The sequence below is a fragment of the Balaenoptera acutorostrata genome, chromosome 17 (genome assembly GCF_949987535.1).
Source record: "Balaenoptera acutorostrata chromosome 17, mBalAcu1.1, whole genome shotgun sequence".
Lineage (NCBI taxonomy): Eukaryota > Metazoa > Chordata > Mammalia > Artiodactyla > Balaenopteridae > Balaenoptera > Balaenoptera acutorostrata.
The window spans coordinates 41,116,675-41,188,763 of NC_080080.1; the positions used below are offsets into that span (position 1 = coordinate 41,116,675).

The following is a 72,089-nucleotide window of genomic DNA, read 5'->3' on the forward strand; positions in this document are numbered from 1 at the left end:
GGTGTTTTACATAGTGTGTGTTGTTCTTCCATAAACTTTGGCTTCTTAGATCATGTCTACGTTCACAAGTCCTTCTGTAAACCGTGTCACTATCAACTGAGACAAACACTTAAGTTTTCTATTTCTGTGTCACCTGGAACTCCTTTAATCCCACTGGACAAAAATTGGGTAGAAGTAGTTTTAAAAATTGCTGCATATCAGTCTAGTTTACACAACAAATATTTCCATATGGGCAGGAGCCAGTTTTCTGGTATTTGGAGGACAGGCCAGATCTCAGAGTGGTCTTTTAACTCAAAAACCAAATGTGGGGTGAGCTCATTCACTGGAACTTTGTTAAGGAGAATTCATTTCATTTCCTTGGCATAAATTAAGCTGTAGTGAGCGAATGAAAGATTCCACCACCTTTCACTGAGATGGTAAATTGAGCTCTGCAGTGGAGGTCAGAAAGAGACCTGGGCCCTCTGGAGAATGTGGAGGAAGTGGGACCCGATGGCGTGTGTTGGTTTCCTGGCTGGAAGTCAGGGAGAATCAAACAAGTGGCCAGTGAAACTGCAGGCCTACATCCTTCAGTGGGAGAAGAGCTAGTGAGAATCTCTGGATCCTGCCCAGGCTGCAGTGGGGGAAAGAGGAGAAGGGAGAGACTTGTCTACAGGAGAAGGAGGTGTGCCTACATCACAGCCCTCTTCTCAGACTGGAGACACCCCTACCAAGGGCAAGGAGTAGTCCTGGGGGCCCCTCTGTCCCTGGTGAGTGCAGGCTGGCTTCTGGGGCCTCCAGGCAAGGAAGAGCCTCTATTGCCAGCTCCTCTGCTTGTTGAACCCTTTGAATGTGGATGTGCCACGGGCTTTCTCCTCAGATTTCTGGGCTCCTCAGAGCAGGTTCCAACTCCCACATCTGTAGTCAGTTGCCATCTGTGTATCGCCAAAACTCCTCGCCCGCTGCTCAGCCCAGACCATTCTCCTGTGGGCTATACTCCAAACCCCAGCAGCTTACTGTACCTCTCCACACCTTTAGGTACCCCCAAATCTTATCTGAATCCAAACTAGATATCTGCATGCTCACACAAGCCCTGTGTCCTCTCAGAATATGCCACCAACACCCTTTCACTCACCTGCCTCAGAAACCAGAAATTCAACCTCATCACAATCCCATCCAATGAGTCACATCATCATATAGACTTCATTTCCTTACAGTCGCAAATTTATTTTTCCCTCTCCGTTCCCACCACCACTGAATTAATTCAGTCCCTCACCATTCATTTCCTGGAGTAGTGCACCACCTCCAACGCCCAAGAGTTACCCTGCTGCCAATCTTGTTCCTTCCAATCAGTTCTCCATATGCTCGCAGAATGAGCTTTCAGAAATGCATATATAATCCCGTTACTCCCCTGCTTAAAACCCTTTGATGATGCCTAAAACAAAGTCAAAAGGCAAATGATAAAATGGGAGGAAATATATGCATCACATATGATAAAGAGTTAACATCCCTAATATATTCAGAGTACCCATATACTGGTGAGAAGACAAACAGAAAAATGGGCAAAGGCTATAAACAGGCCTTTCATCCACTAGGAATGAAATGATCAACAAACCTATGATAAGAACCTGCTGTATAGCATAGGGAACTCTACTCAATACTCTATAATGGCCTATATGGGAAAAGAATCTAAAAAAAAAAGAGTGGACATATGTATATGTATAACTGATTCACTTTGCTGTACACCTGAAACTAACACAATATTGTAAATCAACTATACTCCAATAAAAATAATAATAAAAATAAAAACCTGTGAAAATGTGTGAGCTCTCATTGTCAAGCAAACGCAAATCAAAAAAACAATGAGATTCTACTTTTTCACCTTATAAGATTGGCACAAATTAAGTTTGAGAACAACTAGGAAGATGTGAAGAGGGTGTGAGGACTTATGCATTCTCATATATTTCCACAACCTTTATGAAAAGTAGTTTGCCAGGATACGTTCAAATTTAAAAAGGAATGGAACATTCGGGGCAGCTATCACACCTAGAACTCTTTCCAACAAAAAGAAAAGTACCAATATGTAAGAATATTGGTATATGAATGTTTATTACAGCACTGTTTGTAACAGCAGAAAAACTAGAAACAATCTGAATGACCTTCAATAGAAAACAAAGTTAAATAAAATACATTCACATTATGGAACAATATTATGCAGCCATTTAAAAGAAATGAATGATCAAAATGTATTATCATGGAAGGGTACCCATAATGTATTATTAAGTTTCAAAAAGGCAGGTTACAAAGCAATGTGTATAGCCTTATCTTGTATTTGTAAAAATTAAGCAGTCATATATTTGCACATATTTATTTTATAATCAAGATGTGAAAGAATGTATACCACGGGGGAAATGGGGGTGGAGGCTAGAAGAGAGATTTTTTTAAATATAGCTCTGATTGTTTAACACTCATTTCTCCTCATCCCAGGACCCTGTGTATTCTCTTCACAGCATGCCTTCATCACAGTCCATAATGAATTTCTTATGTTTATTTCTAACATAGGCTTTGTCTATCTCTTTCCAATAGAATATAAATTTTGTGAGAACAGAGACCCATACCCATCTTGGTAACCACTAACTCCTCAGCATCTTACAGGGCCTGGCACTTAAAAATACTTACTGATTCCATATATATGTGTTAGCATACGGTATTTGTTTTTCTCTTTCTGATACTCCAATAAAGATTTTAAAAGTAAATAAAATAAAGTTAATAAGCTAAAAAAATACTTATTGAATTGGTTTATTAATTAATAATTAAATGGTTTCTGTAATTAAAAAAAGAAATTAAAAGGTCAAACTCTTATAATGGCTATTTACAGTTTCTGGAATAAAAGCTTGGAGCACATTCATTCATCATCAGCTTCCTGGCTTTCTCTGCAGCTTCGTCTCCCTGCTCCCCTCACCATGGCCCCCCGTTCTGCCCCAGGAGTTCTTCTCTTCAAGGCTAAGATTCCTTAAGGGCAGGGACCATGTCTTACTAGATTTTGGATCCCTGTGCCTTATACAGTGCCCAATATGTTATAGTTCCTCAGGGAATGTTTGTTAAATGATCACTTCAATTGCAGACATGGGAGGAGGGGAATGAATGAAATGGCTTAGACCTGAAGGAGGGGATCCCCTCTCAATGGGAGCTGCCTTGCCTTACAAGCTCTGGGACCTTGGGAAAATCACTTATAAAATAGATATAACTAAAACATTAACCCCTTTACAGGGTCATTAGTACCCAATGAGATAGCAGGCGTGAATGTATAGTGTAAACTTCAAAGAACTGTACACATATTGTTATTTTTATTAGATAGATAGATAGGCTTAATGTCACATTTATTTCTCGAAATCAAATTTAATCTGTACCAGCTGCCACTGAACAGCAAGAAATTCAATTTCATTATTGTTGGTGTTTCCTTCCACTGCCCCCAGCATCATTCAGAAGTGCCGAGTGCCTTTCCCTGGTCTTCATATTTAAAGAGGACCCTCTCGTCTTCAGCTCCTACCGCTCACTGTGAATATGCTTATGGTCCAAGCCCAGGAGGTCCCCATGTAGACAGGAGGCTCTGTGCTTCCATGCCAATCTGGGACATGCAGTTTTGCCCCGGCTGGGAGCTCTGGCATCTGGAGGCCAACCTGACCAGGTGGACCATGAAGCTTTCCCTTCTAGGGTCCTGGCAGCACTGTGAAGAGCCAGGATGCTGATCATAGCTCAAGAACCCATAGGCTTGCACCCATTGGCAGATTCGGAAATAGTTCTTCCTTTCCCAAGTTGACCACCATCTCCACCCTGCCAGCATGCTTCTCTCCCTCTCTGAACAAATGTAGCACAATCTTCTCACAGAGAAGTCTCCAAGCAACTTCTAAGATCCCTGAGACAAGGGAACGCAAAGATCTGGTTACCTTCCTAAAGCCAAAAGAAGGACAGAGTAAACATTAACAGCCCTTGAAATTAGTCTGACACCTTATCATTATTAAAACAATAATCAGGATAGAGGAATAATAGGAAACCTACTATAATGCAGTTGACTACAATTCCTGTGAAAGCTTTCTCTTAAATGACTCCCAAAACTATAGCTTAAGAATTTGAAAAGGACCCTTGAGAGGGCTCACCTAGTTCAAAACGTAAAGTAACTCTTTCCAACATTCTTGCTACAGTCATCATGGTAGAAAAAAACCCCTCATGCAATTCTGACTAGATGATTCTGTTCTTAAAATAAGATTTAAATTCACTGAAGAAATCTGTTGTCTTGGCTGCTCCCTGTTCAAAAGAAGGACTTTTGCTCCAAAAGAATGCACTTTTCTTTACCCCTCACTTATACTTAAGCTTGCTGTGCCAGCTTTTCTGTAGGCGATTCTGTGATACGTCTCTGCTCTCAGTGAATTGTGGTACCTTCATCAGCACCCCAAGAATTCTCAGTCAAGATGTGCTATCTTTGATAGTAGAGGCCCCTGCTTAATGAATGAGTTATCCAGTGGCTCCCCTGCCTTGGGATCTCATGCAAAGCTGAGTCACCTGCTTTAGTGCATAGAATTCCTTTCACGATGATGTATCACCATTTTTCTGATATCCAAGGTTATCGCTGTTTGCTATAGGTTCAAGGTGCTTTTTTCCATGTCACATTGTCCCATAGATAAAAATAAGAGGTTGTGATACACAATTGAATTTGGATGTCCTGTAACTGGACCTTAAATGATGCAGAGTAAAATCTGTGAACAGCTCCCTAGCCCATTGTCCAGTGTGTATACTGTTGCCACAATGTCTCAGCCATGTGATCTTGGCCAAAGACACAATCCGGTCATACTTCAGATGCCTTATCTACAAAACAGGAGAGTAACTCCACACAGCTTAAAGCTAAGTAGTTAGACCAAAAGCCTGCAGAATCAACTACATTATACTGTATACGATAATAATTTCACAGATGTAATTTCATAAGATGCCTTCCAGTTCTAAAACCTAATATATCATTTACTGGTGAGTTGTGTTTTGCTTTGTTTGAGTCTTAGTTTGCTCTTGCATAAAACAAAAATAATAATCCCTGCTTGAATCACAAGATTATTGTAAAGAGGATTATATAAAATAAACTATGCAAATATATTTTGAAAAGTACAAAGTGTTTTTTTTAATTGAAGTATAGTTGACTTACAATATTATATTAGTTTCAGGTGTGCAACATAGTGATTCAATATTTTTATAGATTATACTCGATATAAAATTATCATAAAATATTGACTGTATTCCCGATGCTATACATTACATCCTTGTAATTTATTTATTTTATACCTAGTTGTTTGTACTTCCTAATCCCTTTCACCTATTTTGCCCTTCCTCCCACCCCTCCACCCCCTGCTGGTAACCACTAGCTTGTTAACTGTATCTGTGAGTCTGTTTCTGTTTTGTTATAATTGTTCATTTATTTTATTTTTTTAAATTCCACAGAAAAGTGAAAAACTAGAGTATTTGTCTTTCTCTCTCTGACTTATTTCACTGAGCAGTTCCATCTATATTGTCACAAATGCCAAAATTTCATTATTTTTTATGGCTGAGGAATATTCCATTGTGTGTGCATTTGTATGTGTGTTTGTATATATATGTATATATACCATATCTTCTTTTTATTAATTTTTATTGGAGTATAGTTGATTTACAATGTCATGTTAGTTTCTGCTGTACAGCAAAGTGAATCTGTTATACATATACTTATATCCATTCTTTTTTAGATTCTTTTCCCATATAGGTCATTACAGAGTACTGAGTAAAGTTCCCTGTGATATACAGTAGGTTCTTTTTAGATATCTATTTTATATATAGAGGTGTGTATATATCTTCTTTATTCATTCACCTGTTGATGGACACTTAGGTTGCTTCTATATCCTGGCTATTGTACATAATGCTGCTATGAATATTAGAATGCATATATCTTTTCAAATTAGTGGGGGTTTTTTTTCTTCAGATAAATACCCAGGATAGGAATTGCTGAATCATCTGGTAGTTCTATAGTTCTATTTTTAATTTTTTTTTTTTTTTTTTTTTTTGGCCATGCCACGCAGCATGCGGGCTCTTAGTTCCCTGACCAGGGATTGAACCCGTGCCCCCTGAATTGGATGCACAGAGTCTTAACCACTGGACCACCAGGGAAGTACCCTCCATACAGTTTTCCATAGTGACTGTACCAATTTACATTTCCACCAACAGTGCATGAGGGGTCCTTTTTCTCCACATCCTTGCCAACACATTTTATTTCTTGTCTTTTTGATGATAGCCATTCTGACAGGTATGAGGTATGTCATTGTGGTTTTGATTTGCATTTCCCTGATGACTAGTGATGTTGAACATCTTTTCATGTGCCTGTCATCCATCTGTGTGTCTTCTTTGGAAAAATACCTATTCAGGTCCTCTGCTAGTTTTATAACCCGATCGATTGTTTTGAGGTTTTAAAATATTAAATTGTATGAGTTCTTTATATATTTTGGATGTTAACTCCTTATAAGACATATAGTTTGCAAATATCTTCTCCCATTCAGTATGTTGCCTTTTCAGTTTGTTGAAGGTTTCCTTCACTATGCAAAAGCTTTTATATTTGATTAGGTCCCATTTGTTTATTTTTGCTAGTTTCCCTTTCTTAAGGAGACAGATCCAAAAAACAATTATTGCTAAGACCAGTGTCAAAGAGTGTACTGCCTATGTTTTCTTCTAGGAGTTTTATGGTTTTGGGTCTTACATTTAGGTCTTTAATCCATTTTGAGTTTATTTTTGTATAATTACATACAGCTGTCCAATTTTCCCAGCACCACTTATTGAAGAAACTGTTTTTACCCCATTGTATATCCTTGCCTTTTTGTCATAGATTAATTTACCATATTAGTGTGGGTTCATTTCTGCAATCTCTCTTCTGTTCCATTATCTATGTGTCTGTTTTTGTACCAGTACCGTATCATTTTGATTACTGTAGCTTTGTATTGTAGCATAGTCTGAAGACAGCTTGATATCTCCAGCTTTGTTCATTTTTCTCAAGACTGATTTGGCTATTTAGAGTCTTTTGTGGTTTCATACAAATTTTAAGATTTTTTGCTCTAATTCTGTGAAAAATGTCATGGGATTACATTGACTCTGTAGATTTCCTTGGGTGATATGGACATTTTAACAATATTAATTCTTCCAGTTCTTGAGCATGGGATATCTTTCCATCAATTTGTATCATCTTCAATTTCCTTTTTTTTTCTTAACTTTTTACAATTTTTATTTTATATTAGACTATAGCTGATTTACAATGTTGTGTTAGTTTCAAGTGTACAGCAAACAATTCAGTTATACGTATACATATGTCTATTCTTCTTCAAATTCTTTTCCCATTTAGGTTATTACATAATATTGAGCAGATTTCCCTGTGCTATATAGTAGGTCCTTCTTGGTTATCTATACATCTTCACTTTCCTTCATCAGTGTTTTATAGTTTTCAAAGTACAGGTCTTTCACTTCCTTGGCTAATATTATTTCTAGGGATTTTAATTCTTTTTGATTCTATTGTAAATGGGATTGTTTTCTTGATTTCTCTTTCATCATTAGTGTATAGATATGCTACAGGTTTCTGTATATTAATCTTGTATCCTCCAAACTTACTGAATTCATTTATTAGCTCTAATAGTTTTTTGGTGGAGTCTTTAGGGTGTTCTATATATAGTATCATGTCATCTACAGATAGTGAGTTTTACTTCTTCCCTTCCAATTTAAATGCCTTTCATTTCTTTTTCCTGTCTGATTGCTGTGGTTAGGACTCCAAAACTATGTTAAATAGAAATGGTGAAAGTTGACATCCTTGTCTTGTTCTTGATCTTAGAGGAAAAGCTTTCAGCTTTTCACCATTGAGTATGATGTTAGCTGTGGATTTGTCATAAATGACCTTTTTAATGTTATGTTCCCTCTATACTCACTTTGTTGAGAGTTTTTATCATGAATGGATGTTGAATTTTGTCAAATGCTTTTCCTGCATTTATTGAGAGGATCATGTGATTTTTTAATTCTTTGTATTGTTAATGTGGTGTATCATGTTGACTGATTTGTGGATATTGAACCATCCTTTCAGCCCTAGAATAAATCCCACTTGAACATGATGTATGATCCTTTTTATGTATTGATGAATTCAGTTTGCTAATATTTTATTGAGGATTTTGTCAATTATGATCATCAGGAATATTGGCCTGTAATTTTCCTTTTTTGTAGTGTCTTTGTTTGGTTTGGGTATCAGGGTGATGCTGACCACATAGAATGAATTTGGAAGTGTTCGCTCCTCTTCAATTTTTTGGAATAGTTTGAGAAGGACAGGTATTAATTCTTTTTTAAATGTTTGGTAGAATTCCCCTGTGAAACTGTCTAGTCCAGAATTTCTTTGGGGGGATTTTTTTGTTTTTTGATTACTGATTCAATTTCATTACTAGTAATCAGTCTGTTCAGATTATCTATTTCTTCCTGATTTAGTTTTGGACAATTGTATGTTTCTACGAATTTATCCATTTTTTTCTAGGTTGTCCATGGCCATAATTATTTTCATATAACTGGACTTCAAACCACTTGTATTATTTACATAATTATTTCTTGGTCAAAAGACATGAACTATCAAACAAAGTAGTTAAGTAACTTTAGACATCTCCATTAACCCCATACAATTTTATTTAAAGCTAGAGAGGGAAGAAATTGTACTCAATTATTCCATTCTTTCCCTGGACTATAGGATGGTCTAACTCTAAGGTTTTCATCTATGGTAAGGAAATATTTATAATCTATATCTTCTTACATCAATGTATACGCTCTATCATAATTACTTCCTTCAGTCTGAAATTTGGGTGCAAAATTAGGTGACATTCAAATCTGGACTATATTAAATACTTTTCGGTTTGATTGAGTCGGATTTGTAAACAAATGACTTTCCTAAAAACATGAAGTCATATAAAATCTTTTACTGTTAATGCCTTGTTCTCTCCTGACACCATAAATAAACCTCATTTCCCCTCAAGGATTAGTGAGAAAAGCACATTTTGAAAAATCTCTCTTTCTGCAAAGATATTAGGTAATTGCTACCCACTGCCTTGTACTTTCTTCCCTTTAGTTCCTAATGAAGAAAGTAAACAACGTTTCAAGTCGAGCGTGTCTTGGAGCTCAGCATTTTAAGCGGACTTCTACTATCTTGGCATTTCTACAAGGTCTGTTACATGATTTACAGTGAAACTGGCTGTGGTGAGCAGCCTAATCTCTACCAATGCCATGTAAAATCAGTCTTGCAACATTTTAGCATTTTCTGCTATTGCTTCTGATGCACTCTCAAGTTTCCTTTCTAGTTTCCTATCATTTTTATTTGGCTACCCCAAGAGCCTCCTTACATTAGCCTGAGCATTCCAAATTCTTGCTTTTCTTTTATTTACTTTTCTTTTCTTTGCTCCTTTAATGCGCACCTATTGGGTCTGCTGTACGCAGTTCACTGAACCCATTTCTGTGGGAAGTTCTAGAAGGACCAGGACATACTGGGTCCCAAGTGTCTTGCAGTAGCATAGAGCAAGCCCAATACTCTTACAAGGTTGAAAGTGACAAGCGTTACAGACAAACTGTGAAATCATATTTGCAGCACAGAAGACTTTTTGGAATAGGCATCCTTCAGACTGAACAGTAAAAGATCAATATGATTTGGACCTGTGGGGATGGAAGAGGGAACACCAGACAAAAGAAGTGGTGTGGGCAAAGGCAGTTCAGGCTGGCTAAATCATTAGGCACCTGGAGGGAAGTAAATTAAGGTTAGAAAGGTAGTTACCAGATCATGGGTATATGTGGTTAGTATTGTGATCATTCTGTGTTACTAATCAACTTAGAAATCTATTCTCTCCCCTATTAAATTCTAGATTAAGTCTCTATGCTAGGTGGAGGGAAGAAAGGAGAGGGGAAGGGAGTAAAAAGAACAAGCAAGTCATGGTCCCTGCCTTCAAGGAATTTAATGGAGGAGAGAGACACGCAGAGATCCTTATAGCACAATGGGTCCTATTATCTACTGTGGGTCTTTGAACTAGTGTAAGAACACAATGTCTTCAAATGCTAAAACCCACCCAATTTTCACCTGTCCCCAATAGAGGAATACCACATGACACTTCTTCTGTGTATTTTGTTAGCAAGATCCTTTTCTCTTTTTCTTTCTCTCTCATGCCTATATGTGCCAGACAGAAAACAAAACTATGTAAAGCAAACTATTAGATTTGAAATTAAATTGAAAATAGTTGAAATTAAGTTGAAGTTAATGGGGGCTAATTTAATTTAATAGATTAAACTGAAAATAGTAGAGTCTCTGGTGAACTGAAGATCCTGTCTAAATGCTTTCTTTTTCTTTTGAGACAATTATATATTCATTTACAGTTGTAAGAAATGATACAAAGATCCCATGTACCCTTTACCTAGATTCCCACAAAGGTAACCTTGAAAAACAAGGTTTTTCACATCACAACCAGGATAGTTTCATTGATATAGTCAGAATACACTACATTTCCATCTCCACAAGGATCCCTCATGTTACCCTGTTATAGTCACACACACCTCCTGCTCCCACTCTCTCCTGAATGCCTGGCAATTCTTACTTTGTTCTCCATTTCTATAATGTTGTCATGTCACAAATGTTATAGAAATAGAATCAGAGCATATGAGCTTTTAGGATTGTTTTTTTTTAACCTCTGGATTATTCTCTGGAGATTTATCCAGGTTACTGCATTTATCAATATTTTTGTTTCTTTTTATTACTGAGTAGTATTCCATGATATGGATGTACCACAGTTTGCTTAACCATTCATCCATTTAAAGTTTGAATAAAGCTTATATAAACATTCATGTACAGGTTTTTGTATGATCAAAATTTTTTATTTCTCTGGAATAAATGCCCAGGAGTGCAATTGCCAGGTTATATGTTAGTTGTATGGTTATATTTTTAAGAAACTGCCAAACTATTTTTCAGAATTGCTGTACCATTTTACATTCCCACCATCAATGTATGAGTGATCCAGTTTCTCTGTAATCCTGTCAGCATTTGATGTCACTATTTTTTATTTTAGCCACTTTGACAAGTAGAGATATCTCATTGTAATTTTAATTTACATTTCCCTAATGGCTAATGATGTTGAACATCTTTCAATGTGCTTCTTTGATATCTGTATATCCTCTTTGGTAAATGTCTCTTTGTGTCTTTTGCTCATTTTCCAGCTGGATCTTTTGGTGTTTTGTTTTGTGACTGTTGAGTTTGGAGATTTTTTTTTTTTCAACTTTATTTTGTACTTTCTATTCGCCATGCTTTTTTTTTTTATAACATCTTTATTGGAGTATAATTGCTTTATGATGGTGTGTTAGTTTCTGCTCTATAACAAAGTGAATCAGCTATATGCATACATATATCTCCATATCCCCTCCCTCTTGGATCTCCCTCCCACCCTCCCTATCCCACCCCTCTAGGTGGTCACATAGCACCGAGCTGATCTCCCTGTGTGATGCAGCTGCTTCCCACTAGCTATCTATTTTACATTTGGTAGTGTATATATATCAATGCTACTCTCTCACTTTGTCCCAGCTTACCTTTCTCCCTCCCCGTGCCCTCAAGTTCATTCTCTACATCTGCGTCTGTATTCCTGTCCTGTCCCTAGGTTTGTTAGAACCTTTTTTTTTTTTTTTTAGATTCCATATATATGTGTTAGCACAGCGTATTTTGTTTTTCTCTTTCTGGCTTACTTCACTCTGTATGACAGACTCTAGGTCCATCCACCTCACTACAAATATTGAGTTTTGAGATTTTAAAAAATATATTCTAGATACAAGTTCTTTGTCAGAAATGTAGTTTGAAGATATTTTTCAGCCAATTTTTAGCTTATCTTTCATCCTCCTAACAGTCTTTCACAGAGCATAAGGTTTTAGTTTTGATGAAGTCCAATTTATCCAATTTGCCTTTTAAGGATCATGCTTTTGATGTCAAGTCTAAGAACTTTTTGCCTAGCTTTAGTCTCCAGAGATTTCTTCTATATTGTTTCTAAGCTTATTGGATGTTTATATGTTACAGTTAAGTCTTTTTGAGTTAATTCTTATATAAACTGTGAGTCTTAGGGTGAGGTTTATTTCTGTGTGTCTGGATATCTACTTGCTCTGGCACCATTTGTTTTTGCATCTTTGTCAAAAACTTACTGGGGAATATCTATGTGGGTCTATTTCCAGGTTCTATATTTTATTCCATTTATTGATGTGTCTATCCCACAACTAACAGCACACAGTCATGATTACTGTCACTATACAATAAGTCTTGAAATTGGGTAGACTGATTCCTCCTACTGTGGTGTTCTTTTCAAGGAATTTAAGCTATTCTAGTCAATTTGCCTTTCCATAAAATTTTAAAATAATGTTTTCTACATCTTCAAAAAATAATGCTGTCTTTGGTTAAGCTTATTCCTAAGTATTTTATTCTTTTTGATGCTATTGTAAATGGAATTGTTCTCCTAATTTCTTTTTTCAGATTGTTCATTGTTAATGTACAGAAATGCAAGTGATGTGTATATGTTGATTTTATATTCTGCAAACAAACTTTGCTAAGTTGGTTTATTAGTTCTAATAAATTTTTTGTGAAATATTAAAATAAAATAAAGCTGGCATTTTGAATTGCATTAAAACTGTATGTCAATTTGAGGAGAACTGGTATGGTTAGTATGTTAAGTCTTCCAATCCATGAACACACTATATCTCCATTTATTTAGGTCTTATTATATTTCTTTCATCAATGTTTTTTACTTTTCAACCTATAAGTCCTGTTTATGTTTTGTTGGATTTACACCTAAGTAGTTTTTAGCAATTGTAAAAGGTATTTTAATTTCAGTATCCACATGTCCACTGCTACTGTATGTTTATCCTGTATCCTATCACCTAAGTAAACTTAGTTCTTAGAGTTCTTTAGTAGATTTCTCTAGATTTTCTACATAGACAGTCACATCATCTGCAAATAGGGACAGTGTTACTTCTTCTTTCCAATCTGTATGTCTTTGATTTTCTTTTCTTGCCTTGTTCAACTAGCCAGAACTCCCAGTTCTCCCTTGAATAACAGTGGTAAGAATGGACATCCTTGCCTTTTTCCTGATCTGAAGAGCAAAGCATTCAGTCTTTCACCATTAAGTATAATGTTAGTTGTAGGTTTTTGTACATGTTCTTTATGTACAAAAACACTTTAGGAATGAGTGTATTTATTTATTTTTTTAACATTGCATATGACAAACAAAATCCATCTGTAGGATATTTTCAGCCTCCAGGTCAGCATCTTGCAACCCCTACAACGATCTTGTCCAAATCTTGATTTTTCCCAACCATTTCAAAGCAAGAGGGGAAGATGGAATGAAAGAAGCTAGTAACTGCAGAGGAAGCTAATAATATTCATTACCCTTCCTAAATTACCATATGGTTTTATCCTTCATGTTTATTGAAAGTGCCACTCAGTTGACTGTACCTTCTATGTTCAAATAGCAGTATCTCCCCTTCTAAGGTAGTCATCTCTTGCCATTCCCAGGAACACCATTCCCCTATGTTAAATAATATCAGGGAAAGAACATATATTTTGATTCTTTTCCCACTTAGTACCTTTCCCCCACTTCCTTGGCCTTCTGCTGTCAAAAGCCTTAGACCTTAGGCAAGACTTCAGCAAGGCTCTTGGTTGCCACTCTTCACAAGAGCTCCAAGTTGAAATGCCTAAATTCAAATTAATAAAGAAATTAAATATAGGAAATCTTAGCCAAGAATAGACTAAACTGAGAAAGACTAAAATATGATGCAAACTAGAAATGAGAAAGAGAAACAGAGAACTACTAAGAAAAGATTTTTCATGGGATGATTGCTCTTTCTCTCAGCATGTTTTCTGAATGAAACTAACTTAAAATAAAGCCATCTGAAAATACCAAAGAACTATCACAGAACTGAAATCTTATGAAAACAGAAAATATAGGCTAATTTTTAACTTAGGTCATCCTCATCAGTTTGTTTAAATATTTATGCTTTATTCTTGAGCTTTAGTTATGAAATCTAGCTAAACAATTGTACAGGACAACGATGTTCCTCTCAATATCAACATATTTTAAGGAATTTGCCATCAATTTAGGGAATCATTTACTCCAAGGCTTCCCTTCAAGGACACAGATTTGCTCTTTACTTTTGTACATAGGAATCAAGAACAAAGTGATTACCCTTGATCACCTCTCAACTGTGGATTTAGCCATCACTTAAGTGAGTACTATTATCCAGCCACACAACATTTTAATCTTTCCCATTACAGCATGTAATTATAATAAAGTCTTTCTGAATTGCATTTTGAACTCTGTATTCTGAGGTAAGTAATCTTTGTCAATTTATCCTAATGTCTTTCAAAAATTTCTACCCTAAGTGGTACAGATTGAGTAATTCTTCTGATCTCATAGGGCCATGGGCCTTGGTAATGCCATGTCCATTTCAGTTCGATTAACTTCGAATGAAAGAGAGAGTTCTGCTTTGGATACTTGGCAATGTAACCATAAGCAGAAGACTAATCATTCAATAATACAAGTTTAAGAAAACAAGAGGTGACTGGAACTCTGTTGTAATGAAATTGCCCGTGCATGGCAGTTTCAGAAGGTTTTTTTTTTCTTCTGGGGGAGTTGAGAGAGCCACACTGCCTCTATCCAATGAAGGTAATTGAGTGAATGATTTCACTTGTTTCTTCTTTGGACTGAATTAGCTCGTCGCCATCTGTGGAGTGTGCTAAATACCTTAGGGGAAGAAGGCTGTTTTCTCATGTCATTTATGTAATGGCTGTGTTGTCACTTGCCACCTTTGAGCAAAATCAATGTGCAGCAGAAGTTGGGCCAGGTTTTCCAAAGCTGAAGTAAAATAGGGAATTGGGGCAATTGTTCAGTTAAATTGAGAACATTTTTAAAAAGCAACACTTTCCTTCAAATTACTCAAACGCTTCAGGGAACATTTCTAATTGCCCTAGCCTAACACTTTTCTTCAGCTGTGGACATCTGGCCACCAAGCTTTTTGCAGGAGCCACAACCAAATATAAATGGGTAAGGAGTTTTCAGGGGGACATATTCTCTTCAACTATTGGAAAGGTGGTCAGGAATAAGAAGGATTGGACTATTCTTCATGAAACTGAAAAATAGAATTTGGAGGATACTGGCAAGATCTACCAACAAGTCAGGGTTAACCTCAGTTGAAGGAGGTTCTCCAAATTTTCCAATGATAAAATGGACTTCCTCGGGAAGCATTGTTTTCTGTAGCTGGAATTGTTCAAGGACCTTAAGGAATGAATCAGTCTTTCTTAAACTCTGGGTTACAACTCACTAAAGAGTTATGAAATCAATTTAGTGAGTTGTAACCACCATTTTTTAAAAAATTGGAATGGATTGGGATGGAATGGGATGGAATAGGATGGAACAGAAAAGAATAGAAATTAAAGATAGGGCATTGCAATAGAAATTAGTACTGTTTTGTGAAACTTTATTTTTAATTATGTATGTGCACTAGGTCACAACGCAAAACATGTTTTTAGCCTGGGCTACAGTCTAAACGGTTGAAAAACACTGCCTTAGACATCTAGCAGAGGGGATGTAATCAGATAGGAGTGATTGAACTATATGACTATTAAGACCTAGCCCAAAAAGGAAAACAGTCAGATAAAAGGGTCATAATCTCCATAAGCTAAAAAGAAATCAGTTCTCAAAAAATACGTAACTATTTCTAATCCTGAGCCTGGAAAAACATTCTCCCATGGGTTCTGATAGAAGAAACACTATATAAAGTATTTTTAAGACCTTATTACACTAAGCACACTGACAAGTTTCATGGGATTTTTAAAATGATGTCCCAAAATATGAGCTCATGGCATCACACCAAAGCAAAGGTCAGAAATCAGGTCTAAAGAAAGCCAATACTGGGTTTCCCTGGTGACGCAGTGGTTGAGAGTCTGCCTGCTAATGCAGGGGACACGGGTTCGAGACCTGGTCTGGGAGGATCCCACATGCCACGGAGCAGCTGGGCCCGTGAGCCACAACTGCTGAGCCTGCGCGTCTGGATCCTGTGCTCCGCAACAAGAGAGGCCGCGATAATGAGAGGCCCGCGCACCGCGATGAAGAGTGGCCCCCGCTTGCCGCAACTAGAGAAAGCCCTCGCACAGAAACGAAGACCCAACACAGCCATAAATAAATAAATAACAAAAGTGATTGTTTTAAAAAAAAAAAGAAAGCCAATACTGATACAGTCCAGTACAAGTGTTTCCGATGATCTGGTTTGTTGAAGGGCAGATATGAGCTTGAATGTGCTCATCTACTGCATAATTTAGTTTGTATCATAAAGGCAACATATTAAAAAACCAGTAGATCATGTTAATGGACAAACAACAGCTGCCTCTCCACCTGTTCTAGAAAAGTCTAAATGCCTTTCAGTTTAAAGCTTTGAATACTTATCTAATTATATTATTGTTAGTTGTTTGGAGAGGTTTTTCTATCTCTCACCATCATTATATACAAAGTGAGCTCTTCAAGGATAGAATAGGGACATGACTTATTTCACTCTCTCAAACCAGCATACTACACAGAATGTAGTAGGTGCTCAATAAATACTTAATGAATAAATGAAAGTGCTTACGCTAATATCAAAGAGAACCCATGATCTAGGGTGGGAAGACAAAGGGTGACAAAGAGAAAAAAGAGAAAGAATTGAGTTTAGGAAGTTTTAGGTTCAGTAAAGCAAGAGATTCCTCTGACAATTCAAGGAGGGCAAGCTCAAATTAAACATAGAAAGAATAAAAGTATTTTGTTTCCAGATCTTTTTCTCTGAGATCTCAATAGAGACATCAAGGCGATATGAACTCCTAAGAATCACCTCCTAATCTAGATTCTGTACCATTCTATGTACTTGTAAACATTTTTGTGTACTTTAGAATTTTCTGTTGCTCTTAAACAACTAGTATCAGAATAAGCTTCCATCTAGAGAATTCAGGAGGAATTTAGGGAGGAAGAGGTATGGGAAGAAAGGACAGGGGAGGATAGGGACTTTGTCTATTATGGAAGGTCAAAACTCCCTCAAGATGGTGGCAGGGAAAGCTGTGTTGCTTCAGCAAGAAGAATATTTCTCAGTTTTGTAAACCAGCCAGCTCTCTATGCCCCTTTAAAGCATTAAAATCAAATCTGTTCCAAAGAGGGAGTGGTGTCTAGTCATTAGAAAACAGCACTCAGAGCCAGACTTTTGACTTTTTCATTTTTGGCTGTGCCACACAATCTCACTATAGCCTTGGCAAACTTTTCCTCTCAACATCTTGAGACCTCTCTTGACACATCTGTGAAATGTATATGAGTGTCAGAGCGTGTGAAGGGTGGATGACATCAAACTGCAAGCAGGAACCATGTTTCCAGTGGAGAAATGCTCAAGGAATTAATGAACATTATATTCCAACGAAGAACTTAGGCTCCATCCCATCAAGGGGTGAGTGTTTGAAAATCACAGAAGAGACCATTAGAATCCAAGTGGTGCGTATGGTGTTACAAAATAGAATAGTACTATGCACACCCATACAGTAGAGTTTTGTATCAGGCAAGATACAAAACAGGTTAACATAAAAATGTAAAAGCTATACAGAGTACATAAAGACACCAGAATTCAAGATTCCTGATGTCTACCTGTAGCTGTCATGTTTCTGTCTTTTGGAGCCATCTAGAATTTTTAAAATTTAGAGTTGGAAACACGCTTAGAGATCATAAAGTCCAGTCTTCCTGCCAAAGTAGGAATCCTCCCCACAAACTCCTTGCAGGTAGCCATTCCACTTCTGCATGAACATTCTGAGTGACAGAGAGCTTACTATATTTCTAGGAAGCCCAATCATTTGTGAATACTGTAGCAATTAAAAAATAGTTCTTTATACTAAGTCTTACACAGTTCTAGCTTCTCTTCGTGCTATTACTATCTGGTAATAAAGGAAACTTTAAAAAATTGTTCAGTAAGAATAGGATGACCAACTGTCATAGTTTGCCTGGAACTGAGAGGTCTCCTGGGATGCAGGGCTTTTGGTGCTAAAACCAGGAGCATCACAGGAAAAACAGGATGATTGGTTGCCTTAATTAAGAACAAATAGAGATGAACTTACCAGAAAGTGCAAAAGGTTTTCATATATTTACTCTCCCATCAGACAACTAACTTCTTGGGCAGTATATCCTTTCGGTAAGCATTGTCTCTCAGATCAAAGGGTTGGAGGAAATTGTGGCTTAACATGATTGGCTCCTCCAGGATTACATTTCTTAGGATAATCATTTTTATTTGACTTACTTTGGGTACGACTGCTTTAGTGTTCTTCGGGAAATACAGAAAAGGATCTCCTGATTTAATCAATGAGAATCACATGGGAGTACAATGTGTTATAGACAACGATGTGTCCCTCATACAAAAGCACTTGTAGGGAATGTAAATTGATACAGCCACTATGGAGAACAGTATGGAGGTTCCTTAAAAAAACTACAAATAGAACTACCATACGACCCAGCAATCCCACTACTGGGCATATACCCTGAGAAAACCATAGGTCAAAAAGAGTCATGTACCAAAATGTTCATTGCAGCTCTATTTACAATAGCCAGGACATGGAAGCAACCTAAATGTCCATCGACAGATGAATGGATAAAGAAGATGTGGCACATATATACAATGGAATATTACTCAGCCATAAAAAGAAATGAAATTGAGGTATTTGTAATGAGGTGGATGGAGTTAGAGTCTGTCATACAGAGTGAAGTAAGTCAGAAAGAGAAAAACAAATACAGTATGCTAACACATATATACGGAATCTAAGGAAAAAAAAAAAAAAAAAGGCCATGAAGAACCTAGTGGCAAGATGGGAATAAAGACACAGACCTACTAGAGAATGGACTTGAGGATGTGGGGAGGGGGTGGGGTGAGATGTGACAGGGTAAGAAAGTGTCATGGACATATATACACTACCAAATGTAAAATAGATAACTAGTGGGAAGCAGCCGCATAGCACAGGGAGATCAGCTCGGTGGGTGCTTTGTGACCACCTAGAGGGGTGGGATGGGGAGGGTGGGAGGGAGGGAGATGCAAGAGGGAAGAGAAATGGGAACATATTGTATATGTATAACTGATTCACTTTGTTATAAAGCAGAAGCTAACACACCATTGTAAGGCAATTATACTTCAATAAAGATGTTTAAAAAAAAAAAAAAAAAAGCACTTGTAATCCAGGTTAACAGTAAAATAATCAGTCCAGAGAAATTAAACAGGAAAAACATGTATACAAGGGCCTTGGTCTATATTTAAAATGACATTCTCAAATCAGAGAATTCCAACTGAGCAATTTCATCTTCAGAAAGTACTGAATCTTCCTACAACAAAGACAGATCTAGCATTCATTAAAGTGTCCCATTGCTGTTTGAAGGAATTCTAACCCTATTAGATTTGTTCAATGAGATAGATTTGTTCCAAAAGGGTCAAAAGTGGATAGATCCCGAGAATAACAGAGGCAAGCTAGTAGAGCCCAACCTGGACGCTGGTCATTTGTGGAATGAATGTTGAGAACAGAGAGATTCCATAAGAATGTTTTGATAAGGAATAAGAGCAATACTAAAAGTGAAAGAAAATAGAAAAACAGGGGAGCTGATGTATGGGGATCTACAACTCTACAAATGTAGAAGACATAAAACCATATATACAATCCATTTAGCAACCATTTAAAGTTATAGAGTCAAGGTTCCCATAGTGAATAATATCTATTCTCCCCAAGGGCAGGAGAGATCTCAGTTCCTGGTTTCTTGCCTGAAAAACCAATGGGAGAGGAAGGTAAGGAGGGAAGATAAACGCATATATGGATTTAGGTACAAAGAGACCCAATGGTTGCTTTAACTTGGGGCAGGCTTTAGTTTGCAGAATCCAGTCCATCAAGCTGCAGCTTCTCTCTTAACAACTCATTTTCCTACAGGGTAAAAATAAGAAAGCCACTTGGTATGGATCTTTTTATCCCAAGTTTTATCTACAAATATAAATTTGATGGCTAGCAGCAATTGACTTGCATGGACTCCACTTGGAATAATGATGAAGTTCAAAAGGTTAATCAAGTTATTAACATTTTAAAAGAAGGGAAATTTTCTCTCCCAGATGGCTTAACAGGTGACTCCTATAAATTACACAGTACATTACAGTGGGCATCCGCTAGCCCAGTTATAGGAGAGAGTCTGTCATCATTTCCATTATAAAGCCCTATTTTCAGAGTTTATAACTCAGCCATAAAACTCTGCTCCAAGCTGGGCCTTGGCTTTGTAGTTGAATTCTCAGCTCAGCAGCAAACTCTTTTTTTTCTTCTTCTCCTTTTCCTTTTCCTTCTCCATCTTCTCCATCTCCATCCTCTCCTGTCTGCCGCCACCATCATCTCCTCCTCTTCCTCCTTCTCCTTCTTCTTCCCATGGTGAAAATGTTTTTTTAAAAAACATTGCTCTACATTAACTAAATTAAAGGAGGACTTGCACATAGGGAACCTTCCAGCCACTTCATATTGAAGCACATTTTTTAATGCTCAGATATTGAGAGGTTTTTTTTCAGAAGCTATTAGAAATCAAGATTTTTCTAATCAAGGCCTGTGTCATAGTCCTTGGAATCATAATAAAGATGTAGAAGCAGCCACTAGCATTTTTGAAGGGGTGAGTTTTCAGGAGAGGGGATTTTATCTTAGAAATGTTTCACCTGATTTCTTGAGTTCCAAATGTCCATATTAATCCCATATAAGTAACAGCATATATCCTGTAATTTCATCAACACATGCATGGGGTTTTGGAGAACACAACATCAGCACAGCAACTTCCAGATGGCGGGTATGTGTGTGTTTACAGGCCACCAGGGTGGAGAGAGAGACAACACACAAAATACAAAGTGACAAAGAAGGTGCGTAAGTGACGAGTGGAGGTCTGCGTTCCAAGTCTGGTCGGTCACAGCCTGGGGAGTTTTTATGGCCTATTCAAGGCTGTGGTGCAGACTAAACAAAGTTTCCTTTACTTTTACCATGACATCCTCAAAGACCAGGCCAGAGGGTGGGGAAGATGAAAGTGTACAGCCAACTCTGCTCAAAAGAGAGGCTGCTGCTTCACGGTGAAAGCTCTGCTGCTGACCTTAGAGCCTCATCCCCAGGCCACCTCCCAAAACCCATCTCAGACAGAAAGTCAAGTCACGTGGTAATTTCTCTGCACAGGCAGGGGTAGGGGGTGGTTCCAGAAATGGGGTTGAAACTCTCTCACAGGGGACAGGCAAAGATAGAGCAGGTCACAGTGGTACTTGGACGGTTTTCCCCCCAAACCTAGGCCAAGGAGGATGCATCTGAAAATGCTTAAGAGAGAGGGTGGTCTTTCTCATCACACCAGCATTTGTCTTGATGCCAACTCAGCCTCTCCTAAAGTTAGGCATCACCTTCCACCTGGAGGGAAGATGGCCCGGGGGCAAAGGGTAACTAATCTCCCTCTCTATCCAGGGAGAGATTTATCAGCCTCCTCCTACATCAGAACAGGAGACTGCAGCTGTTGGATTGTCCAGGGAGCAGCATTTTGGCTTGAGAAATGTTCCAGTGGAGGTGTTAAGATTTATCTACTGAGCTCACCCCAGGCACATCTGTTGAAGAACCTCACTCACATATCCTATTCTCCCAGCCAATGGCCTTCTCACATGTTTTTCAATTTTTTTTTCCTGTTAACATACTTGCTCATTAGCAAAGTTATTTGGCTTGGAGGAAAACTGTGCCCCTTAAAGCTCATCTTTTCCTCCTCTTGAGTCCTGTAGTCATGTCATATTTGAATTTGTGATATACATCACTGTCATTTCCATAGCAATAGAAACAGCAGCCATTGTGAAAACAGGATTCACGATTCACTGAAAGAAAAGAACTGAAAAGAACTTCAGGGAACTGCAGGTCCAGCCTCCTGTCATAGACAGGTATACAGCTAAGCAGACCAAGGACTGCTTTCAATCAGCATGCTCCACCCTTGCGAATAGCTCACCTTTCCTCGCTGTTCTGTAACTAGATGTCTGACCATGTCTCTCCTACACAAACTAGCCAAGAGCTTCAGATGGCAGGGACCACGTCTTGGCCATCATTTTCCCTCTAGCATTTTACCCAGTGTCTGAGAATCGTGGATATTTCAATGAGTTTGTTGAATAATGAATATACCGTACATTGAGCCTATAATCAGCTTTACAGCCAAGATTTGTTCCTGGTGTGTCTAAGTATTTTCTGCTATAGTTTACATCTATTGAAACTCTGGCTCTACATGAAAGAAGTAAATTGTTCAAAGATATCCATGAAATGGTTATTCATTCTAATGTCTAAGACAAGTTATTTATTCACCACCAGATTCTTTAATTGTCCTGCTTAAAAGTCAGCAAACTCTTTATCTTCATAACAATCCATTTTCTGCTAGAACAATGTACTCTATTTCTCTTTGAAGTTTTAAATTCTAACTGAATTCAGAGCACTGAGTGAGGATTCTGAAAGCTTCAGTTCTAGTTCTGCTTGTTGAGTGACCCCCCTGCCAGGTAAGCAACTGCTCTGAGCCTCAGTTTCCTCTTCCATAAGATCCCTGCCTATTTCACAAAGGCCGCTGTGAGGGAAAAACTAAAATAACATATGTGAAAGCCTTTGAAATTTTTAGTTGTATACAAGTGGCAATTATGAGTGTTACTAAAATTATTCAGGTAGGGTGTACTTACTGCCGAACACAGCGGATTGCTTGCCCACCCAGTGGTTACCAGCGCAGAATGATGGTTTCCAGTCACAATCTTATGTCTGTTAAAGAAAACCAGAACCAGACAGTAGTTAAAGCGGTAAAGACACATTTCATTCAGGAACTATTGCAATAGAGGAAAAGAGACCTCAATATAGAACTGGGCTCAATTCCCAAAACAAGAACAAGTGAGGATTTATAGCCAAGGAGAGGGTTGGGAGGGTTGATGGATGGAAAATTACTAAGGGAAGACATCAAGGATAGGGGGAATTCTTGCTTAACTGACCCAAGGGGATTCTTGCTGCAGGCAGGTCAGGGTGATAAGGTATCGAAGATGGGGGATTCTCTCTAAACTGACTTAACAGGATTCTTGCTAAAACTGGGCTATACAGGACCAGGAAGGACTGAGATAGGGATAGGGACAGGGCCCAAAGTTGAGGTCTAATGGAGAATAGGGTTCAGAGGCGTCAACTAAAATTTGGTCAAGGAGAGGGTCTTTGTCACATTACTAACTAACACTCAGCTTTAGCCTGTGGCTCTCCTCAGGTGTCTATTTTGGGCCATACTTGTGTCACTTCTCACCACCCCCCTTTAAAAATATATATATATATATGTTTCCTGGGCCCTAGTTTAGGCAACACATGTCACCCAGAGAGCCAACCATGAACTGAAATTTCAGAATTTGAATGACATTTTAAGCATTGTAAGCAAGATGGAATTCAGCCTTCCATGTCTTTGTAAATGGAACATGTAAATATGTAGGTTCTAATTTATAGACTGAGAAGTCGACATTTCAAACTTAATTTTCCTTAAAGTGGAAGCCACCTGGAGTACATTTTTTTAATTCCAAAGATCATGTGTTGTTTTTCTGTAATGAACTTCTTTTTCTTTTTCACTATTTTAAAGTCTAGTATTATTTCCCCTAACCCAGCAAAATGACAGTTGATCAGATACAAACTGAAATTTTTATTTGCCAACTCCATTATTTCATTGAAAATTCCATAGTAACCCAGAGTCTTCATCTTCTGAACGGAGTCTCTGGGTTTTCCTTTAGACCTGGTCCCATAGATATTCCCAGTAAGGGTCCAAGAGCCCTGGAGTTGACCATTCATCAGCCTAATAGACGCAGATACATTGACAACACAATTTTGGCCAAATGGTCACATACCTGTCAGTACCAATTTCAAACTTTTTAACCTAAGAGCCCTGTAAGATTTTGCCCATTTTCTTCCTGTGCCTCTTCTACCACTTCCATCAAGGAGCCATCTGTTTTTCTTTTCTTGCCATCAGGTAGGGATTAGATTATGAGGAATCTGTTTTCTCAGTCCCCCTCTTTCAACCTCATATATCCCAAATCATTCTTCTGCCTCCTTTAATCTGTGTCTCTTTTCATGCTTTAGCTTTCCTGATATTTCCCTTCATAAGCAGGCAATGCCTACACATTCATCCCTCAGGTTTTTCTTGAGATCTGGGATTTTGCTGAGCCTCCTTCACAACGTTTGATTGAATCAACAACAGTGATAATAGCTATGAGACCCTGCTGTGGGCTGGGGGTTTGATGTAGTTGTTTTTAATCCTGATAACCCGCAGGATATGTATTATTATCTCTGCTTTACAAAGAAGGAGCAGAAAGCCCAGAGGAAATAAGGGAATTGATCAAGGTCACACCTACAGCTGGACAGATTAAGGAAACTGTTTTTGATTCCAATTTCTGTGTTATTGCTATTAAACTAAAGAGACTTGCTATCCCATTTGTCTTCTCTTATGTCCCTGTTTCCATTCTTCTTCCCATGTTCCCCTTCTCTCAATTCACTACCAATCTTGTCAACCATATAAGTGTTCAGTACATTAATTTTCCTTTTTCTTCATTTTTATCCTACCTTCACCCTTCACTGAACCTCTCCCCAAATCCTTTCTTCATTTCCTCCCATAGAGATAATTCAGTTCCCCAAATTTACTCTTCCTTGAGGAATCACTGGACGAACAAAATGAAATCTGGAGCAGATAGAGAGCAGACCCAGGTTTGGGGAAGCCTGAAACATATATATTCTGAGAGATATCTTTAAAAGAAATAATGCAAAATTACTAATATAAAATTAGGCAGACATATAAGTATTTATTTAAAATGAGAAAAGAAATTACAACAAGCTACAAATTTACAAAGCTAGGAAAAATCACAAAATCCAGAAATTCAACATAATATTTTTATTAACTAAGAAATTGACCCTCCAGAAAGCAGGCATAGCGGGAACTTACCTCAACATAATAAAGGCCATATATGACAAACCTACAGCTAACATCGTTCTCAATGTGAAAAACTGAAACCATTTCCTCTAAGATCAGGAACAAGACAAGGTTGCCCACTCTCACCATTATTATTCAACATAGTTTTGGAAGTTTTAGCCACAGCAATCAGAGAAGAAAAAGAAGTAAAAGGAAGCCAAATCAGAAAAGAAGAAGCAAAGCTGTCACTGTTTGCAGATGACATGATACCATACATAGAGAATCCTAAAGATGCTACCAGAAAACTACTAGAGCTAATCAATGGATTTGGTAAAGTAGCAGGATACAAAATTAATGCACAGAAATCTCTTGCATTCCTATACACTAATGATGAAAAATCTGAAAGAGAAATTAAGGAAACACTTCCATGTACCATAGCAACAAAAAGAATAAAATACCTAGGAATAAACCTACCTAAGGAGACAAAAGACCTGTATGCAGAAAACTATAAGACACTGATGAAAGAAATTAAAGATGATACAAACAGATGGAGAGATATACCATGTTATTGGATTGGAAGAATCAACATTGTGAAAATGACTCTACCACCCAAAGCAATCTACAGATTCAACGCAATCTCTATCAAACTACCAATGGCATTTTTCACAGAACTAGAACAAAAAATTTCACAATTTGTATGGAAACACAGAAGACCCTGAATAGCCAAAGCAATCTTGAGAAAGAAAAATGGAGCTGGACACATCTGTACAATACTTTTTGTCCTACATCTTTTGGCTGTTAGTTTGATTGTCTCTTCATATGACAAAAATATTGTAATATTATTTTCTATATAAAACTTTTTTAATTCAGAAAAAATTTAAATTCCACTAGAATAATAGTTCAAAATTTATTTTTCATACTTGATAGCTTAATATAGTTTATTTGGGCTTAATAACTATTACTGGTAATGATATGCTAAGATGCTATTCAATATGCTAGAATGCATAGCACGTACAATGCTACATAAATGTTGTCTATAGTACAGCTTCAGCTTGTGCCCTACAAATATAGAAATTCTGATGAATTCTATTTCATGTAGTTCTCATTAATAAAAAGAAGAGGTTGTATGGTGCTTTTACAATTGCAGGTACTGCATTTAGGAATATAATTTCATCAAGAAAGAAAACTTCCATTTTGTTTAAGCATTGATGAGAATTAAATTTATGGTTTACGATTTTGCACATCTACAGTGTGAAAGAATTTTCCACCCTAGCTTCTAGCTGTTCACATTTTAAACTGCTCCTCCTCCGCCTAACATGTTAGGCAGTGCTGGGCACTATGACTTTCTTCTTGCAGGTTCAAGTTAAAACACTGGGGGAATCATTTCAGTGAGCAGTATTTCTATGTTATTCCTACATGGGACAGCTAGAAAACTGTTCATGGAATAGATTACAAACCATAAACATATCTTACAAAACCCCAACTAAGTGAACCTTAACTCAACTTCTGCTTAGCTGGATCCCAAAAAGTGCCCATTGCCCCTCCATTACCATCTAGTGTGAGAAGAAGGACAGAGGGAAATTCAGAATGGAAAGAGGCAGTCGTCTTAACCAATTGCAGTTAAAATATCTTACCTTTGTAAATTTTACGAAAACTATGACCATATAAACACACTTATAGGTCCCCTCTCAGAGCCCTGGAAGTGGTCTGTGCAAGCAAGAGGGACTCAAATATAAGTTTTATACCCTTCTAGGTACATCTGTCTCTGGCAGTTAGTCACCAAACCAGCTTCCCTAAACAATCTTCAAGACACTCTAGAATGAAAGGTATGCCCAACAAAACAAAAGCAGGGTTATCTAGCAAAATAAATGTTTTAATAGAATTAAATCTTATTGATGAAGCTACTAAACCCAATAGACTTTAGAGTCCTTGATTATAGACCATTTTATTGTGTTTTTTCATCTGTAGATAAATACCCATATAATATAGTAAGTGCTCAATACAAGTTTTGTAAATTAATGAATGAACAAATACATGAATTAATGAATGCTATTAAAAACCAACATTTGTAAATATATCCATGGTAAGTAAAATACAGTGTGAGGTAGGAAAGATAGAGTGCCACATTCATAATCATTGAAGCTGCAATGTCTGCCTCATACTTGTCAAATAAGTTGTAATTCAAATGATGGTTTTTTCAACAGAGATTGTTGTCTGACAGTGAACAACAGTCTCTATCCAAATAAAAATGTTTTTAAGCACTCTTGGATGTGAATCCAATATGGAAATGGATTTGAAATAAACATTAAACATTTTACCATCTGTTGCCTTGCTGAGTCACTGAAAAATATCCTCCTCAAATGTTCATATTTTCAGATTAATTGGTCCATGGCTGCCAGGCATGAAGAAGAAAGAAAATCTGAAACTCAGTAATTCCACTAAGTTGTAAAAGATGCACTACAGAGACACTGTTATTTGGGGATGAAGTTGTGGATTAACACTGGAGTCAAACCAGGGGAAACATTCCTAGGTTGTCAGAACATTTTATCCAACAATTAATCATAATCAGCACATCCCAATAACTTTGATTAATTTTATGCTTAATTTTTTATCTCAAAACTTCTACCAAAATATGTTTACTTTACATTACTAATCTCTGGAGGATCATCTTTTTAAGAGGCATCAGATATTTAAGGAAGAATTTGGAGTGAGGGAAGGAAAAGATAAAGGGGATAGAATAAGAGACAACTGGAGTAAGTGATGAATGAGTGAGATTTCCAAAATAGCAACAAACAAGGAGAAGAGAAGACTTTAAAATAATCAAAGAAACTAGTACTCTTTCTCACATTTCAGTCATGCTTTTCCTCTGAGGAGTGTAGCACAAGCCAAAGAAGTTAGCTCCAATCTACTCAAGGCTCAAAGAAACAACACAAAGTTGGTTTCCCTCCTGCACATTCCCACCTCTGGCTGCCTCCAGAATTACTATTCAGCACTAACTCCCCCACTTTTAAAGGCAGCCTGAGTCCTGAGACCACAATCCCAATTGCAAAACCTTCATGCTACTTTTGTAGGCTGAATGTCATTCTGGCTCAACTGTGCTTTAGCTTCAGGGTATAGGGGTAAATATAAATGGGAAAAAGAAGCAAACACTAGGGAATAATTGCAAAAATGTCTCTTAAGAGAGGCAACACAATTTCTCTAACTAATAAGAATTTCAGCAATCCTAATCAAAATCCCAACAGAATGTTTTAGAAATCAAAACTAATTCCAAAAAAAATGTGTCAGGAAAAGCAAAAGGACCTAGTACAGCCAAAATAATTTTGGAAAAGAAGAACAAAGTTGGGAGACTTGTAGGACCTAATTTCAAGACTTACTATAAAGGTACAATAGCCAAGATATCATGATATTTGTGAAAAGATAAACACATAATAAAGAAGATGTGGCACATATATACAATGGAATATTACTCAGCCATAAAAAGAACTGAAGTTGAGTTATTTGTAGTGAGGTGGATGGACCTAGAGACTGTCATACAGAGTGAAGTAAGTCAGAAAGTGAAAAACAAATACCGTATGCTAACACATATATATGGAATCTAAAAAAACCCAAAAAGGTTCTGAAGAACCTAGGGGCAGGACAGGAATAAAGATGCAGATGTAGAGAATGGACTTGAGGACATGGGGAGGAGGAAGGGTAAGCTGGGACGAAGTGAGAGTGGCATGGACATATATACACTACCAAATGTAAAATAGATAGCTAGTGGGAAGCAGCCACATAGCACAGGGAGATCAGCTCGGTGCTCTGTGACCACCTAGAGGGGTGGAATAGGGAGGGTAGGAGGGAGACGTAAGAGGGAGGGGATATGGGGATATATGTATATGTATAGCTGATTCACTTTGTTATAAAGCACAAACTAACACACCGTTGTAAAGCAATTATACTCCAATAAAGATGTTAAAAAAAAAAAAAAAAGATGAACACATAGGTCAATGGAACAAAATAGAGAGTCCAGCTATAGACCCATACATATATGGACAACTGGTTTTTACAAAGTGTTGGTGGATAAACAACACGCTCTTCAACAAACAACCCTGGCACAATCGGATATCCAAGTGCAAAGAAATAAACTTTGACCCATACTTTGCTCCATGTACAAAAATTAACTTTAAAAATTCATAGGGGGTGGGGGTTTCCCTGGTGGCGCAGTGGTTGAGAATCTGCCTGCCAATGCAGGGGACACGGGTTCGAGCCCTGGTCTGGGAAGATCCCACATGTCACGGAGCAACTGGGCCCCTGAGCCACAATTACTGAGCCTGCGCGTCTGGAGCCTGTGCTCCGCAACAAGAGAGGCCGCGATAGTGAGAGGCCTGCGCACCGCGATGAAGAGTGGCCCCCACTTGCCACAACTAGAGAAAGCCCTCGCACAGAAACGAAGACTCAACACAGTCATAAATAAATAAATAAATAAATAAATAAATAAAAGAACATGAATTTCTTTAAAAAAAAAAAATTCATAGGGGGTGGGAGGGAGGGAGATGCAAGAAGGAAGAGATATGGGAACATATGTATATGTATAACTGATTCACTTTGTTATAAAGCAGAAACTAACACACCATTGTAAAGCAATTATACTACAATAAAGATGTTTAAAAAAAAATTCATAGGCTTAAGTGTAAAACATGAGACTATACAACTTCTAGGAGATAACATAGGGAAAATATTTATGACCTTGGTTTATGTAAGATTTCTTACATAGAACCAAAAATAAAAATAAAACCATGAATCATAAAAGAAGAAAAACACTAATAAATTGGCTTTCATCAAAATTAAAAACATCTACTCTGTGTTTTTTTAAATTTTTTTATTGACCTATATTTGATTTACAATTTGTGTAGCTTCAGGTGTACAGCTAAGGAGATTGTATATATATATATATATATATATATATATATATATACACACACATACATATATATATTCTTTTTCAGATTCTTTTCCATTACAGGTTACTACAAGATATTGAATATAGTTCCCTGTTCTACACAGTAGGTCCTTGTTTTTTTACCTATTTTATACATAATAGTGTGTATATGCTACTCCCAAACTCCTAATTTATCCCACCCCACGCCACCCTTTTCCCCTTTGGTAACCATAAGATTGTTTTCTATGTCTGTGAGTCTATTTCAGTTTTGTAAATAAGTTCATTTGTATCATTTTTTGGGGATTCCACAAATAATTGATATCATATGATATTTGTCTTTGCCTGACATACTTCACTTAGTATGATAATCTCTAGGTCCATCCATGTTGCTGCAAATGGCATTATTTCATTCTTTTTTATGACTGCATAATATTCCATTATGTATGAGTGTGTGTGTGTGTGTGTGTGTGTGTGTATATATATATATATATATATATATATATATATATATATATACACACACATCTTCTTTATCCATTCATCTGTCAATGGACATTTAGGTTGCTTCCATGTCTTGGCTATTGTAAAGAGCGCTGCTATGAACATTGGGGTGCATGTACCTTTTCTAAATAGAGTTTTCATCTTTTCTGGATATATACCCAGGAGTGGGATTGCTGGATCATATGGTAGCTCTATTTTTAGTTTTTAAAGCAACATCCATACTGTTCTCCACAGTGGCTGCACCAACTTAACATTACCATCAACATCTTCTCTTTGAAAGATAAAGTTAAGAAAATGAAAAAAAATGACATAAACTAGGAGAAAATATTTGCAAAACATATGTCTGATAAAGGACTAATAATAAGAATATATAAGAATTCTTAATAAGAAAATTCAATAAGAAGAAAACAGTCCCATTTCTTTAAAAAAGGAGTAACATTATCAAGATGGCAACACAGATTATTCCCAACTTCAGTCTCCCTCATAAGAAGACCAACTAGCAACTGTCCATAGACAAGACACCACTGTAAAACTCCCAGACCATGGAAGTGAGGCTGAAGCACCCCCTTGGACCACAGAGACTGAGAAGGGTAGGAGGAGCAGCTACACTCTGACTGCATTGCCCCTCACCCAGGCCAGAATAGCACTCACTGACAGGACCCCCCCAGGCCTAAGGTTTCTCCAGTGGGAAAAGGAGAGCCCAAGATGGACATTCATCTCCCTATGTGTCGTGGGTCCTTTCCCAGGAGGCCCATTTGGGTGTCACTTCACAGGAATCACAGGGGAAATCTGCAGGGCTTCACCACTGGAGATCAGACGGTGATGAACTAGAGGGCAGGGCTTACAGCAACCAGGGCTCAGATCTTGGTAGATCAAGTTCCCTCTCACAGCAGTGCCCAATTAGAGATCCCAGCCAACTGCTCATCTACAGAGCCAAGCCAGTGGTCCCATTTGGCCAGGAAAATTGGTGTGCGGTTCTGTCTGATTCAGGATCCAAAACAATGAGCCTATCTGGGCTTGGAGCCTATGCTGCCATACCACCCAGGCAAGGAAGCTAATTCATAGCCCCACACATCCGTAGGTGCAGACTTCACCCTGACTGACCAGGAAACCTTGGGGGGGAACTTGGGAAGCAATGTAGCCCAGCAGCACTTGAGCAGAGAGCCCAGACAGTGGTTCTGCCTGTCTGCAGAGCTCAGCTGGTGGCCCTGTCTGGCCAGGGAGCTCAGTGCACAGTTCTGCATGATTTGGGTTCCTGGCCAGCAAGCCATGCTGGGCTTGGAGCATGTTCTGTTGCCCCGCCCAGGCAGAGAATTAGGTTCATGGCCCTACCTACTTTTAAATATAGCCCTCAGTCTCACCCAATGAGGAAGCCTTACCAGGTACCCAGGAGGCTGCACCCTATAACCAGCTGCAGAGTCACCCAAGCAGAGAGCCCAGCCAGAAGCTCTTCCCATCTGCAGAGCTTAGCTGTTGGCCCTATCTGACCAGTGAACAGTTCTACCTAATTCTGTTCCCCAGCCAGTGAGCCATGCCAGCCATGGAATCTGTTACATGGCTCCACTCGAGCTGGGAAACAAATCTGAAGCTCTGCCTAGGGCTAAATATATCCTCCAGTCCCACCTGGCCACAAATCCTAACCAGAGCACCTGGAAGCTGTATAGCCCTCTATAGCCTCACCAACATTGTCACTTGAGCAGACAGCCCAGCCAATGGCCCTACCCATTGGCGGAGCTGAGCCAGTGGTCCCATCTTGCCAGGAAGTTTGGTGGGCAGCCCTGTCAGATTCAGGTCCCCAGCCATTGAGCAGTAATATCCGTGGAATATATTCTACAGCCCTGCTTGCACAGGAAAGCAAGTTCATAGCCCTGCCCAACTGCCAAGTATAGCATCCAGTCCTACCTGACTAGGAAGCCCAACCAGAGAATCCGTGCAACCATGGAGTCCATCATATAGCCTAGCTAAGACAGAGAACTAAGAAAGTAGTCCTATCCAGCTATTCCCAGCCAGCAGCACTTCCCTGGACTTTAGTGCGTGGGCAGTGACCTCACCAAATAGAGACACCCCCCACCAATAGCAAGCCCCATCTACCCAAAGACACTGCCAGCTGACCAGTCCAGAACCCCAAGCAGAACTGACTAGTGAAGGATTGTCTCTGCCAAAGTGAACCTGTAAGGTCTGGAGGAGGGGTGCACTTACCCAAATGCCCAGATACTAATGCAAGGAATCAAGGATGACAAAGAATCAGGTAAACATGACACCACCAAAAGAAACTAATAAAGCACCAATAACAGACCCTAAAGATGAAGATCTATAAACTGTCTGATAAAGAATTCAAAAAATCCTCTTAAGAAGTTTAGTGAACTACAAGAGCTGAAAAATACAATGACTGACTTGAAAACTTGAATAGAGAGCTTCAACAATAGATTGACCAAGCAGAAGAAATAATCAGAGAACTAGAAGAGAGATCATTTGAAATTATCCAGTCAGAGGAGAAAAAAGAATGAAAAAGAGTGATGCAAGCCTATGAGACTTGTGGAACACTATCAGGAAAACAATATACATATTTTGGGAATCCCAGAAGGACAAGAGTAAGAGAAAGGGACCAAAAAAGATATTTAAATCAATAATGGCTGAAAACTTTCCAAAGCTGGGGGGAGTAATAGACATCCAGATACATGAGGTTCAGAGAACCCCAAATAGGTTGAACTTGAAGATGGCTACAGGAAGACATATTAAATTGTCAAAGGTCAAAGACAAAGAGAGAAATATGAAAGTATAAGAGAAAAGTGACATGTCACATACAAGAGAAATTCCACAAACCAATCCCCACCCCCCAGCCCAAATAAGACTGTGTGGATTTCTCAACAGAAAATTTTCAGGTCAGGAGAGAATGAAAGGATATATTCAAAATATTGAAATAAAAAACTGTCAACCAAGAATACAATACCTGGCAAAGCTATCCTTCAGAAATTAAGGAGAGATAAAGACTTTTCCAAACAGACAAAAGCTGAGGGAATTTATCACCACTAGACCTGCCTCAAAAGAAATGCTAAAAGGAGTTCTTCAGGCAGACATAAAAGGATACTAATTAACATAAAAATATATGAATGCAGGTGTAAAACTCACTGGTAATAGTAAATATATACTCAAAGTCAGATTCTCTAATACTATGATGGTGGTGCATAATTCACTTGCAACTCTAGTTGAAGAGTTAGAAAAACAAATGTAAAAATAACCATAACTGCAATAATTTTGCATTGGATATGCAAAATAAAAATGTGTAAACTGTAACTACACTAACCTAAAATGTGAGTAGGGTGGGGAAAGAAAAATGTAAAGTTTAGAAATGCTATTAAAGTTAAGTTGTTATCAGCTTAAAATAGGATGTTATATATTTTATGTGAGCCTCATAGCACCACAAAGGAAAAACCTATAGTAGTTACACAAAAGATTATGATAAAGGTGTCAAAGCATACTGCTACAAGGTATCATCAAATCACAAAAGAAGAGAGCAAATAGGAAGCAAGGAACAAAGGATCTACAAAACATTCAGAAAACAATTAACAAAATGACAATAGTAAATCCTTAGCTATCAATTGTTACTTTAAATGTAAATGGACTAAATTATGCTATCAAAAGACATAGAATGGATGAATAAATTTTTTTAAAAAACCAACAATATGTTTCCTACTGAAGACACACTTTAGCTTTAAGACACAGCATGAGAGCGAAGGGATTGAAATGATATTTCAAGCAAATGGTAACCAAAAGAAAGCAGGGGTAGCTATATTCACATTAGACAAAATAGACTTTAAGCTAAAAATGGTGAAAAGAGACAAAGAAGATCATTATATAATGAAAAAGGGGCCAATTTATTAAGAATATATGACAATTTTAAATATTTAAGCACTCAACATTGGAGCACCTAAATATATAAAGCAAATATTAAACAGACCTAAAAGAAGACATAAACAGCAATACAATAATAGTTGGGGGCCTTAATACCCCACTCTCAACAATGGATATATTATCCTGATGGAGAATCAATAAGGAAACAGTATATTTGAGCAATGCTATAGACCAAATGGACCTATCCAGAACATTCCACCTTACAAACAGCAGAATACACATTCTTCTCAAGCATATGTGGAATATTTTCTAGAATAGATCATGGTAGGCCACAATCAAATCTTAGCAAATTTAAGAATACTGAAATCATACCAAGTATCTTTTCTGACCACAGTAATATGAACCTAGAAATCAATAACAGGAGGAAAACTGGAAAAATCACAAAATATGGAAATTAACACACTCTTGAAAAGCCAATAGCTCAAGGAAGAAATTAAAAGGAAAAATTTTAAAGCATCTTGAGACTTAAAAAAATTGAAACACAATATACCAAAACTTACTGGATGAAGCAAAAGCAGAAATAAGAACATTTATAGTGATAAACACATACATTAAGAAAAAAGAGAGTTCTCAAATAAACAAGCTAACTTTACACCTCAAGGTACTAGAAATAGAAGAACCAACTAAGCCCAAAGTTAGCAGAAGGAAGGAAATAATAAAGATTAGAGCAGAAATAAAAAGATAGAGAATGTGAAAACAATAGAAAAGGAAAACAAAACCAAGAGTTGGCTCTTTGGAAAGATAAAAAAATAAACAAAGCTTTAGCTAGACTAAGCAAGAAAAAAAGAGAGAGGACCAAAATAAATAAAATAATAAATGAAAGATAAATAAAATTATAACTGATACCACAGAAATACAAAGGATCATGAGAGACTACTATGAAAAACTATATGCCAACAAACTGGACAACCTAGAAGAAATGGCTAAATTCCTGGAAACGTACAATATGCCAAGACTGAATCATGAAGGAATAGAAAAGTCAAACAGACCAATAATGAGTAAGGAGAGTGAAATAGCAATCAAAACGCTCACAAAAGAAAAAGCCCAGGACAAGATGGTTTCACTGGTGAATTCTACCAAACATTTACAGAAGAATTAATGTCAATTCTTCTCAGACTCTGCCAAAAAACTGAAGAGGAGGCAACATTCCCAAAGTCATTCTATGAAGCCACCATCACCCTGATACCAAAACCAGACAAGAATACTACAAGAAAAGAAAATGACACCCAATATCCCTGATGAATATAGATGCAAAAATTCTCAACAAAATACCAGTTAACCAAATTCAATAGCAGATTAAAAAGATCACATACCATGATTAAGAGGGATTGATCCTTGAGATGCAGGAATGGTTCAAGATACACAAATCAATAAATGTAATACATCACATTAATCAAATGAAAGATAAAAACCATAAGGTCATCTCAATAGTTTCAGAAAAAGCATTTGACAAAATTCAACATCTGCTCATGATAAAAAAGAAAAATTCTCTCAACAAATTGATATAGAAGAAACATGCCTCGACATAATAAAGGCCATATATGACATGTCCACAACTAACATAGAGTTGGTGAAGGCTGAAACCTTTTCCTCTAAGATTGGGAAGAAGACAAGGTTACCCACTCTCACCACTCCTATTCAACAAGTACTGGAAGTCCTAGCCAGAAAAATCAGGCAAAAAATAAAATAAAATAAATAAAATAAAGAGCATCAGAATTGGAAATAAGCAGAATTATCTCTATTTTCAGATGACATGATTTTACATGTAGAAAATCCTAAAGACATTACAAAAAGAAAACTGTTAAAACTAATAAATGAATTTAGTAAAGTTGCAAGATGCAAAATCAACATACAAAAATCAGTTGTGTTTCTATACATTAACAATGAATTAGCTAAAAAAGAAATTTTTAAAAATCCCAATAGCATCAAAAACAATAAAATACCTAGGAATAAATTTAACTAAGGAGGTGAAAGATCTCTACATTAATAACTATAATATGTTAATGAAAGAAATTAAGACACAAATAAAAGATATCCTATATTCATGTATTGAAACAATTGATATTGTTAAAATGTTCATACAACCTGAAGCCACCTATAGATTCAATGCAAGCCCTAACAAGACTCCAATATCATTTTTCACAGAAATAAAGAAAACAGAGGCAAGGAGTGGGGAGTGGGAGAATTGAGTGAAGGCGATCAAAAGGTACGAACTTCCAGTTATGAGGTTATGTACAGTGTGATGACTATCGCTAACAGTACTGTATTGTACATTTGAAAGTTGCTAAGCGAGTAGATCTTGAAAGTTCTCATCATAGGAAAAAAATTTTGTAACTGTGTGAGATAATGAATGGTAATTAAACTGATTGTGGTGATCATTTTGCAATACGCACGTATATCAAATCATTATGTTGTATACCTTAAACTTATATAATGCTATATATCAATTATTTATTTATATTGTACACCTTAAACTTCTCAATAAAGCTGGAAAAAAATTTTAAACTCAAAAAATATTTTTAATAAATCAATAAAAAGAAAGTAACAGGATGTTGACTTAAAGAAAATGCACAACATGAGAGTTGCGAGTTAAGTTTCATTGGGGGCAAAATGAGGACTGCAGCCTGGGAGACAGCGTTTCAGATAACTCCGAGAAACTGCTCTGAGGAGGCGAGGGGAGGAGCCAGGATATACAGGAGTTTTGCAGCAAAGAGCAAGGTAGTCGGAAGTCAAAAGATTATTGTTAGCTCTTGGAGGAAGACACGGTCGCCGCTGCAGCGGAGCCTCGGGCCACCCGCTCCTGCCCCTGACTCACCGCTGTTCGCCCTCGCTGAGGAACAAGTCGGTCAGGAAGCCGCGCCACAGCCATGGCTTTACAGATACTGGAAAGACTCCCGTAGAGCCCGAGGTGGCGATTCACCTGATTAGAATCACCCTCATCAGCCGCAACGTGAAGTCTTTGGAGAAGGTATGTGCTGACCTCATCAGAGGCGCAAAGGAAAAGAATCTCAAGGTGAAAGGACGGGTTCGGATGCCTACCAAGACTCTGAGAATAACTAAAAGGAAAACTCCTTGTGGTGAAGGTTCTAAGACTTGGGATCGTTTCCAGATGAGGATCCACAAGCGACTTATTGACCTGCACAGTCCTCTGAGATTGTCAAGCACATCACTTCTATCAGTACTGAGCCAGGAGTCGAGGTTGAAGTCACCATTGCAGATGCTTAAATCAACATTTTTAATAAACTGATAATCAGTTGTCAAAAAAAAAAAAGATATTGTTAAATAAAGAAAACCAGATATCTCAAGTTAAGGAATTTAGTGCTTTTCTAAGTATGGGAAGATGCAAGAGTCTGGGCTCACTGAAATCATTCCTTTGATATGCACCTTAGCTGTATTTCACACCCTGAGTTGCTGCAGGGCTCGCCGCAGGGAGTGGCTGCAGTCTGATGGCTGCTAGGTGGCAGGTATTCTTTTCAGCCCTGAGTTTCCTCAGGACTCACCAGCTCACATTGGAGGGCTGCAATCATTGGTGACTATGACATCCTTTGTTTATTGATATGGCAGGAAATATTCCATTTATAAATATTCCATTCCATTTATAAATATTCCATTTATCAAGGAAAAGATTTGAACAAGATACTTTACCAAAGAAGATACATGGAGCATATACGAAAAAAATGCTTAATATCATTCGTTATTAGGGAAATTAATACCAAAACCACAATGAGGTACCACTACATACTTATTAGATGGGCTTTAAAAAAAAGATAATTACCAAATACTGCTGGAACAAGGAAAGCATAATAAGTAAAAGAAGACAAACTCAAAATAATTTAAATAATACAAATCATTTATTTTATATGACATTCTATAAAACGCAAAACTAGAAGGACAGAAATCATATCAGTGGTGTGTAGGGACTGGAGTGGAGAGAAGGAATTATCTACAAAGGGAGTTGAAGGAAACTTTTGGGATGATGGAGATGTTCTCTATCTTAATTGTAGAGGCAATTACATGACTATGTAAGTTTGTCAAAATTCATTGAACTGTACACCAAAGAAGGGTGAATTTTACTATATGTAAATTATATCTCAATAAACCAAAAGAACAAGCATCACAATAAATCCAAAATTAATGGCATATAAATCATCTTGTGAATCATTATTTTAATGAAATTACTCAAATTGAATCAGGGCAAAATTCAGTGCATTATTTGAATTTTTGAAATGTTTTAGTGATAAATTTTCAGATTAATAGAATACATACTTCTAAAGTATTCACCACAGTTGTTAAAAGGTGAGGCATCATTTAGTATTACTGTCATTGATCAGCATCTTATGGTAATTGCCTGTGACACATTAGCATTCATTATGCAAGAAACATTTCTTGAGTATTACTAGCCTACAGGCCCAAAAAAACTCATTTCTCTTCAGTTCTGGGCCAATAGGATATGCTTCAGTCTTCTTCAATAAACTTTTATAAGGTACGATCAGATGAGACCAAATCTAAGAAAAGTAACTTCAAGCTTAGTTTCAGCTGGTCCATAACGGTAGAGTTGTTTAATATTAGAAAATAAAGCCATACAGTACGGCAATATTACAATGACTGTAATTACTACACTTAGAATGATTCTAATGAAACTTATCAAAGACATTTTAAGTTGCCTAGATATCATAACTCTCAGGTTACTCAAAAGCAAAATGCTAAAAATATACTGTAAGATCTAAGAACATTATTTTAATAGTGAATGGAAGCAAATTACATATGTGGAATTTTTTGTCATAATCTCTGCCCTAGGTTTTAGTTCCACCTAAACATTACATTTTCCCTACTTCTCATCTCCATGTTTGAAATAATCAAATAACCCTGTAATTTCCATGCGTTCTTGCTGCAAATATGAACTCACCAATGCTTCAGGAGTCGCCAAAAGACAAGCAATCTGTATAGAATTGGTTTCATGGGCATGCCACTTAGGTAGTCACACAGGTCCCCAGTTTAGAAGGACCTACATTTGGTGTGATGCTCTGGTATTGCTGTCTGGAAATTCTTAGTAATTTTTGAACAAGGGCCCCACGTTGTCAGTTTGTACTGGTCCTCGCAAATTATGTAACTGGTCCAACTTTATAAATACCAAAACTGACATGAGGATTCTAAGTTACTCTTTACATAGTGTCACTTGGGTCATGCATTTGACAAAAAACTAACCAAATTTATCTTGAAACACTTTAGTTAAGAACCTACAGCTGGAAAACTGGCAAGTTGAGGTCATACAATGTCTAGGAACTTCTGGTAAGATAGACATGTTGGAAGGACAATTCATTTGTCTGAGACTTTGGGACATCCATTTTCTACTCTATTTAAAACAGGGTATAAAGAAAACTAGATAGATTTTCCTCTCATGTTATCAACTGTTGTTGTAAGGAAGCTCATATTTACACTTGGTGTTACCAAAGTTTTCATTTTAATGTTTGGTCAGTTCTTCCTCCTAAAAGGTTTCATATATTCATTAACTTATTCATTCATTCAATAAATATCTGATGAGTGCCTACTATGCACCAGGCACTGTGTTTAACACTAGACAGAAAATAGAAAAACAAAATTAAATAAAACAAGAAAACAGTGTTCTTCCCTCATGAAACTTAAAGTCACCGAATTAGTCACTCCCTATCTTCCCAATTATAATTTTGTTACATTTTCTCTCAGACATTGATTTTTAATCTATGAATCTGGGAGAACAATATGCTACATACCAACTTTTTCAATAGCAAAATAATATAAGCGATTGTGCCTTTTAAAATGTCAGATTTTACTATTTAATAATGAGAGAAATTTGGCTTTTAAAAAAAGTGCCTGGGCCATGTGTAAGGTATCCAGTAAATGGTTAGCATTGCTACTAATGTAAACCACGTCACCAATCTTCCCTTCGTATTAAGTGGCAAGAGCTATGACGGTCAGCCTCAAAGCTGGCTTCCAGCCCAGTCAGCCCCTGCAGCCGGCAGGGCCCAAGGCAGAAGTGTCTTTTTTAAGTGGGCTAAAAAGCATTTGGCTTGAATCTCAAATGCTGAGTCTTTCTGCAAGATGGCATATACATAACGCAAGTGCTTTGGAGGGGAGCTGATTTTAAAAGCATTAGAGCAAGTGAGCCTTATCTTAATCATGGTCCAAACGAAAACCAGTTGGTCCCCTGCAATCTTCCTTCATCCTCAGTGGTGTAGCTAGGGCTCTTTGGTTCTAGAAAAGCATCTCTCTCATGCATTAGCCATAACACAAAGCAACAGATGCCTAATACTTACTTCCATACCAGCTCGTGGGCTGAGGAAGTGACAACTGGTTGGAATTAAGCTGAATCTGGAAACATCCTGGGGTTCATTTTTATTTGAGATTACAAAATCAACAGGTGCCATTTTCTGGGCTTGGCAAAGGAGAGCAATGTAAAGGTATCAATTGGCACTCATATATTTGGACATGATCGAAGGGTCATATCCCCTGACAGCTCGGCAGGGGTGAATTTAGTTCCTGTAAAGCATACGGAGGGTTTAATTCCTCCCCTCAATGAAAATGTGTTATTTTATGTGCTCAGACTATCACCTCCTCCCTTGCTTTCTTAGAGAACATCTATTTCTGGTGGGAGCTGCCAATTTACTATCTCTCAATCTCACCCCACAGGTGGACACATGACCAATACGAGCCAATCAGAATCTTCCTCCAGATTTCTCACAAGATCTGGAGGGAAAGGGCTTCCCTTCCTCTCAGGTCACTAGACTATAAGAATATAGGATATTGGATTCCTGGAGTCTCATGAAGTCCGTCAGCTGGAGAGAACAAGGCTAAAACCAGAGAGAAGCAGAAATGAGAGATGATGAGGGAACCCTGGTTTGCCTGATAGACCAAATCATGTAGAGGCCAATCTCTCCTCTGCTCAGCCCATCATTTCAGTGCATAAACTAGGGCGTCTCTCTTTTATGTTTTACTTTGTTTATGCTAGTTCAAATTAGATTTCTGACACTTTCAAGGAAAAGAGTTCCGATCAATTCACTACCTACTCTGAAGGCTGCATTTTTACAACCTGCTGGACATCAAGTAAATTCAAATAATATCCAGGAGGATGAGATGGAACAAGATTCTCCAACTCAAGGAAGCCTACTTCTAGCCAATTAATTTCTTTATGGCTTGTCAGATTCATAGCACCAAATTTATGGGAGCAATTTATTAGAACCTAAGGCTCTTTTCTGTGCAGAGTGGATCTGTCAATCAAGGTCCATGTGCTGACAGTCAGACAGGAGAGGATGAGGGGTGGGGAGAGAGGAGCCAAGGCATAACCAAGGGCCCTGCTCAAAGCCAGAACTTGGTCTATCATACAACTAACAAAATGAAAGTGTGACTAGGTCCATGAGCTTCCATTTATATTACTAGTTGTTTCCCTTCTCTAACAACTGGCTCTGTGGGTTAAGACTCATATTTCTGCAAATCATTACTATCTACCCAAAGGTAGAGATCAGATTAAATGAATGTCATCTAGCTGGAAAGAGTTCCAAAGTCAAGTTACCAATTTCTTCCCCCATCCCACCCATTATGTCTTCTCTTCCCACTCCACCCACATTTTCATTTATATACTTCTACTGTTCATTCATTCATTCATTATTTCATGAACATTTCTAATAATCTCCATATGCCTGCCATCATGATTTAAAACATGAGTCTCCCCTGATTAAAACCCTTCAATGGATTTCTGATTAAAAATGAGGGTACTAAAGCTGATCACACGATTCTCTAACTCTTAACAAAAATGAACAATAATGGGGGCCAGTGTGTAAGGTAAACATCAACACCAACCAAGCAAACAAAGGGGGAAAACCTACTGCTATAATTATCAAAAACTAAAAGTTGAAGCAACAATATTCTGACACAAAATGTGCCCAAGTCTCCCAGAGATAGTACTGGTGATTTAATAAAATCTTGAAAATTTCTACTGATACTCCTGATGTGAGGAGGAAAAGTGCTTGTTGGGGAGATAATGGTAAGAAGTAAATAAACAAGACTGGCTCTCTTTGGTGGGAATGAAGACTCTAGGACTCTATACTAGATTGGGGGAAATATTCCAAAGACCAAGGGTATTTCCTCAATGAAGGAGGATACACCTACAACTAGATACAATGAATAGAGTGATGAAAAAAGAATGAATCAAAATAATTCATCTATAATATATCAGTGCAAAAAAATCTGAACTGAACTCCCTATGTTGAACATGATCAAGATGAAAACATGGTGTGGTAACCATGCAAACATATTACAAAGAGGAAAGAAATGAAAGGAAGCAACACAACAGGCAAGATAGGTGAAGAGCCTAGCTTGCACAAAAACATAACCATGGAAGAGAAGAGAGTTCCCCATGAGCACTTTAGTCTATATAATAATTTCATAGGTGTGATAATTCAATAAGGCAAGGTGAATAAGATGAAAGGGAGACTGCAAGGTTAAGAAAATAAATTGAAGACCAATTCAGCTGAATATCAAATTACTAGCCAAAAAATAAAAAGCTTTGGGTAATCCCAGGCAATGTAGAGGAAAAGGGCAGAGATTAAAACAATAACAGTAAAATATATAAAAATGACAAAGATAACCCAGAATAAAGACAAGTTTTTGGTGTCCCTTAGGTATAGAATCCAAAATATGGAAGAGAAAATCACTCAAAGATTATGAGAAGAAAAATTTCCCCCCAAATGAAGAAAACCTTGAGTCTGCAGATTAAGAAACATACACCATGTTGTGGATATACCTAGTATGTCCATCCGATATCCATTTCCCTTCCCCCTTCCTAAGGATAACAAGTTTTCATTTAGATATCCACCCTTCCTCCACATGACTCCTGTGCTTTGGTGCCCAATGCCAAGGGTCGGTTCTGATTGGTTTAGACCAATCTTGCAAATTCCACTGCCCTGGCCTCAGGTGTTGAGTCAGGCCTGGGCATGGGAACTAAATACGTCAAATCAGGTAAATTTTAGGATTTTTGCTTGGAATGTTGAAGAAAAATTACTCTATATATCAGGGAATATGAACTTTAGAGAGAACTTTTAGAAATATTTCTTACAGTGAGATCTACCATAAATGTGTGTGTATGTATATATATACATACATATATATACATATGTATGTACATATATTAATATATACAGCAATTCTTTCATTTCACTTCACTTTCTCTCCTGATAAATTTAGTATATGTTAAATTAAATCTTTATATTTCAAAATATTTTTGGAACTTGCTGGAAATCCATGCTCTAGGATATCAGAGAAAGCTATTCACAGGTAGGTGTAACACTGACAGCACTCCACTGCAAGACTTCTCAAGGTGGCTGTGCAGGGTGGGAGTATGTGGAATAGCTGCTGGTAGCTGGGTGCTGCTGCCACCCAGCATTGCAGGAGTAGGGCCCTGGAGAAGCTACCAGCACTGCAACAGCTCAGTGCCAGAGAAAGTCTGCCAAAGAGACCACCAGAACCAGGAAGCAAAACTCTTCTCCTCCAGTGACTGCCCAGACCATCTACTGACAAAGCTTTAGGACCAGCTGGCAAAGGAAAATGTTTAAAGAGTCCAGATCAATTTTCACAGAACAATCTAAAAGAATGAATTTGGAGCTAAGGGGCAATAAATTGATCACCCACAGTAAAATTTAGTGTTATTTTTTGCATTAAAAATTTTTTACATATATATAATCTCATGTCACTATTATTGTCTTTCTCTGTCTTTTTAAATCATCTTTAAAAAAATTTTTATCCATTTTATTAATGGTAAATACAGTTCATTCAATTTGCTTTATGCAACACAGAGTTATTAAGGGGATACAGGTTCAGTATTATATTTTCCTAGTGAATTGTTCCTTATACCTTTACCATTGTATAAGGACCTCTTTTTTCATAATAATGCTTTGTGTCTTGATATTTATTTTGTCTGACAGCAATATTACTACTATAATGTTGCTTTGTGTTTGTGAGAGTGTATGTTGTGTTTTTAATGTTTAGTATTAGATATTAGTATATCTTTCCCTATCCCTTTGCTTTCAAATCTGTGTTATATATTTGTATTTTTCTGTAAGCTACATATAGCTGGATATTTTAAATCCAATATGAGAATCTCTGGTGAATTCAAAGTGTTTTCATTTATTGGGATTACTGATACATTTGAATTTATTTCTAGTATCTTATTTTGTTTTATATTTACTTTCCTTTTCTATTTTAAATCAGTGTTTTCACCTATTTCTCTTTTCCTGCTTTCTGTTAGACTGCACTCCAACCAATCATTACAATGCTTTCCAATGATCTCCTCATCTTTCATTTAATTGTAGTATAATATTTAAATTCTACCTTTGTTGTTAAATCTCCTTCCAAATTAGTCATTATTATTATTATTATTATCATTATTATTATTATTATTATTATTATTATTTTAACAGGTTATTTACTTTATAAATAATAAAGTAAGAAAATGCTTATTTATATTTACCCATGATTATGAGTTTCTTTGTTTTTCATTGCTCTGGCATCCAGACCTTTCCTTCTGAGTTTGGTTCTTTTCCTTAAATACATCCCTTAATTAGATCTTTCATTAAGGATAAGTACTTGGTAAATTCTCACACCATTGCCTGAAATTCTTCTTTACTTTAACCTCACTTCTTAAAAAATTATAAACGTAAGTATAGAATTTTAGGTTGATTTTTTGAGTCAGTACTTTGAAGATGGTATTCCACTGTCCTCCAGCTATCATTGCCAATAGGTCTGCTGTCAGACATTTTTTTCTTGGAAGAGAACCTGTTTTCTGTGTTCATAAGTAAGGTATTATATTATTCATGAGTATTTTGAATTTTCAGTACAATGCACCTATGTACTGATTTATTTTTATTTATATATCACAAGGATTCAGCATATGCAGTTGTGTGCTGGAGTCAGCTCAGACCAACTCACAAAAGCCGGTTATGCATATTTCTTCCCAATACCACATTCAATGAAGAAACCTGAATTCAGCTGGTAATTCACCTAAATTCAGCTGGTAACCTGAAAGCAGCCATGATGACTGTTTTTACAGCACAGCAGCCAGCAAACACAATAAATCAGTGCTAACTTTATCATGGCAACTGGTTGTGAAACATTTATCAGTATACCAATGAGTATATAGTTCTTCAAATTAAGAGCTGGTGTGTTTTTTTTTTTATCTGTTTGGAAAATTTAAAGCCATTATCTCTTCAAGTATTTTCCCTTCTCCATTCTCTCTCTTCTTCTGTCTTCTATATCTCTTAAACTCTTGTCCATTTTTTCCACCTCTGTGTATCTCTCTCTCTGCTGCATTCTAGGTAATTTTCTCAGCTCTATCTTCAAAGTCACTAATTATTTCTTCAGCTGTATATAATATAATCCAGTGTTTAACTCATCCATAGAGATATCAATAACATGTCTACATTTCTAGAAGCTCTATTTGTTCTTCAAATCTATCTCTTCACAGTGTGCTGTTCTCTCCTTATAATTTCCAGTTTTTCTTTTATCACTTTAGCCATTTGAAGCATAGTTATTTTATACTCTTTGTTAGATTGCTCTATTACATCAAGTTCATGGGAATAGTAGTTTTCCTATTTATAATGTCTACTGACTCTCTTGTGATAGATTATTTCCCCATCGAATTATAAGGTTTAATTGTTTCCCCCACCTTCCTTCTTCTACCCCCAAAATACCTGTGCACTCTGAGGTGTAAAAGTCTTGCTACAAAATCATTTTACTTTTGCTTTTGGTCTGAAATTAGTTTTGATATTTGTTTCTCAGCTTGGACATTCCAGCATTAAATCAGTGATGTAAATTCCAACTTCACATGATTTTTGGTGGCCAAGGGCTTTAATTCCTCTCTTATCTTCCCAACGAAAATTCCAAAAAATAACAAACTTTCTAGTCACCCTACTTGAACAAGTAAGTAGGTTTTTGCTCCTTTTACCAAGGAAGCAGCCTTTTCTTTCCAGGATTCCAGCTTTAAGTAAAGATCTCTGCCTCACTCGGGCCCAATGCCATATTTCCCATGTTTACATGGGCAATAAAACCTCAGTCTCTAATCCCCTTATCCAATCTAATATCTTCCAAAACCATCACAGTGTCTGCTCAAAAGTTTACTGCTCAAACCTAACACTGCCTTTATTTCTGACATGTCATCATGCCAGAAATTATGTTTTTACAAATCAATTTATATATTTAGATTTTATTCTTATACATTGTATCTAGCATGTTCATGGTTTCATAACTGTGGAATTGAAGAGTGGGTGGAGTTTGTTAGTTAAAAAGTATTTCTCTCTTTTAAACTATTTGTATGTGTGCATAGAAAGCAGTCTAGAACAATGTTCACCTGATGGTAATGATTGTTATTTCCAGAAATTCAGATTCATTGATTTTTTCAACTTTCTTTGTATAGGTGCAAATTGTTTGAATATTTCAATAATTACCTTGTCTCATTTTTAACTGGAATAAAATAGTTATAAAATAAATGTTAGTGTCTCCTGTGTCTTTTGAACAAAGAACAATCTCCTTAGCCTGCTAACCAAGGACATTCATGATCTGACCTCATCCTACCTGTCTAGGCCCATTTCTCAACAGTCTCCCCATATTCCCTACCCTCTGGTTCACTTGACAGCACAACATTTCCCACACATGTCTCTTTTGTCACATTCTTATGACTTCATTGAGGCCCCTCCCCCTGTAAAAATCTTCTCAGCATGTCCTCATGTTCTCAGCAGGTCCCAGTATTGCTCAACCTTCAAACCACTTCTTTTTTAAAACCTCTTCATAATCCTTTACTTCCTCTTTTAGTCTTCCCCAGTCCTCAAAATACATTTTCCATATTGAATCACTTTTATTTATCTGTCTGTTGACCCCTTTAGAGAAAGGTGAGGACTACATCTAATATTCTAAATATGCCTCGTTTATCCAGTAAATGAGTTCATGTATAAATAAATGAAATGAATGCTCACAACTTGCTGAGTTAAAAGCCGGCTTCTTGGAGATTTCACTCTGGGTGAGCTGCAGGTTCATATGAGATGCCAGATAAGTTTTTGTGATTCCCTATGTCCTCTGGGTGGTAGTCAATTGGGATATTTTGGTAGCCCTGGGTAGCTGTTGAGAAGTCTGTAGGGAAAGAATGGCCAATGGTATTCTGTAATGCCTTACATGTGAATTGCCATTAGTTGTCATAGCACTTTTTGTTTTTTAATTTTTATTAGAGTACAGTTGATTTACAATGTTGTGTTAGTTTTTGCTGAACAGCAAAGTGAATCAGTTATACATATACATATATCCACTCTTTTTTAGACTCTTTTCCCATGTAGGTCATTACAGAGTATTGAGTAGAGTCCCCTGTGCTATACAGTAGGTCCTTATTAGTTATCTATTTTATATATAGTAGTGTGTATATGTCAATCCCAATCTCCCAATTTATAGCACTTTGACAACCAACATTTCACTTGATCCATTGAGGTAACTGGAAAATAGTCATGTGCCCAGTTTGTAAATGAGAAAACTGATGTTTAGAGCATTGATGACTTATCCAGAGATTCAGGGAAACAACTTTGACCTAGGTGTTCTGTTGCCAAGTCCAGTGGTCTGTGTTTTGTCTCTTTTACCATCAGCCTCTACAACTCTACAGGTATTCCTGGACCCCACTGTGGTAGGAGTTAAAATGTCAGCTATTACACTGTGATGGTGAGAAAGCCAGGCTCAGACCTACATTGTAACACCAGCTTTCTCCCTAAATTGCTGGGTGGCCTTCATGTCACCCCTCTGGCCTTGAGCATTTTCATGTGCAGACTCAATTTCTTCATCTCCAAAATGAAGAGGAACTCTAAGGTCCTTACTCTTCACAATTTCATGAGCCTAAGGGTCTATGAGAATATGATGAAGGAAGCATGCCTAATTCAAGTTCTAGACCTCTTTCCAGCCACCTTTCTTGATGTTTTCCGACCCAGGCTTAGCACCAGTGCCTGGAGTATTGCCATCACCTGAATCTTTAAACCTAGTCACTTCATGTTCTGTTCTTTTCACCATGATTCTTTCTTGACCTTAGACTGTCCTTTCTTTTTAGAGGCCAAAAAGAGCAGTTATGTAACTGAGAACAGCTAGAGTTAACCAAAAATTGCAATAGCAATTTAAGACAGCCCACAAAAAAAGAAAACTAATTTCACCAAGCTCAGTGTATAAACCTAACACAGACACAGCCCACCTACTTTCTATTTTCCCTGCCTCCTCACACACCAATTCTTTAGTCAAAGCTTTATTATTTCATTACTCAGCATATTTTCAACAAAGGCAAAAAGATTCACTCTAATTGTTCAACTGAAAAAAGGTCTTTTTTACTGAGATATTTTTCCCCTTCTTGTTTTGTTTTCATCACCCTTCAACATCTTGTAGGTTATTATGAGGGATATTAAATGAGTCTTTTTTCTTATGGAACCATGAGACAATCAATTTTATAAAATAGTCAGAAAGTGATGTTCTGAATGAGGAAGAGGAACTAATATCTATCACTTAAAATTACTTACAATGCTTCCTTTAGTATGAAATAAATGTGTTAGATCAAAATGCTACTAAAACTTAAAAGGCAAAACAGGGAGACACAAATCCACATGAGTTTATTTGCCGTCTTCATCCAGGGTGAGCTGGAGTTGACTGTCTTTGATTCTACATAATTGTGTTTGAATTTTATCTTATATAAAAGAAATTAGTGGGGCACTTTCTTCAAGTAAAGAAAATAAACATGTCCCTGATATCAGGGCAGAAAGTTAGAACAGAGCTAGGTTCTGCCATAGAGAAAGTTCCTACAGCTGACAAATAAAAAACTCACCTGGACTGACTAGCTGGAGTTGACCTATAGATATGGCATGGAGCCGAAGAAGGAAAGCTGAGTAAAACTGCTCAGTTTGTTTTACTTTTCTGGTGAAATGACCATTTGTTTCTAAATAGTCCCAAAGCTCATGTCTTTAACGGCCATTACTCCACTGTACTGGCATGCTGCTGAGGGCTTTGCTTATTCTCTAATTATCAAAAAGAGCTGCTGGAATTCATTAAGAAATTATGAATAATATCCCAAGTACCTTCAAAACCAAATTTGGCAATATCCTTAAATCTTGCATCAATGGTAGACTCCTTTGGTTTACTCTGAAACAGACTGGAAATTGACAATACTGAAACCACCTGAGCCAAAGATGAGGCAGCCAGTTAATTTCCAGTAGACTCCCTTGGTTTACTCTGAAACAGACTAGAAAGTGACAATACTGAAACCACCTGAGCCAAAGATGAGGCAGCCAGTTATTTTCCAGTAATTGTTGTTCCCATGGCTTATTTAAAAGTCCTTCAAATGAGCATACAAGAACAAATCAAACCATTTTCAATAATCTACAAGTTATGCACAGCTATTTAACTAACTTGAATAATATGGTAGAAGCATAAGCCTCTTAGATATTGTAGAAAACTAATGCCCTCTATTTTGAATTAGTGTGGAAAGTGAAATGTGTAAAAAGTAGGTAAAGAAGATACATTTAAGACTCAGAGATTTTTTTGTTGTTGTTGTTGTTGTTTTGGTTTGGTTTGGTTTGGTTTTGCTTTTTCAGTGAAAGTCTGGATTTATTTTATTCTATTTTGTGTTCTGTCAGCATACTTTGCAATCAAATTTCATTACAGTCCTTGAAAATATTTGTTAAAGGACCTAAGTGTCTTACTTTCTAGTTTTTCTTAGAGTAGGTACTAGTAATATCTTAACCATGTAGCTACTGAAACAAATCTGCTTATTAAATACCAGGTCCACTTTTGGTTCTGTTTTGAGTTTAGAAAATAAATCTGAAAAATTAAATCTTAATAAATTTTCAACTTTTAAATATTAATTTTTTTTAATATTAAACTCGAATTTTAAATCACCTAGTCCTGGAGAATTTGCAGATGTATAATATTTTCTTTTTCTAATCTTACCCTAGAGAAAAAGATTCATGGTATTTTTTTTATGTATATGTAAGACTCAGAGATTCTTAATTATTTTTTTCACTATTAATTGAACTACTTAGTAATCCAAGTCAAATCCTATGGCAGCAAGTGCTATTACAACAACCATTTCACTCTGTTAAAAATACTTCTCAACACTGGCTAAAGCCCAGTAAAATTCAATGTCACATTCCAGTAGAATTTGCGTTCAAACGACCTCTAAACTTGGTTATAATGGACTCTGACATTATTGTGTTCCATTTTGCTTCCTTGAAGGTTGATATTTTTCAGGCAATATAAAGAACTATTTTTCTTCTATATTTTTTCTATCATCTATTGAGTCTTTGATATGCCTCAGGCACAACAACTTTAAATACATCGTCTTGTTTAGTGATCACAATAACCCTTTGAACAGAAACTATTATTTATGCCTGAGTATACTGATATATATGCAGAAGGAACTGAGACATGGAGAAATTAAACTTTTTTGCAGTCAATCATGAAGCTGCTAAGTGATGGAGTCCACATTTGACCTCAGAGAGTCTGATTCAAAGCCCACACTTTTCACAGATTTGTTACCCAGGTCCCACCTCTTCCCCGCCCCCCCCCCCCCCCCCCGCCCACATATACTGTTTTCCTCTATCTCAGCATCTTGGAGCAGTTGTGATTTTTAATGTTATCTAAGATTATACTCCACAATTTACGTCCATTGTAAGCTTTCTTCCCTATACCATAATCAGCCTCACCAATATACAACCGGAAAGCATCACGAACACTTGATACACACACATACATATATGCTACATATACTTTATATCTCTCTCTATATATATTATCTATCTATATATGTATCTATCTATGCAAGGGTAAGGGTAGGGGGGCAGACAGAGAGGTAGAGAGAGAGAAAAAAGAAAGATTGATGCGCCAGATGCAAAGTGACAAGATAATATTAAGCAGCGGCAAAGGTAAGCTCCTACATTTACGTCAGGAACTCTTCTAGACCTTATGTCCTCAGCACATAGTAAATGCTTAATAAATGTTTGTGGAATGACTGAGGGAGAGAGTGAATGAATGGTAAGTGACACTAATAGAAGGGCAGACATGGTTTCACGTGTATGAAGACTCAGTGGTCCTCATTGACACTAAGGTTGACATGAGCAAGTGAGTAGATGTGACCACCTACCAGCTGTGGTACAGTACAGCCTGTATTTACAGAAGCCTCCATCTCAGCATGGAAGTATTAGTCCTGACCTCCTGTGTTGCCCAATGCTGTGGGCACCTGAATGGTGAGCAGCTCAGAAAAGGATGTGGGTCATGGTTAGCGTGTTGGAGAAGTCCTGCCATAGAAAAAGAAGCCTCATGGAAACCTAACATTTTCAGACATTGCAAGGCTGTTTAGGGAAGGGGATTAGATTGGTTATGTGTGATCTGTAGGTATTCAGCCAGGAACAACAAGTAGAAGCCACAGAGAAGCAGATTTGGGTTCAGAGTAAGAGAGAACAGGCACTCTCCATCTCTCTCACTGATTGTGCCCTCCTCCTTCCTCACCACCTCCCAATCCAGAGCATCTTTCAAAGTCCAGAACAAGTTCTAGCTCCTTGGAGACACTTCCTTCTCCAGCAAGACTGAAATTCAATGACTTCTCCCATCTAGAAGCCTCTACTTCACCATCTCCCCCAAATGACAGCATGGTCTTGGCTCCTTCTCTTGTTCACTCAATGCTCTGATAAGTGATAAGAATACAAAGATGAATAAGACTAGGTTATGGGTACTTAGTGTGGAGAGGAAGACAGAGAAGTAAAAAAACCGATGACAACATACTTGGTGCAACAGAACTATGCACTGAGTATTGCTGGTTCTTGGAAGATAGACATCCAAATAAATCTGAGGAATCAGAGAAAATATCCCAGGAAGATGAGGTTTACTTGTTTTCTCCCAAGCTGTATCTGAAGAAAGTTTGGAAACTAACTAGGTAAAGAAGTGGGAAAGGGGGCTCCAAGCACAGGGAGCAGCTAAGGATCCAAGGGAATGTGTTCTACGTGACTAGAGGATGTCAGTGCCAGTTAGGAACTTCCTACAGCAAGGATCTTATTTCCTTAATATTTACACTTTTCCAGTACACACTTCTCAACACATGTGATTTAACTGTCACTAAATAATTGCTTATTAGACTAGAATAAATATCATAAACAAGAAGGGACAGTAATGTTCTCTGGTCCTCATACTCAGATTGACAAGAGCAGGGCTAGAATAGGCAGGTGTGGTTGAATGAGGACCACCATTTATAAAAATCTGGACAGCTCTTGTGGCATAACAGAAAAAGCGTAAGCTCTGCAGTCAAACCAATCTGGGTTTGAAGCCCAGCTCTGTGACCACAGAAATACCACATCTTTTTTTTTTTTAAACTTTGGGTTTATTTATTTATTTATTTATTTATTTATTTATTTATGGCTGTGTTGGGTCTTCGTTTCTGTGCGAGGGCTTTCTCTAGTTGCGGCAAGTGGGGGCCACTCTTCATGGCGGTGCGCGGGCCTCTCATTATCGCGGCCTCTCTTGTTGCGGAGCACAGGCTCCAGACGCGCAGGCTCAGTAGTTGTGGCTCACGGGCCTAGTTGCTCCGCGGCATGTGGGATCTTCCCAGACCAGGGCTCGAACCCGTGTCCCCTGCATTGGCAGGCAGATTCTCAACCACTGCGCCACCAGGGAAGCCCCCACGTCTCTTTTGAGCCTCAGTTTTCTCATCCTAAGACAGAGCTAACAGTATGTATAATACCTCATAGGCCTGCTGTGTAGTTTAAATGAGATAATAAACGTAAAGCCCAAGAAAGCTGCCTGTTAATATTAAGTGACCCATAAATCATAGATCTCATTAAGAGTCAGAAGAGAGTCTCTGAATTGAAGATTAAGAAGTTGGAGAATGATTTTACTAGCATTGTCATGGGCCATACTGATATCCATTTTACACCTAATAAAGAAAAAGAGGCATAGTGATTATTGAACCTTGTTAGGACATGAGGCTCAGATTAGAGTTGCCTGGCTCAGTTATCAGTGCAAATTTGTCATTACCACAAGTAGTATTTGTTGCTGACCCTGCCCTCCTTGGTTGGGTGACCTTACCATAAAGTGTGCTGAGAAGCCTGTGCTGTCTAAAGGAGCAGCTGTCATCATTCATTCCATAATTGAACAAGTTAGAATGTATTCTTAACTAAAATTGACTATTTCCTTAAAATTATAATAAAAGGTAGAATGCCAGGAAAAATGGAATCTAACTGAACATACTGCTATGGTGACAGTATTTAAGTGTGGGAAGGAACTAATAATAAAAGGGAAAGTCAACCAACAATGTTCACATGATGCTGAATGATGGTGATCAGTCAGAAACCAGAATATTTGCTTGAGCAAGGGACATTTGTTCAGAAACTTCCAGATAGCAAATTTTTCATTCTGTGATGCTCATCAAGTTTGGGTCTGTCTTAAACTAGCCAGACATGGTAAGCATGGGGAGGATTCCCACATGAGCAATCCCCAGATAAAAGCCTCTCATTTAATTACTTTTCTTTTCATGAAGGGCCCTGAGTTTAACAAAGTTAAAATGGAGCTTATCATTGTGATATGCAACTCACACCTTTCCAATCTCATCCCTGCTCAAACTTTGGTTTCAAATAACTTTATCCATTACCTCTCTTATTTGTATGCTTGTCTATCTTGCTATACCTCCAGATAAATTAAAAAGACTTCCATTCTCTACTTCAGTCTTTGTCTGAATTATACTGTATTCACTAAGCCAGACTGCTTTTCTCATCTACCAAGCCACTAACCGTTTTTTACCTAACCCAGACCAAGGCACCTACATCATGGAAGTTTCCCACACTTAAGCCATCCCATCACCCACCAGAACAATCCCAGCCCAGCCATTCCTCCTCCATGCTCTGGGAGTTAAGTCATCTGGTTACATTTCAGTTGATGATATGTGTCTGTTTGTCTCCTCTAATGGCTTGTAAGGCCTTGGGGGTCGAGCTCATGTCTAATCTTTGCTTCAAACATCTGTATACTACTGAATACATCATTACTGTACATTACTCTAATCCAGTGGGGACTCAGTAAAAACTTGTTGACTGACTGATTTAGCACAGAGATGATTATTACGTAAGCCACTTTGGTAAATAAATTTCAAATAATGACCAGCTCACACAAATGTTTTACTAGCTCACCCTCCCCATGGAATTAATACAAAGAATGAAAATCAGCAGTCATTTCTACTTGCCCAACATTAAACGTTACCTCACCCCTAGAGAGTAGCTATTTTCAAGCCTAATTTCAAGTCAAAATGTCTAAAATGGTTGTCATTCTTGGTGACATGCTGAGAGGATTTAAGAACTGAGGTATCAAATCCAGTCACTTCCACAGGTTATTAACTCCAACCCTGAAGATCATTATTTCTAGCATATAACTGATAATAATTCTAGCAGTTTATTTGAATTTATGTTTATTAAATAAAAGGGACTTACTCTCAAAGACATTCTAACAAAAGCAATTTGATAGGCATTACATTTCTTTTTTGTTGCAGTATAGTTGATGCACAATATTATTTTAGTTTTAGGTACAACTTAGTGATTCGACATTTAAATACATTATGAACTGATCACCATGATAAGTCTAGTAACCCTTTGTCACCATACAAAATTATTACAGTATTTCTGACTATATTCCTTATGCTGTATATTACATCCCTATGATTTTTTTTTTACAACTGGAAGTTTGTACCTCTTAATCCCCTTCACCCAACCCCCCCACACCCTGCCTATTTAGTGATCACCAGTTTGTTCTCTTTATCTATGCATTGTTTTGTTTGTTCCATTTATTGTTTTTTAGATTCTACATATAAGTGAAACCATATGGTATTTGTCTTTCTCTAATTTCACTTAGCATAAAACCCTTTAAGTTCATTCATGTTGTTGCAAATGGAAAGATTTCATTCTTTTTATGGCTGAGTAACATTCCATTGTGTGTGTGTGTGTGTGTGTGTGTGTATACCACAGTTTTTTTAATCCATTCATCCATCAATGGACACTTAGATCATTTCCGTATCTTGGCTTTGTAAATAATGCAGCAATGAACATGGAGATGCATATATCTTTTCAAGTTAGTGTTTTCATTTTCTTCAGATAACTACTCAGAAGTGGAATTTCTAGATCATATGGTAGTTCTACTTTTAATTTTTTGAGGAACCTCCATATTGTTTTCCATAGTGACTGTGTCAATTGACACTACTGACAACAATGCACAAGGATTTCCTTTTCTCCACATCCTCAAGAACACTTGTTATTTCTTGTCTTTTTGATAATAGCCATTCTTATAGGTGTGAGGTGATATCTCACTGTGGTTTTGATTTGCATTTTCCTGATGGCTAGTGATACTGAGCATCTTTTCATGTGTCTGTTGGCCATCTATATGTCTTCCTCTGAAAAGTGTCTATTCAGGTCCTCTGCCCATTTTTTTAATTGGGTAGTTTGGTTTTTTTGATATTGAGTTGTGAGTTCTTTATAATTATTTGGATATTAACAATTTTTGATATGGATTGCACTAAATTTGTAGATTGCTTTGGGAGTATGGACATTTATTAATTTTTCCAATGCAAAAATACAATGCAACTTTCCATTTATATGTGTCATCTTTAATTTCTTTCATCAGCGTCTTATAGTTTCCATAGTACAGGTCTTTCAAGTCCTTTGTTAAATTTTTTAAATATAATTTTATACTTTAATGGAATAAAATTGATTAGAAACCTTAATTTGATTTATATTCTTCTTTAATGATTCAATTAATTCAATGAACAGGAATGTAGCCATGAAAATAATCACCTGCCCTCTTACCCCTCTGAGGCAAAGAATTTTTTTAATAAATTTTAAAAATAAACTTAACACATATTGTTTCTCTTTTTGTTCCCTTTCACTACTCATTCAGAGAAGCCTGGGAGAAAGAAGAGTAATAAGGAATTTTACATGTACTCTCTGTCCGAGTTATTTTAGCCTTCTGATGTGCGATGGGACAGAGGTTGACCGATGTGGCTCAGAATTCAAGGGAAACAATCAGCAGATGAGTAGGGAGTCAATCCCAGTTTTATGGTAGACACAATTTTCTTACCTAGACCAATGATTTTGAACAAATATTTTCAAGATTAATTTATTCTAGTTCTTATCTATGTATGGTACAAATATGTTTAAATAAACTATCAGTTTGGATTATAAAATTTAAATATTAATTTAAAGGAAAATATTTTAAGAAGTACTGAGATACTTGAGAATTAGTATAAAATGCTACACCACTAATTATATTTATCTTATTTCAGAATGATCGTGAGAAAACTGATTAGCCTATCTTCTGTCATGCTGTGAAAAGATTAACCTGCTTTTGGTGCTCTGATATCTTTTAATCAAATAAGAGTTTCAATCACGTAAAACACTTGCAACATTTCACATCCCAGAAGGTTTCTTCAAGTCAGGTTCAGTCTGATTCACTGTGACAGCTTCTCTGAAGTTGCATCCTCTAAGAAGCAATAATTGTCATTTGGGGGGCCTTCCGGGTGAAAAGGCACAACAGAACCAAAGGAGCTAGAACATATAATCTGCACAACAAAAGAAATGCTCAAGGTCTCAAGGGCAATGAAGTGAATAAAGTATATTTGACTTTAAAGCTTATCTCTTTATTTTCTGCCCTTAATTGGGCAAATATTAGCAAATACAACGAATTGTCTTCAAAGTTTGAGCCACACAGAGATAAACTCCACATTCACTACTCAGACTTCTGAGCTTTCTATATACATATAAATGGAAATAATTAGACTTTGGATGAAAAAAAAACCCTGACAGAACAAAGAAAGACCGTGATCTAATATCAGAATAAAGTTAACAAATGTCATTAAGTGAGATGATTGGTGATGAGTGAAGGTCATGCCCAGTTTACTTTTCACAGTTGACAGATCAAAGTCATTCCTTCATCTGGGATAAAGACTAAAAATGCCATTAGTTTGGCCTTGGAAAATCCTTTCACATATGAAGTCTCTCTGGGATCTGCTGTTTCTAAGGCACATGAATGGTCATAACAAGTGCCAGCGAGCCAAGGCAGAGTGTCAGAAAAATTAACGGGTACATATCAGTTTAAATGATGTTTTTTAATCCAGGATTAAATAATGTGGGTAATGCAGTCATAACATATTATGGCACACTATTACTGTGAATATCATATGGTACAGGGATACACAGAAAGATAAATAAGACTGTCACGGAATGATGGACTCATGAGGTCAGAGGGCAGTAAGAGGTCATTGTGCCTGACTACCCATTGATTCATGAATGCTCTTCCCTGCCGGGTAGTCATCCAGTCCATAGCTGGAAAGCCTCTGTTGACAGGGACTTCTCCAGTCCTGCTGTAGCCATGCATAGCTCTATCAGAAAGCTGTTTCTCTCTGTGACTAGGAGTCTGGCTTCATCCATTCAACCAAACAGCAATTTTAAATATCATAGTCATTTCACTGTGAAGTACGACTGACAGTAGAATCATGTCCTAGAAAACTAGGAGGAAAAATGCACTCTTTCCACACTTAAGCATTCAAGTGTCAGAGGAGCAGCCTGAGAGGGCATGACTCTGTCCAAGCAGTGGTTGTGCAGAGCGTGTGTTTCTGGTGAACAGATGGATGACCTTGAGTAAGTCACTCTTTATTAAAGGCCCTGGTCTCTAAAAGGACATCAGTGAACAGGAATCAAACAAGTCCACAGAAATAAAAGGGAAAATTGCCACTGCCATTTATGCTGTAATTAGGAGTCAGGCTTCATCCATTCTGTCCTATTGCTAACCCTTGAGACCAAACAGAACAAACCAAATCCTTCCACCACCTAACATTCCTTTGCTATTTGAAGATGGTTATCTCATCCGTATCATCATACCACCAAGTCTTCTCAGTCCCTTAAAATATTCCTCATGGGGTATTTTTCCAAACTTCTCAATATTCTGATGAGACTCTCTAGTTGCAATTCAATTTGCCTATGTCCCTCTAAAAATATAGACCTGAATATAGAATTCCTTGTATAATTGTCACAGGGCACAGACAAAACTATTATTTCTCTTGTTCTACATGCTATTCTTTCTGTAATTCAGCCAAGATCTCATCAGCACTTTTGGTAGCTGCTATCATTTGAGCAACAGTTCTCCAATGTAGAATAACTGATGTTTAATTAGTACTTTATGCTTTAGAAATTGTTTCATCTATATAGCTCATTTGAACCTGACAGCAATCTGTAATAAAGGTATTATTTTTGTCATTTTCAGATGAAGAAACTAAGATTTACAGAGGGTAGGTAAATTTTTCCTGTACCACATAAATAAGTTGCACAGCTAAGACCCAAATCCAGGTCCTCTGACTATAAGTCATGTGCCTTTGTGACTATATTACTCCACTTTAGACTCTTTGATGATGCTTCAGTGATATGATGATAGATTATTGTCAAAGGCAGAACTTCAAAAATTACAGTTCCCTGTTCTGCCAGTGTAGGAACTATACCCTGGGATAGAACGAGGGCAGGATGACCTGCTAAGTCATGCTGGCTCCTTTTCAAATAGTTACAAACTATCCTTTTAATTATTCACTCCTGATTCTTGCCCATACTTGACTTCAAACTCAGTGATCTGTTGTGTGTAGTCTGATTCTTTAATTTTTTAAGTCAAGATTACATTTTCAATATTCCAGCCTTCAGACATCAAATTGTACTCCAAAATTGCCAAAAGATCATCAATGCTTTGAATTTCAGGTTCTTTTTGAATACAGATCTCATTATGTGATGTATTTGCTATTAGTTAAAGCTTTAAAACATTCATAAATATAATGATTTGCTCTATGCTGCCATCAAAAATGTTGATTTAATTTTTTTAATTTTGAAAAATCTGGGCTGAGAACAGAATCCTAAGGCACTTAAAGACCCCTGTGAATTCCTCCAATTCAAAAGCAGGGTAGGACTCCCTGGGAGGTTTATCAGAATCCACATGTTGGAGGCTTGGAGAATGTGTAGGGTTGAAAAGCATATTACGTATCACAATATAATTTAATATTGAAAAAAATATTGCTCTCCCATAACAAACTGCAAGAACTTCAGGAGTTTCCAAATTTACTAATTAGGGCCAAGGATTTTGCAATTTTAAGACAAATTGCCTGAATTAATAATATTCCATTAATCGAGATCTTTGAATACAACTGGGCAGCTAGCTAAAAATCCCGTTTACTTTTTTCCACCCAGTTTGGTTTTTTTCCTTGTTGATAGGATTTTATTAGACTTTGCCACATGCTTTACTGAAATCCAGCACTCTATGTTAATTGCCTTTCCCTGATGTCCCACTCCTCCTTTAAACACTTTCTTCATTTGGTTTCCAGGACACCATACCCACTTGGGTTTTCCTTTTACATTTCTGGCTATGTCTTCTCCAGTTCCTCTTCATTTCCTTGACATCTGAATTTTGAAGTATCCCAGAACTCAGTCCTTGGACTCCGTTTCTTTTCTAACCACACCTACTCCGAGATGATCTCATCCAGGCTCACGGCTTGGGCAGAATTGGCTGATGCTCACAGCCCAGGTCTCCCCTGAACAACAGGTCTGAATATCTGTCTACTGGGCATCTCCATTTGAATGTCTAATAAGGTTTCCAAACTTAATGTGTTGAATACTGAGCTTTTGATAACTGCCCTACCACCACCATCATCATAAACTAGCTCTTCCTGCAGATTTCCCATCTCAAGAAATGAAAACTCATTCTTCTATCCCCTCAGGCTAAGAACCTTGGCGTTATAGTTGACTCCTCTCTTTATCTCACATTCTACACCCAGTTGGTCAGCTAATCCTGCAGCTCTAACATCAAAATATATTCAGAATCTGATCACTTTCAGCATCTCCACTGCCACCATCCAGGTACAAGGCAGCAGCATCTTTCACCTTTTCCCACTCTTGCCCTCTCAGTCTGTACCCAACTCTCAGTCAGAGTGATCCTGTAAATATGTCGTCTCATCACTCCTCATTTCTCCTCATTACTCAAAACTTACCTCACTCAGAGTTAATACCAAAGGTCTGCAATGATCAAAGACCCAGTATGATCTGGCCCTTGGCTACGTTTTTCACTTCACCTCTATTTCCAGCTTTGCTTGCTCTGTTCAGCCCCACCAGCAGCCTCACTGTTTCTCTAGTATTCCTGCCTCAGGGCCTTTGCACTTGCTACTCCAATGCACTTGCCATTGGACCTCAAACACTCTTCCCCTGGATGGTCACATAGTGATCATCGTCTTGACTTCTTGGTCTTTACTTCACAGTCACCTTGTCAGTGAGAACTTGCCTGGTCACACCAGCAAAATTGCAACTTCCTGCAAAAACACACCTCAAATCCCTCTACTCTGCTTAAGTCTTAGAATTTATCAATCTCTAACATACTAAATATTTTACTTATTTATCTTGTCTTTTGTCTTTATCCACTACTAAAATGTAAGTTCCATGGAAACAGGGATTTTTACTCTTTTATTCACTGCTGTATACCTAGTGCCTATAACAGTTTCTGGCACATAATAGGTGTTAAAAATACTTTCTTTGTTTGGTTTTGTTGAATGAATGAATGATCTTCTAATCTATCCCCTGTCGAGGAAGGAAACAAGGTTAGTGATGGTGACTTGCTGAAGATATGGGAAGTCCCAATGATCACTACTTCATTATTTCCAAATCAGTCCTTTGATAATCTGTTCTATAATGCTGCCTGGGACGTCAAACTGTGGTTCGCATGTCTGGAGGGGGTGGCTGACTAGTGCTCTCACACATCCTGTACTTCCTTTCTCAAAGACTTACCAAACTATTTGTCATTGTTTTCTCACTGAATCATTGAATCACCTGTCTATATACAAGTGCATGGCAAGTCACCAGGTGAGTCACTTCCACCAAGGACCTCTCCCAAGGTCAGGCAGTGCTGGCCATTCTATCATGGTCTCTCACATCAGCAGTCTTCAGGCTTTCTTGCTCACATATTCCCTAAAATAACTTCAAAAAACTATGTATCCCTTCACATCTTTTAAGTTGAAATCTAAAATTTTCATCATACATTTGAAAATATATTTGTAATAGTAAATAGAAAATCTTTAAAAAGTTGTAAGTTGAAATATGATGAAGATTGAATGTTATCAGAGTGAATAGTTCATTACACTATGTGATAAAATAGGCTTTTACTACCTTATGCAATAACATGCCAAATTCAAAATAAATCATGTATATCTTTTATCTGTGGGTGTTAGCAAATGTATCTTGAAAAATTTAGTAGTTCCAGAAAACATTCCATTTAAAAGATTAAATATACATTTAGAAGATTCAGAATTAGTATGTACAGCATTTTGGTGTTCTGAACTCAGAACATCCCAATAAAGATCCAGCCCCATCCTAAACAGAACTATGCACAAAACAGGGAAAGACAAAAAGTCCAATCAAACTGAGATACTTTGATTGGTCTTTAAAGGAGCCTTCTCCAAAATCAATTTTTCTAATTATTACTTTGGCCACAGATAGTTTTACACTCTGGGACAATCCACCAGAGTAAGAGCATACTGAGGGATAAACGTAGTGTAAATGAGTTCTCAGGGAATGTTAGAAAAAAACAAATACAAATGGAAGGAAAGCAGGGATTAGAAATTGACTTCCTTATACAAAAATAAACTCAAAATGGATTAAAGACCTAAATGTAAGACTGGAAATCATAAAACTCCTAGAAGAAAACACAGGCAGCATACCCTTTAATATAAATCATAGCAATATTTTTTTGGATCTGTCTCTCAAGGAAAAGGAAAAGCAAAGATAAACAAATGGGACCTAAAACAGCTTTTTCACAGCAAAGGAAACCATTGACAAAATGAAAAGACAACCTAGTGCAACGGAGGCAATATTCACAAATGATATGATGGATAAAGGGTTGACATCCAAAATATATAAATAGCTCATACAATTCAATATCAAAACAAATTTAAAAATAAGCAGAAAACCTAAATAGACATTTTTCCAAAGCAGACAGACAGATGGCCAACAGACATATGAAAAGCTGCTCAACATCGCTAGTCATCAGAGAAATGCAAATCAAAATTACAATGAGATATCACCTCATACCTGTCAGAATGGCTATCATCAAAAACACAAGAAATAACAAATGTTGGTGAGGATGTAGAGAAAAGTGAACCCTAGTACACTTTTGGTAGGAATGTAAAATGGTGCAGTCACTATGAAAAATAGTATGGAGGTTCCTCAAAAAACTAAAAATAGAACTACCATAAGATCTAGCAATTCCACTTCTGGGTATATATATTTGAAGAAAATGAAAACACTAATTCAAAAAGATACATGCACCCCAATGTTCACTGTAGCATTATTTACAATAGCCAAGATATGGGTTAAGTATTCAATAAATGGAAGCTATTATTATTATTATTCAGGAGACCTACTTTAAAATCCTATCTTTTCTACTGAGCAGCTCATTAGGTGTAACTCTAAGCAAGTTATTTTAACCTCTCTTGAACCTCCATCAAGTACCCTTTAAGAAAAGTGCAGTATACACTTATTATCTGATCAAGCAATTCTATTCTTAGGTATTTATCCAAATAAATTGTTTGAGTAATTTGTACACAAATCTTCATAGAACTTTTATTCATAATAGCCAAAACCTTTGCATTGTTTCTACAATGCAAATGCCCACTGACAGGTAAGCAGATAAACTATGGTAGTTCAGTGCAAGGGAATACTATTCAACAACAGGAAGGAACAGACTACTGACATATGTACCAACATGGATGAATCTCCAAATATTAAGCTGACAAAAAGAAGCCAGACATAAAGAGAGTAAATACTGTATGATTTCATTTACAGGAAATTCTAAAAAAACAAATCTAGTCTATGGTGAAAGAATGCAGTTGGTTGCCCAGGGCCTGGAGTGGGAGGGCATGAGGAAAATTTGGGGGGTGATAGAAATGGTCTGTATCTTGATTGTGAGTGAGTATACATGTCAAAACTCATCAAACTGTACCTGTAAAATGGATACTTCCTAGCAGTATGTACGTTACACCTCAACAAAGATGATTTTTAAAAGTCTACATGCCATTATCCAAGATGTCAAAATCCAAAAGCTGTGAAAATCAAAAGACTTGGTGAGTGCAAAATGTGACCTAGCCAAACATGAAGCTCTTCATAGTCTGTATTTACCCTATTGAGTGATGATATTCATGCATTAAAGTGAAAGTAATTACAGAGTGCTTCCTCAGACCTTGCAGGGGGGTATACATACTACACAATATATACACTGAATTACCTTTCTAAAATCTGAACTATTCTGAATTCTAAAACAGGTCTTGGCTCAGAGTTTTGGATGAAGAATTGTGGATTGCTTTCTTTGTCCTAGGAGAAAGAAGAAGAATGGAAGAAAGAAAAAGGAGGGAAAGAAGAGAAAGGAAGGAAGAAAGGAAAGAAGAAGAGTGAGAGGGAGGGAGTGAGGGAAGGGCGTCTTCCTGGTACAAACCCTTCCTAACCAGCCTTCTTGCCAAAGTGTTTCTATCTCTGCCCTCTGAAGGAGCAGCACCTGCTCTGGTCCTGGTGACAGCGATCCGATGACTCCCCCAGCCTCGTCCTCACTGCCTGAGCCACTAAAATCAATCTAATTGATCAAGTGTTTTTAAAAGATTCTGCGGTCAAAGGTAGTATTTCAAGATTTTACTGATTTTCATAAGCCAAAGCAAAACTGTAGCACCTTATGTACAAATTTAAAATATTTCAGGTTTCATTATGTATCATGTTGTTTAAGACTGTCTGCTTTTGAATCTAAAGGCCAATTACTTCTTTGTGGTTTAAAATTCAAACAATGCTATAAAATAAATACTTTGATCAATAAAGCCAAATTTTAATAATAAGTCTGATCTGACTTAATAACAATAAAAAAAAAAAAGATTCTGAACACTCACATTTTAGAATTTGGTTCCAAGAGCAGGCACTGTGGGCCCCTTTATCATTCCTGTCTCAGAATTGAGAACCTGAGAGAGAAGGGGAAACAAAGATGAAAGAAAAACTATTTTGAGAATTTGCCAAATAGTGAATTTTTTCACACCCCTCTCCCTCAGCCTTTCCACGGAGGGTTGGTTTGAATCGAAACACTTCAAAGCTCTTTTGATATGTTTTCCTCTGGTCCATATACCCACCACACCCACCACAGAGAAATGGAGAAAAGATCCATACTTCATTGTGGGGCCTTGGAATTAATTTAAAGCAAATATTTCCCCTAAAATGCTTCAATCCACAAACTGAGATTGTTTTTCAAGTTTTTATTTTACTTATTCTGTTTCCAACATGTTCTAGTTGCAGCCTCGTGTGTAAACTATTGTGAACATGTTAAATTAGAAACACATTTTTTATTGTTATCTTTACCTCTCCAACTTTTAGTCTTCCCTAAAATATCTTGTGACCTCTGTGGTGCCACAACCCTGTCACATGGATTTTATGTCCCTTCCTCCTTAATTAGCCATGGTTACAGAGCAGCAATTACGTACAGAATAGGGAAAATGCAGTATTTCCTCTAAAGGGTTAAATAGACAAATGTTTGGATCAGGTTCCCCTAACACCTTTGGAATTAATTGGATTTGAGGCTAAAAATAAATTACCCAATAGGTTAAAATGAGGTAATGTTGAAAGAATTGCTTGGAAAATAACTGCAAAAAATGCAAGAATATCACCATGAATAGTTAAGAGCACCTTGCAAAAGGGGAAGAAAGCAGGTATGTTTCTCAACTAGATAAGGACACTTCAGGATGTAGGCCAGGTTATCCCTAAGACACTGATTCAAGACAGTAATGCTATTATCTATCCCTTAGTGCTGATGGGGAAAGTAGGTTTACAAAACAGAAAAGTGTTCCTATTCTTGAGGAATTTGCCATCCTCTTTAGCATTCTACTCCAAATCTAGAGTTGCCTTTCTTCCTGTGAGATGTCCTCAGCAAATAAAATAAGTGTGTGTTGAGGCAGGGAGGAGATTGATTCTGTGGTCAAATCAGTTTGTCAGAAGATTCCTGTCCTATCTTCTTCTTGGAGATTCACTATGCCTATTTGCATGTCAAAGGCTCTCAAAAGTCCTTCAATGAAGAAACCTATTTACATCTATTTAAAGTGTAATTTCCCAAATTTATTTGACCATGAAATTCTCTGTACACCCACCAATAGCTTGCAGAACTAGGATTCCTTGGAACGTATTTGGAGAAATATGGTTCTAGAATCACTGTGTTCCCATGTTTTGGTGTTGCTATTCAGCAGATGAAAATAAATCTTCCAGGTTTGGTCCACAAGTTTAAAATCATAGGGGAGTGTACATGATTTTGTTCCTCCAGTTCCTGTAGTTTTTTGGAAGGGGGACTCTTTCTTTTTTTTTTTTTTTCCACACACACACACTGTATTTTATTTTTACAAGAGATAAATAGACTGACACCAAGCATTGTACATGGATGACCACAACAAAAGCAACAATGATTGCAATTACCAAACATGAAACACACTCATACTATGTCATAATATTGACATTCAGGGGGGACTCTTTCTTAAAAGGGAAGCATTTGTCCCCTTAGCACTCTTGAAGCATGTTTGCTGGTAACATATCTTGCCTACATCTGATCACAAGCATCAGTATTGATCTATAATAAATTTCTTCTCAAACCAGACCCACCACACCTGGAGTTGCTGTAGAGTATAGCAGAGGGGTTACGTGTGTGGGTTCTGGTGCTAAACTGCCTGGCTCTGCTGTGTGTTACTCATCATCTGTGTGCCTCAGTTTCCTCATCTGTACAATGGAGTGATGACACCAGTATCTACCTTATTAGGCTACTCTGAGAATAAAATGAGTTAATTAATACAGAATTTTAGAATAGCTGTTGGCACATAATGGATGGGAGGGAGGAAGAAAGAGGAACAGAGAAAGAGGGAAAGAGAGTAAGAATAACAGACCCTGTTTAGAGTTCTGGACTTGCAGGGAATATACACTTCATGTCCGACAAAAGGAAATGAAGCAGTACTTTATTAATAGCAGAGCAAGCACACGATAGGTTCTCTGGTAAACTAGGCTAGAATCTAGGCTTCAACACCTAAGAAGAACTTCCTCCTCCCTTTCTCATGGCCCTAAAATGACTCGGTCTATAAAGTAGAGAGAGGGACTTAGACAGACTTATGCAGGGGGCCAAGCCCTACTCAGACCTACTTACCCACGGAGGAGATAAGACAAGAAAAATACCTCACAAATATGAAAGAGATACCACATGGATGCGAGACAGAGTAGACCAAGTGTGTGCCCTGTCCCTTAGACTCTAGCTTAGGACTCGCACAGTAGAATATCTACTATAAGGAGAATTTGTGAACATTTAATCTACAATCTCTCTAAATAATCTATAAAAATACTACAAAGATATTTACCAATTACCAATATTTTGAGAACAAAAATATAATTCTATAGATTACCTTTCAAAACTGGAAAGGTACTCAAATTCCCCTTATTGACATAGCCATGGCATTCCTCACTGCCTGGGCAGTGGGTGGGAGGGGAGCAGAAGGGGAGGTGAGGAGTTCTCAGATGATGAGTGGCTCTAGGTCCCCTGCTGGAGCTGCTGCTGGGATCTGCCTCCACCATGGCAACAGTCAACTCACTCCCTTACCCCTCAGAGAGATGGATCTCTCTTCTTCCCTGGACCATCCTTTCCCAGTGCCCTGGTTACTGCCTTCTTACATTCTTTGAGGCACTGTCTTCAGCTTTGGTCTATACAGCTCATAGGAGTGACATGGTAGGGGAAGGGGAAGAAGTGGGGATTAAGGAACAGAAGTATAAATGTCTATGGCATGTGGGCAGGAAATTCACTTCTCATGTTGCTGGTAAAATCACTACCATCCCTCTTTTTCTTCTCCATCCACAGCTGGTTTTGAGACTGTTTCATGCCCACTTATCTGTGTATTACAAATTGCAACTCACAAACAGAAAATTGCTACATCTTTCCAGAACCATTGAGTGGATTCTCAGGAATATTTGCTCTAATGACTAAGGATCATCTTCAGTAGTGTGACAGCGTGGGGTTCTAAATGCAATGACGCAACTTTGATTGTTCTTTTCTTGTTTACATTAACAGTTGCCTGAAAGAATCTGGAAATACAGAAAATTCGTGTCTTCATTTCCAAGAGTCACCATGAGGTCCCTGTATACATCTTCTGTCCGCAGAATGTACATGCTTAAGTCCCCGATGTGCCAATAAGAGCCAATGGTCTATAGTTGAGCCCATGGCCCTCAGACCCCCACCATGTACAAGGGGTCTGCCAGCCAGTACCCAGGTTAGCTCAGTTCTTTCTTGAGGGTAGCTCTGTACCATCTACTGGGTCAGAGCCAGTCAGCTCCCCTCAAGTGATGCTAAGGTGCCTTACCCTAGCCCTTCTAGACTTCAAGGTCATTTGCCTTTCTTTCAGAATGTGTACTTAGAGATTCCATAGTGATATATCCTCCTATACAGTGAAGCAGCTGGAATTGCCCTCACTGAAGAAAGGAAAAACCAAAATTAATATCTGAGAGGCTTCCTCTCTCCCATTCTAGTGTAGTACCCTACTATAAAAGGTTTTTTGAGCCCTTCCCCTTTCTAATTGTTTGGCCAAGTAATTTTGACAGGGTAGACTAGCCATAAGCATCTCAGATCATCTTGTTGCCTCTTGCTGAAAGGTAATGTTGTACTCGGAGCTATATCTCTAGCCCCTAGCACAGTGACTAGCACATATTAGGTGCTATATGAATATTTTGCAAATGAACTAAAGCGATGTTATTTTTTCTTATTTGACAGTTTTTTTATTCAGATCCTGTTTAACATTGAGGATAAACTGTTTTGCCTAAATTTTCATATTCCTTTTGCTAAGGTTCATGCACATTCTCTGCATATCTAAGTTTGATTGATAGTCTTTTGAATTCTATTTAATTAATTGAGCATGTTAATTACGGACTCCTGCCTCTTCCTTAGCCACCATCTCCAATTAATCAATCTGTCCTATAGTCTTAAATAAGACTTCTCATCAAGTCTCAAATCTGTCACTTTTTCCCGTCTGCTGTGACACCATCATAGTCCAAACCACCTTCATTTCCCTCCTGGACCCCCACAACAAACTCCTAACTAGCTCCCCTGCCTCCAGTGTTACAATCCTGTTCAAACGCAAATCTGGCCATGTCACTTCTATGCTTAAAATCCTTCAATAAGAGACACAAACCGGGGGTTCTGGGAACACGTGGCCTGAGTGAAGTCCCCATCTCAGCACTCCCAGTACGAACTACTTGTTTCTCCAGCAGGCAGGTGCTGAGACCTGTGAGTGAGAGTCTGGGCTCCTTACAGTCCCTTCAGATAGAGCTAGTGTAGGATTCCCTCTTCCACTGGACTGGGCAATCAACAGCAGAGTACAGTTGGTAGCCAGGACTTATGGGTGTTGATACACAAAAGGAAGAGCTTGTCCATCAGGGATTTGTGGGTCCCAACTATGCCCTCCACTTCCTCAAAGTTGACATCAACCTAGTAGGCATGTGCAGGTCGTTCAAACCTTTCCAAAGCCAAGAGAGGGAAGAATAGGTGAATAAACCCTCCCTTCTCCTGAGTTGAGTGAGTAAAGGTTTCTTGAAGTTTCTTCCAGGTGTCTCAGCAGAATGCTGACATCTGTCTTTGCACTACAGGCCTACAGGACCATAAATCCATTTTCTTTTCACCTCCTGTAGGAGTCCCACCATTAAGGACACTTCAACAACCAGGCCTGAGTCCTAAAGAGTAGACGAGGAAACTAACTACCCATTTAAGAAATCCCAGCAACCAGACAGAGGAAGACCAGGTAGAACAATCAAAACAAGTTCTCGGCGAGACAGAACTGCTGGAGAAAATAGACAAAAACCTGAATAGAAAATAAGGTTAATAAGAGTTCCGAAAGCAGTTTTAAAAGACTTTACTTGCATAAAAATAAGATCTTTCAGTGGAAAATTTATTAGTTAAATTAAAGGAGAAGATGATCATTAAGATCCTAACTCATGCTCTACAAGAGCAAATGCAAGATATACTTCAAAGTACTGAGCAAAATGATAAAAGACATTAAAGTATCCAAGAGAAAAAGGAGAAACTGGAGGAATCAGGAGTTAATATAAAAATAATAAGTGTTTCTAAAAGAGGAAAAGGAACAGATGAAGGAAAGGCAATCATTCAATAAAGAGTAAGAGAAAATTTCCCTGAACTGAAGAAAGATCCAAATCCTCAGATTGGAAGCATATGTATGGAGTTTCAGGCTGGATTGAGAAGAAAGAAAAATCACAGACAAGCAGGTTAGAATTCCTGAGCTTTAAGGAGAAAGAGGAAATCTCATAAGCATACAGACAGTTAAAAATCAACCTACCTGCTATCATGGGGGGAAAATAATCCAACTTGTCTCAGAGAACCTAGAAAGCTAGGAGTTAGGGAAAACCATCTACAAACAACTGAAAGTAAGGACTATGAACCAAGAATTCTATACCCAGCCAAGATACTATTCTGTTGTCAGATGAGTGAAAGATACTAGAAAACAGGCAAGGACCAAAAAAGGATATTATTCAAGTTCCCTTTATAAGGAAAATACTTGAGAAAAAAAAATGAACACTTTCATAAATGAATCAAAACAGAGACTCCAAGATGGGAGAAGATAAAAGGAACAAAAATTACTGAGCAATAATACTTGATATGTGTGCATATGTATGTAAACTAAAATCTTAAAGAAAATGCATAGCTATTTGTGTAGCATATAGTGTATAATTTATGATAAGTAAGGACGGTTGAAAGAAGGGATATATTTTAAGAAGAAGCACTATCTCAAAATGTAGGATTTGGAGGTAGAGGGTGGAGAGAGGAGGAAGGCAAAAGTGCTCCCAAGAGAGTAGAGAAAGGAGGAAAAATAAGCAGAAATTTAAAGCATTCTACAGAAGGAAAGGTGAATGAATAGTAGCTGTGGCAGCCATAGAAGTGCCACATCTTCCTTCAAGAGAAAAATGCCATGAGGAATACAGTTTGCTGAGAGCCTCCAGAGGCTGGGGGTGGGAAAAGTGACTTAAAAATCTCTTAATGGCAATGATAAGACTAAGTATTTGTAACAGAATTAAAAGACAATTTGGAAATGGATATAAGCTGAATATTTTAAAAACCGATGACTTTATTCTAGAATAAACTCTTAGGAATGAAATAGGGAAAATATTTCATTTTAAGAGGAACAAAAATTATGAAATACTTAGGAATAAATTTAGCAAGAAATGCATGAGAACTGTATAAAGAAAAAAAGAGATATTATTAAAGACAAACAAGATAACCACTCTCTTGGATGGGAAGACCTATTATCATCAAATGTCAATTCTCCCAAAATGAATATGCAGGTTATGGGGAACAGAGCACTCTCATACATTGCTAGTGGAAAGAGGAGGTTTCCTAGCATCTGTGGAAAGCAATCTTACAACATATGTTAAAATAAACAGTATCCTTTGACTCAGTAATTCCAGTCCTGTGATATACAGTACTAATGCTTGAGGACATATGTACAGGATACTTATTGCAGAATAGTTTGCGGTTGCAAAAAGCTTTATAAACAAAATGAATGTTCATAAATGGGAAACTGGCTAAATATATTGTGATATGTCTACATCATAAAATAGTATATGTCTACCTAAAAGAATAAAAAAGAGCTATGCCAAGTGAGTTGGAGGGAGTTCTATGCAGTATTGAATGAGAAAAGCAAAATGCGGGAAAATGTGTATAATATAATGCCATCTTGGTAAAAAGAAAAAAGCAACCACACTACTCAAAACATGTCTGTGTGTGCATATGTGTGTATAAAATATATGTTTGTATTTCCTTGATTCTGAAATGCCTATTTTTTTTCACACTATAACATCTCTGAAATGAGGATGCATCTTTCAGTCACCAAATGACATATGGCAGTCATTACAGTGTTGTCCTTGCCTACAAATGCACGTCAAAGCATGTGTACCCACATGTAATGGGTGTCGGGGGCTTCAAGGAACAGTCCAAATGCAACAGTGGAGCACCGTTACAGGCAATGCTGCGTCACTAATGCTCTTGATGGCACAGATGACAGCAGGGTGCGGAAAAGCACAGACCCAAAGTCTGTGAATTGAAAAGAGATTCCAAAGAGTCAAATTCTGAATATGAAGACGTTTTAGGGATATCTAGCCCACTTTATTTCACTTACAGTTTTCCTTTCATGTGTACAAATGAGTGATACCTAAAAAGGCCTAAAAGAAATAATTCAATAAGTTTTAAAGTAAAAGTCACAAGGGTTAAGAAAGCATTGTGTCATGGTTTAATTGGCAGCATTTTTTTTTGTTTCAACATAGAACATAATTGTGTGTCTTAAACTGTAGCATCTTACATTAAGTGAAATTTGCAGTATAGATATATGTTTATTAATATTAGAGCTGTACAGGACTATTTAAGTAAGGAGAAAATTACGGATGAATACAATGCAGGATAGTAATATGAATGTATTAGTCTGCTAGGGCTGCCACAACAAAATTCCATAAACTGAGTGGCTTAAATAACAGAAATTTATTTTCTCTGGAAGCCAGAGATCAAGGTGTCAGCAGGTTTGGTTTCTCCTGAGGCCTCTCTCCTTGGCTTGTAGATGG

The 72,089-nt window shown here is 37.4% G+C and overlaps 1 pseudogene; it reads left to right on the forward strand.

Moving 5' to 3' along the window:
* Positions 1-489: 489 nt before the first annotated feature.
* Positions 490-37,584, forward strand: LOC103009926 (40S ribosomal protein S20-like; annotated as a pseudogene).
* The last annotated feature ends 34,505 nt before the right edge of the window (positions 37,585-72,089 follow it).